The sequence below is a fragment of the Fringilla coelebs genome, assembly GCF_963513975.1.
Source record: "Fringilla coelebs genome assembly, chromosome: 5".
Classification (NCBI taxonomy): domain Eukaryota; kingdom Metazoa; phylum Chordata; class Aves; order Passeriformes; family Fringillidae; genus Fringilla; species Fringilla coelebs.
Window position 1 is genome coordinate 58421625 of NC_140033.1, and position 71420 is coordinate 58493044.

The following is a 71420-nucleotide window of genomic DNA, read 5'->3' on the forward strand; positions in this document are numbered from 1 at the left end:
ATTAGGGGCTTTCTATTTAGTTTTTGTATTTTCTGGTTTGTCTTAGTAATTCCTTAGTTCTTCTAGGCATTGGTAAGGATTAGCTTCAGAGCTTTTGTTCTAAGAGAGTCTAATTTTATCACTCCATTCATATTTAGTCTTTTTTTCAGGACTCCAATACCTAGCAGGAGGTTCTGGTTGCTAGACCTTGCTTTTGTCATTGGAGTTTACCGCTGGGTGGATATACATGGGCTCAGTATATTCTTTTCTTTCTTTGCTAATACAAATTGTTCTAATTACCCTCTGATCTAAGACCTATTTCTCAGTTCTTTCTATCTTTGTTGAAATTTTGGCATTATCTTATTTTAGAAGTTGCTCTGGAGTTGAACTCTCGCTTTTCTAAGGCCATTTTTTGGCTAACTTGAGCCCCTCACAAATCGAGCAATTGGATAATCTTAATTCTGTAGTGATTTCTTGCATCAAGTCTATAAATAAGTTCTTGTCTGAAGCAGGCAATCTCTAATCATTAGATTGTTTCTCTAGTTGGTCATATTGTTCACTCAGAGTTTTTAATTCCTCTTGTTTTATCTTCTTCTTCTGCATAGACTCACATCTATTTAGTTCTTGAGCTACTTGCTGCATTTCACTTTCTGGGTCTACTCTTTCTTTCTTTCTTGAAAAGCAGAACATTTTATCAAATTGTGAACAAACTCTGTCATCATGGTCTTCAAGGAGGTCAAGAATAACAGGTTCATTATTGAGGGATAGTCTACTTTTATATTTCAAGATTTTTCCTACCCAGTAGGTCTTTCTGCTCATCACACACATTTCTAACATAGTTTGTTAACTTGAAAATAAGCTACAAATACTGATTCTATTTTTCCTCCTATCTATACTGTACAATTACATTTGTTACAGATAGGAATAGGTATTTGTTCAGCATTCTTCTTATACATTTTATGTATGGGTGTTTCTGACTGCTCGTCCTTAGATGTCACTCTTTGTGAGTAACATATTGTTTTTCTGACTAATTCACATACCTTATACTGAGTGCCATTTAAGGTACAGTACCTGCTTTTCTTACTCTGGCTGCAGTCTCCTGGGGCTGGGTATGCCTTTCTTTGTCTTCTCAGGACAATCTGCAAGCACTGCCTGCACTCATTACTGGGACTCTGCCCCTCAATGCTGGGCAAGTTTTCCAGGTGCAGACTAGTTGTACTGCACACAACTAGACTCAGGCCCATCAGGATTCCTCGTAGGAATATTCCTCGGCCTTTGCTTACTCTTACTGGGCTGCCACCAGTGGTGAGGTTAACTGTCTTCTTGGCAGCAAGAATATTCTTCTGGGGTTCCATTCCCAGACCGAGCCACATATCTCCTTTTAAAAACACATGCCTCAATAGTTTGACTGCATCTGCGCTGCAGGGTACTTTATTCAATCTCCAGCACGCAGCTGTTATGATTGGAGCCTTTGAATTTGATTTTCATTTTTAAACAAGTGATACTACTCTGGGGAGTCTAATTCTGTTACGCTCAAATCAGTAGCGAGCTCTCAGATACGGCTCGTCAGATACTGTTTGTCTTCTGGACACCTTTTACACAAGGCTTTAGGTCTATATCCCCTCTTACCATGTGTGACTAAAACCTCTCATAAGAATCAGTTTTACATCTTACAACTTAAAACGTGGGCTCTTTGTGCACATAGATTTTTACGAGTGAAAAAGCTGCACTGTGGCTTTGGAGATCCATTCCCTGGATCTGTCCGAATCACCCGAGTGCTCTGGGCCCATTTTGATCCCCTCTTTGAATGTGGCTCTGGCTTTTGGTTAGAGATCTGACTGGTTCTATGAGGTTCCCAATCCAGTCAGGCTGTAGAAATCAGCAGTATGCCTCCTGGCCGGTGACGAGGTCCCTGGACCCCTTAATCAGATCACATCGGGGTCACCAAGATTGTTATGGGTAAAAATCTATAAAACCAATATAATAATTAAAAAAAAATGGATTTTATATTGAGACTGATACAGTCTTGAGAGGAACAATCAGAGGGACAGCATCAAGCCCAGGATTGGCCCTGGGTGAACTTCAGTCTGACCTCTGTCACATCGAATCCCTCTGTTCACAAACGCCCTCTCTGTCGGGGCTGCTTTTATACAGTTTTTTCTGTCCGAGGCAGAGGTTCCTCTATTCCTTTCGTAACTGTGCATATGCATGAAGTCTCCTTTCTCTGTGCAGGGCTGGGCAATGCTGTTTCTGGGGAGTGATGAATGTTGATGTCAAGTTACGGGAACCCGGAATTCAGATGTATGTTCCTGACAACTCTGGCTATTTTGATTGAAGACACTTATCAAGTGTTCATTGCTCTTGGGTGTTCCCTGGATACTCCTGGGAAAGGGCCATCTCCACACCAGTCATATCCTTTTGCTTACTAATTAGGCTTCCTTTCCTTGCTGCATCTGGAATTTTGAAATTTCTGTGTAGCAGTCTGTCCCCTGACTGCCCGTGGTCTTATACTTTTTGGATTTTTGTTATATACGCAATTTTATCTACAACTTTAATTCAGGTATATCTCATATAGGCATGAATTATCTCAAACCACATATGAAAATAATAAAAGAATAATGAAAATGAAATACAGAGATACACTGTATGAAGTCTCTTAATTTACAGTACGTACCTTAATGCAGATATTGCAAAACCAGTGCAAACTTATGTGCAACAATTTAAAACTCATTAAAGAAAGATAAATCCTCGAATTTTGCAAAGTCATTGATCCTAAATCAGACTAAACCTGTCCATGAAACATTTCCCACTGGTGCATTCAACAAGCAGTTGGCACAGCCAGAGCAGGAGGAGAAGCCCCCAGGCAGTGCCTGCTGTGCTCAGGGAGCAGGAACAGCTGTGCAGGAGACTGCTGTGAGCTCCAGCAACAGCAGCCACTCCATCCTGAGCACTTTGCTGCAGGAATCTCAGTCTGCTGGGGGACAATAGGCCAGGGCCAGCAGCAATGGATCTTCAGCTCTGGAATGCTCTCCAGAATGGATAAAAAAGACTTTTAATCTCACCCAAGAGACACTGCCTCACACTTGCACCTCAGCAAGACAAAAGTAGATCTCCAACAACTTGTCTGTGTAAAAACCAACAACCCTCTCTGGACACTCCCCCTGCAGTTTTCCAGCCCTGGCCCTCATCTTTCCCTTGTGCTCTTTGGCACTTTGTTGCTCCAAGGAACTCTCTCAACAGATGTGGGAGAGACACTGGAGAATGCACAGAAAGCTCAGTGCTCAGCACTGGACCTACCTTGGCCATCAGGGATGGTGTGTAGCCTGGCTCTGGTTGGTTCAGGCAAGTTCAGGTCAGAGTTAATGACATTTTCTGCCATTCTTGTTCCACTCTGTTCTCTCCTCCCTCAGCTGTTCTGACAGTGACGCTCTGGGCTGGGCACGACTCAGAGCTCCCTCCCCTCTCAAACCTTCAGGAGGAAGTTCTTGACTCTTCCGGTCACACCACAACTTCTAATGAGAAATCTGTTTCTAATTCATCTTTTGATGGCACAGGGGTTTATGTCAGTAACATGAGGAAATACAAGTTCATTGCCACCATGATATTATCTGAAAAATCCCTTCACCAGGATTTTGTCTCCTGAGAAGCTGAGAAGCCTCAGAAAAAAATGAAAACAAGATATATCTGATAGTCTGGGAATGTAGTCTGGAGATTCTTTACCAACAGGTGCATATTTGACTGGTTCCATGTGAAGTGTTTGTACTTAATGACCAATTACCATCAGCTATGTCAGACTGAGGATTCAGTCACCAGCTTTCATTATCATACTGCTGAAGCCTTCTGAAATATCCCTTCTCTTTCTTTAGTATAGTTTTTGTATATATCATATCATAAAATAATAAATCAGCCTTCTGAGAACATTAAAACAAATTCTCATCTCTCACCTCCAGTATGAGGACCTCACAACACCACAGTTCATGGTTTCCCTGAGGTCACCTGTGTTGGGAACTGGTTTTGGATTGGAAGTGCCTGGCTTTCCCAAAGCTTCACGCACCCACACACAAGCACAGCTTTGTGTTTTGAAAAGAAAAGCTTTATTCCATGGAATGGAAAGGAAAGGAACTCTACAGGGCCCAGCAGTCAGCCCAGGCAGCTGAGTGGAGCTCTCTGGGGGGACCCAGAGCACATCCATAGAGCTGCCCTGTCCTGGGACCAATCTCACAGGAAAAGAGGGCAGAGCACAGGAGTGTTGCCATTCCCTGTGGGTCACTCTCATGCTTCTCACCAGCTCCTTCACAGGTCACTCTGGGTTTCATTGTTCTCTTTTCTGTCCAGCTCAGCTTCTGCTGGGACTCTGTTCTTCAGGCCTTGCTGGTCTCTGCTGGTCTCCATCCTGTGCCCTTCCCCAGCAGATCCGAAATCTGACATTCCTTCCCTGTCCCCTCACAGGACTGGGGCTGATTTAGTGCCCAGAGCTGGGCTGCTGTAGGATCCTTTCCCTTGTGCTGATTCCCATTCCCCTCCCAGGCTCTGGGATCCTGTGTGCTCTTGGAACAGTCTGGGACACAGGAAAGGTTTATCCACAACCCAACCTGACTTTATCCTGTCCATCCTGGCAAGGAGTGGGGTTGGCCTTCCCTACAGGATCCCAGCCAGAAATCTGTGCTGCCCTTCCCTTGTGGCTGCAGGCAAGGCCAGGCTGTGGCCAGGTGGGGAAGGCTCTCCTCGTGCCCAGGCAGTGCTGGGAACACAGGGCTGTGGATGGATGTGACTTGCAGAATCAGGATCTGTGTGGGATCAGCCCTGGGCCCAGGCTGGACTCCTGTCCCCTGGCAGTGCCTGCCTGGAAGTGCCACCTCTGGCATGAGACAGTGCCAGAGTCCTCCTGTGTGCCAGTGCCAGCTCTTCCAGAGGGGATCCATCCAGGCTCAGACAGCATCAGGGAAAGGCTGGGCTGAGCTCAGCCCCGAGGCTGGAGAGAGGCTGCAGGAGAGCCTGGGAGCAGAGAGTGGGCAGCTCAAGAGAAAGGAGACACATCCCATCCATGGTTCCTACAGGAAGCTGGGCACAACATATCAGCCTGCACCTCCTGGTTTTAGCTCTCCTGCTGATGCCTTTTTGTCATTGTTGCAGATTTTTCACACATATTTTGTGTTGTTGAGGATCCACCACAAGGTGCAGTTAATACATTACCATATCCAATGACTGTGCAGTGATAACCACGGTAAGGTCCAGTTATACTGAACCTGGTCAGGAGAAAAAAAATGAAATTTGGTTACATTCTTGATATGCAGTGAAAGGCAGAGTGGCACCTGCTAGGCTGTGTTACTGCCACTGGGATCTGGAACAGCCTTGCTGGAATCTCCCTCCATTGCTCACTGCTGTTCCCCACATCTCCACAAAAGTTTCTGGGCAATGCCTTCCCATGCAGAAACATTCCCCTGCTTTGGTCCCCTCCAGCCAATGGTGCTGACATCCCCCTCTCTCTTGTCCCTGCCTCCTGTCTCCTTTCTTTGCCCAGGGAGCTGCATCCAGCCAGATCCTTCCTTCCCCAGCACAACTCCAGCTGTGTCCTCTGCTGCCATCCTTACAGGACAGCCCTGTGTTCCCTGGCCCTGAGAGGCTCCCTTTCCTTGGCACAGGCATGTGCTGAAGCACCTGCATCTCCAGCAATCAGCTTCCCCCAAAGCACAGTCCCTGCTCTCCCTTGGGCTCTCTGCTCTTTGCTCTGCCTTTGGCATTTTCCCCTCCCCAGACACTGCCTGGCAGGGACTTGCTGGAAGGAGCTCACATGGCTGGGTCATGTTCCACGTTGTTGATCCACTTCCACTTCTGCTCCTCTGGAGAGAATGTGAGACCAAGTAAGTAGAAGTTATATCTTGTTTGTGAGTGCAGGAAACTCTGGAAAGGAAGCCAACAATGGGAACACATGAAAATGACATTTTCTTCAGCAGAGGCACAGAAGGCTCAGTGCTGAAGAGGCAGCACAGAGAGTGCAGTGTGCATCCAGCCACAGCACCTCTGCCCACAGCTCCAGAGTTTGCATTTCTCCATTTCTATTGAAGATCATCTCCCTTTTGGAGATTCCTTCTGAAGATAATAAATGTAATGATACACCTGTGGTGCCATTACAGCTGTTCACTGCAGTCAGACAGGTGTGACTCGATTCCTGGGGACACTTTTCCCTTTGGATGGGGGTGGCAAAGCCTTTCCAGGATTTGTCACAGCCTTGGCTCTCACAAAGAAGTGTCTGTCCAACCTGCATGGCCTGTGTGCTAAATCCCTGGGAAAGCCCAGCCAGCTGGGCAGGGAGTTTGCTCCTGTCCATGGGCTCAGGCCTAGGCACAGAAGCTTCCAGGGACAGGACTCCAAGGCCCAGGAGGCCTCTCCCTGTGCAGGGCTTTGCTCCCACTGCCCAGCCTGGGCTGTGCATGGCTGGCAGCAGGTCCCAGAGCCCAAGCACATGTGACAGGAGCTGGCACAAGTGTCACTGCTCAGCCCTTGGCCAGGCAGCTCCAGCCCCCCGAGCAGCTGCCCCAGGAGTTGGATCTCACCAGCTCTTCCCTGCTGTCAATGACCACCAGCTCTGAGCCCATGGCACTGCATTCTGCACGGGACACAGTCCAGTCCTCTTTTTTCTTTTCTGGAGAAAAGAAGTAGCATTTTCTCCCATGTTTTTTCCATGCCGGGGGGCAGCCTGCAGAAGGGAAGAAGAGGTGTGTAAAATCTGTGTTCACACTGACCAAAGGATGGCACAACAAAAGAGAGGTCACAGAGGCAATTCCAGCCCCAGAAATGCCTGTGTGCTCCTGCTGAGAATTGTCAGCAGAGCACCAGGGATCCCTTCAGCCTCTGGAGCTGATAGCAGCCCAGGATCAGCAGGCAGGAGCCAGACAGGGAGCAGCACAGCAAACACGATCCAGCCTTTCCCATCTTTGCTCAGGGCATACACAGAAGTGCTCAGGGCACAAAAGCAGCTCCCAGATCCCCACAGCCTGGTTTGCCTGATGCAGAATTGGGCAGCAGAGGTGCTACTGACAGCACCAACATTGGTGTGCATTTCCAGGCAGGGCAGCAGGAGGAGCAGGGAGGGGCAGCTGGAAAGGGCATGGCATTCAGGCAGACAGGGCCTGCAGGAGACACTTTGCTTGGGGATGCAGCAGCTCCTGAAGGGCAGCATGGAATTGCACTGAGGTCACAGGCTGGCAGTGGAGGGGCCTTGGGAAAGCAGCACAGGCACATTGTCCATCCTGCTCCCTGCAGGGCTGGGTACCAGAGGGATTCTTCCTCCTGTGCCTTCCCTCCTCACCCTGCTCTGCCCTGGCAGCACAGAGGCATCAGCTCTTCCCTGGGGAACAGGAATGCAGAGCTGAGCCTGCCCTGCTTCCAAAGGAGCTGCAAATGCAAACCCTCCATGGGCTGCAGAGCTCATGCTGGGAGTGTCCCAGGGTGAGGTTTGTGCTCCTGACATGGCAGAGGGCTTGTTCGTTTTCCTTCTGAACAAAGTCCTGATGGAGATCCTGTTCTGTCCCCCTTAACCATCAATCCAACAGACTTCTGGCAACTCCTTTTGGAAAGACAGAGGATTGCCTACCTAATGCCTCCTCAGGGATGTGGGACACTGTTGTTGGGTCCTCTTGAGTGGTGGGGTACGATGTTGTTGAGCCATTTTGGCTGCCTGCAGTTGGACCATCTGGAAATAAGAACACAATTTCAGCTCTCAAAGAGTGACCACTGTGCCATGCACTGTCAGAGCTCTGCTGGACCTCTCTGACCCCCTATTACCCAACACAGAATGCAAACTCTGCCCCTTTGCTCATGGGTCTGCTTTAATGATCATCACATGGTCAGGTCAGGTTCAACTGAGTAAAAGGCAACACTTGAGTTCATTTTCACAAGCTGGATCTTAATTATGATTTAGTTCCTTCAGTTCCATCTAGATGACAAATTTCTTAGTGTATATCTATTACAGGCCAACAGGGCAGTACTGAACCCACAAAGGAACTAGAACTAGAGCCAGCCCTGGATCCAAGTCTGATGACTCTTCTTTCCATGTTAAAGTAAAAGCTGCATTAAATGCTAATTACACTTTGTTGCTTTGTGCTGGTTTGCTTTTTTTTTTTTCCCCCATTCTTGGGTGTTAGACATTTTAGAAATGTCAGGGCACTGTCAGACATCAATCCTGAACTCTTTGCCCTGAAAAAGAAGAATGACTTGCCTCCCCCAGCCCTGTTTTTTAAGTTCCAAGGATCAAAGGCTTTGCCATGGCTTCCCCATGTGCCTCTCTGAGCAGGTGGCAAACTCTGGAACTTGAGAGTGACTGGTTGTGGAAGCTTCTCAAACTTTCTCAGCTACCAAGGTATGGAAAGAAAAAATGGCATCTAAAATTTAAAAATGATTCCTTGAAAACATTCAGAGGAAGTATCAAATGCATCTATTTTTTTTTCTAGTGGTGATAAGAATACTTTTTTCTACCAGTCATTAGTCAGTTTATGTAAATTAAAATGTGTTAGGAACTCAGGGCTCAGTCTGAGCATAAGGTTTTCATTTAAATAAGCTGCAAATAAATTCCTTTAATTTCTAAGTTATATGCTTCTTTGAAATGAGATTTAATTCATAAGTGTTGTAAGATTTTTGTTGTCACGTGCCTATGTCATAAGACATCATCATCAGTTTGAAATATTCTCAAGGATTGCAATCATAAGACCAATAGGCATTATTTGATCTTTACTGGGTTCTTCAAAACATTTTTATCATAAACTCCTCAGTGTTGAACATTGTTGTTTTCCCTTTTATCCCAGCTTTTTTTTTTTTTCTTTTGGAATTGTGAACCTTCAAACCTTTTGGCTTTTTTGCAGAATTCTTCCTACAGCTATGGGTGGCTAAAAACTGCTGTCCTTGGCTTTCACACCAGCCTTCCATTCCTCCTGGCTTTGGATGGCATGGCCTGGACATCAGCCAGTTGCAGACAGACACAAATTAATTGCCAGTGTTACATTTTTGTCAGGACTTACATGGGAGGGTCCAAGACAGGGTTAGGGCCAGTACAATGGGAACCAGGACAACAACCAGGACAGCAACTTGTGTTCTTGAATAATGGCTTTTGCCTACAGAGGGACAGAAACATAAAGGTCAGGGAAACAGCTGGACAAAAGCCCCTTTACCCTACATTCCAAGATGCATTTCAGGCTCCCTCTGGGACTCTGGAGCCTTCCAGATCTGCAGGCTGGAGCCAGGCTCAATGTCCTGGTGCTTCCCCACTGGCTCTGGACACCTGTGCTCAGGGAACTGAACAGATCCCAACCTGCCATGGGTTGAAGAGAAGGGAAAAGCTGGAAAGTCACCATTCAGAAAGGGGAGATTTGTCCAGCCTGTTTCAGGAAGTGCAGAAGAATATGCAAAATTTCTGCTGGAATAGTTCAACCTGAATAAGACAAGCCCCTGTATTCCCAGGTTTGCCATTCCTGCAGGGTGAATGCTTTCCTAGAGCAGGAGGTGGCAGCTGTGTGGCCATGGTGCTGGCAGTAACTGTGGGAGGATACATCCTCTCTTTCAGCAGCAATTCCCGTTGCAGATGCCATCTTGGTTTGGCTTTGGTGCCCAGGGCAGGGGAACGTGCCAGGAGCAGTGCCATGCCCAGCCTGATGTGCTGCTCTGGCCCAGACTCAGGGGGAGCCAGCAGTGCCCTGGCAGCCCAGAGGGCACAGCCTGTCCTGGGGACATCCAACAGAGCCTCAGCAGCCCCTGGCAGAGGGGATCATCCTGCTGTGCTCAGCCTTGGGGGGCATCTCCTGGAGCCCCAGGGGCAGCTCTGGGCCTGTTGCCATTGGACACCAGCTGGCAAAAATCCCCACGGAGCCACCGGCTCCCTGCCCCCTCCATGGCAGAGAGGAGAGGGGAGATGGGCCAGGGAAAAGGGGCAAAACTCCTGGGCTGGGATAAAGGTGGTTCTGTAGAAGACAGAAACCAGGGCTGCAAGCAAAGCAAAGCAGAGCAGGGAATTCATTCCCCACTCTCCGTGGGCAGGCAGGGTTTCAGCCAGGCCCAGGAGAGCAGGCTCCATCCCAAGGAACAGTGCCTTGGGAAGACTGAATTTCCTGGGGTTCTGCCCAGCTGTGTTGGTGAGGGGACTCTGGCAGTCAGAATTTTGTGTGGATGTGAGTGAGAGGCACCATCCATCAGAGCTGTATGGCATTTAAAGAGCACTGCCCTGTCACCTAGAGGGGATCAGGGATCCCTGATGCCAACACTTTGCATTTTCATCCTGTCTGATGAAATTTAATGCCATGAATTAAACTGAGCTTTCCAGCAGTGAAACACTTCAGACTTATAAAAATTAATTCATTAACAAATATGCTTTTCCATGCTCCAAAACTGTCTCCCAGATCCAAGGAACCTGGCTGCTATTCTCTCCCAGTGAAGCTGCACTGGGAACATTTTCTTGGCCTCCCGAGATTCTTTGTGTACTTTGGTCTCAGAAGTGCTTTATGCAGAGGATTTTGTGTGAGGCCCTTGGTGTCACTGAGTTTCTAAACTTAATTTGCATGATTTAGTCAGAATCTGTGATGGATTGTGGAAGTATCTCAAGTTTGCTCAGCTATCAAAGGATGGAAAGTAATGAGAAAAAATACCTGAAATTTAAGAATGATTCATTGAAAACTTTCAAAGGAAGCACCGAGTGGCTTTGATTTATTTTTTCCTGGATTCACATGATGATTTCTTTCTCTAAAATGCAATGTGTTATAAATTGGGTATGCATATAGAGATTGAGCAAAAGGCTTTTATTGAATAGGGTGAAAACAACTGCCTTTAAGATGTAACTTTGAACTTTCCTGTCTTTTTCAAATGAGCTTTTATTCTTAATTCCTTTAAAATTTTTGCTGTCATATCTTGATGTCATAGTAAACGGTCTTCACCTTGAAATATTCTCACATATTGCCATTAAAAGGCCAGTAGGCATTAACTGAGTTTGTTTCTCCAAAACATTTGTATAATAAATTCTTCAGTGTTTGAATATTGTCAGTTTTCAATTGGGTTTTGGTGTGTTATTCCTTTTAGCATTTTAAACTTTCAAACCACTCAATTCCCTTACAGATTTCCTTTCACAGCCATGCTTGGCTAAAAACTGCCGTCCTTTACCTTCAAACCAGACTTCTGTTCCTCCTGGCCTTGGATGTCATGGCCTGGGCATCAGTCAGTGGCAGAGAGACACAAATTAATGGCTGTTATTCCATTTATAGCACTTACATGGGAGCATCTGCCACAGAACAATGAGCAGGAGCAGGATTATCTCAGTGACCAGGACAGCCACTCGTGTTGTGGAACAACAACTTCTTCCTAGAGAGAGACAGAAAAAAGTAAAGATTATGGGAACAGCTGGAAAAACAAATGGCCTCTGCCCTGCATTCCAGGGTGACCTTTTCAGGCTCCCTCTGGGACTCTGGAGCATTCCAGGTGGGCAGGCTGGAGCCAGGCTCCATGTCCTGGTGCTTCCCCACTGGCTCTGGAGCCCTGTGCTCAGGGAACTGAACAGATCCCAACCTGCCATGGCTTTGAAGAAAGGGGAAAAGCAGGAGAGTCCTGCAAGGCCTGGATTGCAGAAGGACACACAGAGGGTGGCTGGGTGGGTGACAGAGGGAGCTGCCTGGAGGAGAGGGGGCTGAGTAAAGAGGAGCTAAAAAGAGCTGCTCAGAGAGAAGGGGATCCAGGCAGGATGGCTGGCTCTGCAGGAAACATTCAGCAGAGAGGGACATGGCAGAGATGAGGAATTAATACCATGTGTCAGGATTGACAGAGTAAGAACTGGGCAGATCTTTCAGTTCAAGGCAGTTCATTGTGAGGAGCCACAAGGACTGTGAAATGTATGGCCTAAATACAACATGGATGTGCTAACACATCCCAAGGGATACCTGCTGGCAGATAATGCTAATGCTGTTTGTTAACCCCACTCTTGGAGCTCTCTCTCCACCTGGGCACTGGGAGGTAACAGGTCTGATGTGAATTCACCATAAGAAAATAAAAAAAGAAAGTTCTAGAGGATCTCTGGAACATCAGCTCTGCTGTCCTGAGCACACACCAGCAGAGAGGTTTAGGATTGAATTCACCTTTTCACATCCCCAAGCCCAGCTCCCCTGCTCAGGTGTTGGACAGAGCAGGATGGCCAGGACCGAGCACAGGCAGGTTTGAATATCTCTGGGATGGTGACCTACAGCTTCTGGCATTAGGGATTCCCTGAGGGAAGGCCCAGGAAGTCCCTGAGGGAAATATGAGAGTTTTCCTTGTGAAACTATGACAGCAAAGAATCTTCAAAGACCTTTCTCTTCTTCCTCATCTCCTCTTGTTCACTTTTCACTGCTGGCCTCTGAGTGTCTCATTCAGTTCACATCCATACACAAATGGGGAGAATGGTTGAAATGTGGAGCCTGAAAACTGCAGGTCATGCTAAATGTGGAGGTGTGACACAGTTATGGGATAAATGCAAACCTGCAGGGAAGGATGCACATGGACAAGTGTATAGTTTGATGATGTGGGCACAAAATAAGACAGAGGATGTTCCCTATTACTGAAACACTCAAAACCATCCTGCTGTCCAGCACTGAGCCCCCTTGGTTCTATCTCCACACAGAAAGATGGTTTTCAATCAGTTTAAGTGCATTCAGCTGGCTTATGCAATTCATGTCAGTACTTTGTTGTACTTTGTTGTTTGTGTTCCTGCTGAACAAAATCCTGACAGAGTTCCTTTGTGTCCCCATTCACCATCAACCCAACAGGCTGCTGGCAACTCCCTATGCAAGGACAGAGGATTGCCTACCTGGTACTTCCTCATGGCTGGGGGGTAATTTTGTTGAGTCCTCTTGGCTGCTGGAGGTCAATGCTGTTGAGTCCTGTTGGCTGCCTGCTGTGGGACCATCCAGAAATGAGAATACAATTGTTACTTGCAAGGAATGACCACTGTGCCAGCCACTGTCAGAGCCCTGCTGGGCCTCTTTGGCTCCCCCATCAGCCAACACAAAATGCCAACTCTGCCTCTTTGCTCATTCATGGCAAATAACCCTCAAAGCTGCAGCACACACCAAGGTGTTCCCTCCCAAAGGGCCAAACTCCAGAACTGCCCCAGAACTGCTCCAGCCCTTCCCAGAGCAGAGGTGGATGTAAGGCACAGCACCCATGGAACCACAGCAATGACAGACAAACAACAGCAAGTCCAGATTTTGTGCTCTGTTAAAGGCAGCTAATTCCGCTCCTTATGCTGTCTTGGTCCATTATTTCTTTTTAATTTGCCCTTGCTCTGGTATTGCACATTTTATACACATCAGAGCACCATCAGACATGTGCCCTGCGCTCTTTGCATTGAAAAACAAAAAGCAATCATCCCACCCAAGCCTATGCTCTGCACCAAACACATTAAAGATTTTGGCATTTTTTCATCATGGGCAGCTCTGAGTATTTGGGAGACTCTGGGACTTGAGTGTGATTGGTTGGGGGAACCTTTCAGATTTATTCAATTCTCAAAATATGGAAAGAGACAATGAGAAATATCTGACAGTTAAAACTCATTCCTTGAAAACTTGCAAAGGAAGTATCAGATGGCTCTCATAATCATTCTTTTTCCATGGAGATGAGAATGTTTTCTTTCTATGGCATTAATGTGTCTATCTGGTAGCTCATAGATTGTTATGAGCTGGTGATATCTATGCAGTCACTGAGCACAAGCTTTTATTTCAGTAAGGTGACAAAAAATTCCTTGAAGGTGTAACTTTGCTGTCTCTCTCAAAGGAGCTTGTATTCCTGATTATTTGAAGAGTTTTGATGTCACACATGGGTGACATGATGCAATATCATCATCTCAAAACATTCTCAAGGATTGCAATCAGATCAAGGACAGGCATTTTCTGATATTGTCTGGTTTCTTCAAAACCTTTTAATCATGAATTCTGCAGTGTTTGAACCTTGTCAGTTCTCAATTGGGTTTTGGCTTTTTATCTCTTGGATTTTAAAACTTTCAAACCACCTGGCATTTCTTTCACAGATTTCCTCTCACAGCCATGGTTGGCAGGAAACTGCTGTCCTTTGCCTTCCCACCAGACTTCCATTCCTCCTGCCTTTGGATGTCATGGCCTGGACATCAGTCAGTGGCAGAGAGACACCACTGACTTGCCAGTGTCCCATTTCCAGCAGGACTTAGCCGTGGTGAGGGTCAGATACAGGGCTATGAGCACCAGGAGGGTGATCACAGCCAGGACAGCAACCAGAGCAGCAGCTCGTGTTCTGGAGCAATGGCTTTGACCTGCAGAGGGGCAGAAACACAAAGGTGTGGGGAGCAGCTGGACAGAGCCCCTTTCCCCTCCATTCCAAGGTGCCTTTGCAGGCTCCCTCTGGGACTCTGGAGCATTCCAGGTGGGCAGGCTGGAGCCAGGCTCCATGTCCTGGTGCTTCCCCACTGGCTCTGGAGCCCTGTGCTCAGGGAACTGAACAGATCCCAACCTGGCAGGGCTTTGAGGAGAGGGGAAAAGCAGGAGAGTCCTGCAAGGCCTGGATTGCAGAAGGACACACAGAGGGTGGGTGGGTGACAGAGGGAGCTCCCTGGAGGAAATGGGGCTCAGTAAAGAGGAGCTAAAAGGAGCTGCTCAGAGAGAATGGGATCCAGGCAGGAAAGCAGCTCCTTTCTGAAAGCTAGAGATCAGTATCTGGGAAGATCTGTGCAAAAAATAAGAAAAGAGTTGGTAGTTGTTCTCCAAAATGGCACAAGAAGGGCAGCATTAAAATGTTATTGAAACTGTACAAAAACTTGAAATTGTAATTAAGTGAACCTTTTAATCAGGTGACATCAATTGTGGTTCCCTGTCAAGTTAGGTGTGAATGCATCTGTTTAAAGGGGTGGTAAAACCCCGTTTCCTGGAGTGCTAGTAACTCTACCCATCTGAAAAGAGATGCGGAGGGTTCACACTTTGGGCAAATGGCAAACATTGGAGGGCAAGAAATAGCTTTTGCCACAGTGACAGCAGGGTTAGAAAAAAGGGGAAGAAAAATGAAAATGAAATACAGAGAAACACTGTATGAAGTCTGTTAATTTTTAGGATGTAATTTTATGGCAGATACTGCAAAACCAGTGCAAACATTTATGCAACAATTTTAAACTCATTAAATAAAAATAAATTATTGGTCAGAATTTTGCAAAGTCATTGATCCTAAATCAGACTAAACCCATCCATGAAAGATTTCCCACTGGTGCATTCAACAAGCAGTTGGCACAGCCAGAGCAGGAGGAGAAGCCCCCAGGCAGTGCCTGCTGTGCTCAGGGAGCAGGAACAGCTGTGCAGGAGACTGCTGTGAGCACCAGCAACAGCAGCCACTCCATCCTGAGCACTTTGCTGCAGGAATCTCAGTCTGCTGGGGGACAACAGGCCAGGGCCAGCAGCAATGGATCTTCAGCTCTGGAATGGTCTCCACAATGGATAAAAAGGACTCTTAATCTCACCCCAGAGACACTGCCTCACACTTGCACCTCAGCAAGAGAAAAGTACATCTCACAACAACTTGTCTTTGTAAATATCAACAACCCTCTCTGGACACTCCCCCTGCAGTTTCCAGCCCTGGCCCTCACGTTTCCCTTGTGCTCTTTGGCACTTTGGAGCTCCAAGGAACTCTCTCAACAGATGTGGGAGAGACACTGGAGAATGCACAGAAAGCTCAGTGCTCAGCACTGGACCTACCTTGGCCATCAGGGATGGTGTGTAGCCTGGCTCTGGTTGGTTCAGGCAAGTTCAGGTCAGAGTTAATGACATTTTCTGCCATTCTTGTTCCACTCTGTTCTCTCCTCCCTCAGCTGTTCTGACAGTGACACTCTGGGCTGGGCACGACTCAGAGCTCCCTCCCCTCTCAAACCTTCAGCAGGAAGTTCTTGACTCTTCCGGTCACACCACAAGTTCTAATGAAAAGATAAGTCTGTTTTTAGTACTTTTTTTTGATTACTCAGGGATTTATGTCAGTAACATGAGGAAATACAAGTTCATGGCCTCCCTGAGGTCACCTGTGTTGGGAAGTGGTTCTGCATTGGAAGGGTCTGGAGTTCCCAAAGCTTCACCCACCCACACACAAGCACAGCTTTGTGTTTTGAAAAGAAAAGCTTTATTCCATGCAATGGAAAGGAAAGGAACTCTACAGGGGCCCAGCAGTCAGCCCAGGCAGCTGAGTGGAGCTCTCTGGGGGGACCCAGAGCACATCCATAGAGCTGCCCTGTCCTGGGACCAATCTCACAGGAAAAGAGGGCAGAGCACAGGAGTGTTGCCATTCCCTGTGGGTCACTCTCGTGCTTCTCACCAGCTCCTTCACAGGTCACTTTGAATTTCTTTGTTTTTTTCTGTCCAGCCCAGCTTCTGTTGGAACTCCGTCCTTCAGGCCTTGCTGCTCTCTGCTGGTCTCCATCCTGTGCCTTTTCCCAGCAGATCAGAAATCTGGCATTCTTTCTGTTATGGGTTATTAATGAGAAAGGTAAACAAATAATAATAACAAAGGATTTTATTTTTGTGATTGAAAATCTGGTCTTTTATAGCCACAGTCAAAGGTACAGCGTCGAGGCAGGATCGGCCCATGGTGAACCTCGGTCCGACCTCTGTCGCATGGAACCTCTCTCTGTTCACAAATCTCCATCAGGGCCGGTTTTATAGAGTTTGTTCTGCCCGAGGCAGAGGTTCCTGTATTCTTTTGTTACTGCACATATGCATGAAGGCTCCTTTCTCTGTGCAGGGCTGGACAATGCTGTTTCTGGGAGGTGGTGGATGCTCATGTCCAGTTAGAGTTATGGGAACCCGGAATTCAGATGTATGTTCCTGAGGACTCTGGCTATCTTGATTGAAGATACTTATCAAGTGTTCATCTCTTGGGTGTTCCCTGGATATTCCCAGGAAAGGCCCATCTCCCCACCAGCCAGATTAATTTGCTTGCTAATTAGGCTTCCTTTCCTTGCTCCATCTGGAGTTTCATAATTCTGATGTGGCAATCTGTCTCCTGAGGGTCGGTGGTTTCAGGCTTTTGGATTTTTGTTACATATGCAATTTTATTTACAACTTTATTTCATATATATTTCATATAAGCATGAATTATCTCACTCCCCTTCTATATAAACACATTAATTCATGCTTCTTTCTACAATTTTTATATTTTCTACTATTCGTAAATTTTTCTAAAACTACTCTTAATTTCTAAAACCTGTCTGTCTGATATTTCTTAGAAGGAGAAAGGGTCCCGCTTAGACCTCTTCTGATTCTTTATTTCTATCTCATTCTTCTTGAGGCACCTCTTGATATATTCTCTAATCAAATCTCTCTTCTTTTATTTGCTTTTCAGGTTTAGCTAAGACTTCTGCTTCTCTACTCTCCTGTTTTCTTTCTCTTAGATTCATTATTTGGGATACTTCATTATTTTTGGAAGCAGGCTCAGGGTCTATAGGCCTGGCTGCTCTCTGCATGCACCACAGAGTGTAGCAGTCAAATGAAACAGGGTATTAAGCAGGGTAGGAACATAGCCTTAGCTACAGAACACACCATAAAGAACACTCTCTTTTTCTACTAGGCTCTTTTGATCCTACCAGGATGCTTGGAGGATGGAATTCCATTTCTGGACGGGAATATGTGCTACTTTCTTAATTTCTGCTGCCAGGCCTCTGACGGTCTCTCTGTAATCAGTTTCTATACAACATTCTGATTCATTGAAGTTCCTACAGACTCTCTTTTCTTCAGCCAACAAATAATCCAGTGCTGTCTGGTTCTGATATACAAAAGCTCTTATTTGAAAATGTTGATTTCAACTTGATAACAATTCGAGGGTGTCTGAGGTGTGGTTCGAGATAATCTCTCCTACTGCTTGGAGTCTTATTAATCTGTTTAATAGATAAATTGGGGTTTTATACCCTCAGTTCTTGTCTTGGGCACATGTTTCAGGGCTATAGCATTCTATTATTCTCTCTCTAGGCTACTTTTCCTCACCCTATGTCTTTCTACTTATAATAGGGAATTTCTTCTTTATTTCTCTTTTTTTTCTATTTAAAGTTTCAAACCGAGGTGCTCCCAATAAGTTACTTTCTGCTCAGGGTAGTGTAAAGAAAACAGGTCTAATTAGTCTTAGAGTACTCGACCCTTTCTATTTTTGGGGGAAGTCACTATATGCCTTTTTCCTGCATTTCTAATACAAACCATTAGGGGCTTTCTATTTAGTTTTTGTATTTTCTGGTTTGTCTTAGTAATTCCTTAGTTCTTCTAGGCATTGGTAAGGATTAGCTTCAGAGCTTTTGTTCTAAGAGAGTCTAATTTTATCACTCCATTCATATTTAGTCTTTTTTTCAGGACTCTAATACCTAGCAGGAGGTTCTGGTTGCTAGACCTTGCTTTTGTCATTGGAGTTTACCGCTGGGTGGATATACATGGGCTCAGTATATTCTTTTCTTTCTTTGCTAATACAAATTGTTCTAATTACCCTCTGATCTAAGACCTATTTCTCAGTTCTTTCTATCTTTGTTGAAATTTTGGCATTATCTTATTTTAGAAGTTGCTCTGGAGTTGAACTCTCGCTTTTCTAAGGCCATTTTTTGGCTAACTTGAGCCCCTCACAAATCGAGCAATTGGATAATCTTAATTCTGTAGTGATTTCTTGCATCAAGTCTATAAATAAGTTCTTGTCTGAAGCAGGCAATCTCTAATCATTAGATTGTTTCTCTAGTTGGTCATATTGTTCACTCAGAGTTTTTAATTCCTCTTGTTTTATCTTCTTCTTCTGCATAGACTCACATCTATTTAGTTCTTGAGCTACTTGCTGCATTTCACTTTCTGGGTCTACTCTTTCTTTCTTTCTTGAAAAGCAGAACATTTTATCAAATTGTGAACAAACTCTGTCATCATGGTCTTCAAGGAGGTCAAGAATAACAGGTTCATTATTGAGGGATAGTCTACTTTTATATTTCAAGATTTTTCCTACCCAGTAGGTCTTTCTGCTCATCACACACATTTCTAACATAGTTTGTTAACTTGAAAATAAGCTACAAATACTGATTCTATTTTTCCTCCTACCTATACTGTACAATTACATTTGTTACAGATAGGAATAGGTATTTGTTCAGCATTCTTCTTATACATTTTATGTATGGGTGTTTCTGACTGCTCGTCCTTAGATGTCACTCTTTGTGAGTAACATATTGTTTTTCTGACTAATTCACGTATCTTATACTGAGTGCCATTTAAGGTACAGTACCTGCTTTTCTTACTCTGGCTGCAGTCTCCTGGGGCTGGGTATGCCTTTCTTTGTCTTCTCAGGACAATCTGCAAGCACTGCCTGCACTCATTACTGGGACTCTGCCCCTCAATGCTGGGCAAGTTTTCCAGGTGCAGACTAGTTGTACTGCACACAACTAGACTCAGGCCCATCAGGATTCCTCGTAGGAATATTCCTCGGCCTTTGCTTACTCTTACTGGGCTGCCACCAGTGGTGAGGTTAATTGTCTTCTTGGCAGCAAGAATATTCTTCTGGGGTTCCATTCCCAGACCGAGCCACATATCTCCTTTTAAAAACACATGCCTCAATAGTTTGACTGCATCTGCGCTGCAGGGTACTTTATTCAATCTCCAGCACGCAGCTGTTATGATTGGAGCCTTTGAATTTGATTTTCATTTTTAAACAAGTGATACTACTCTGGGGAGTCTAATTCTGTTAGGCTCAAATCAGTAGCGAGCTCTCAGATATGGCTCATCAGATACTGTTTGTCTTCTGGACACCTTTTACACAAGGCTTTAGGTCTATATCCCGTCTTACCATGTGTGACTAAAACCTCTCATAAGAATCAGTTTTACATCTTACAACTTAAAACGTGGGCTCTTTGTGCACATAGATTTTTACGAGTGAAAAAGCTGCACTGTGGCTTTGGAGATCCATTCCCTGGATCTGTCCGAATCACCCGAGTGCTCTGGGCCCATTTTGATCCCCTCTTTGAATGTGGCTCTGGCTTTTGGTTAGAGATCTGACTGGTTCTATGAGGTTCCCAATCCAGTCAGGCTGCAGAAATCAGCAGGGCGCCTCCTGGCCGGTGACGAGGTCCCTGGACCCCTTAATCAGATCACATCGGGGTCACCAAGATTGTTATGGGTAAAAATCTATAAAACCAATATAATAATTAAAAAAAATGGATTTTATATTGAGACTGATACAGTCTTGAGAGGAACAATCAGAGGGACAGCATCAAGCCCAGGATTGGCCCTGGGTGAACTTCAGTCCGACCTCTGTCACATCGAATCCCTCTGTTCACAAATGCCGTCTCTGTCGGGGCTGCTTTTATACAGTTTTTTCTGTCCGAGGCAGAGGTTCCTCTATTCCTTTCGTAACTGTGCATATGCATGAAGTCTCCTTTCTCTGTGCAGGGCTGGGCAATGCTGTTTCTGGGGAGTGATGAATGTTGATGTCAAGTTACGGGAACCCGGAATTCAGATGTATGTTCCTGACAACTCTGGCTATTTTGATTGAAGACACTTATCAAGTGTTCATTGCTCTTGGGTGTTCCCTGGATACTCCTGGGAAAGGGCCATCTCCACACCAGTCATATCCTTTTGCTTACTAATTAGGCTTCCTTTCCTTGCTGCATCTGGAATTTTGAAATTTCTGTGTAGCAGTCTGTCCCCTGACTGCCCGTGGTCTTATACTTTTTGGATTTTTGTTATATACGCAATTTTATCTACAACTTTAATTCAGGTATATCTCATATAGGCATGAATTATCTCAAACCACATATGAAAATAATAAAAGAATAATGAAAATGAAATACAGAGATACACTGTATGAAGTCTCTTAATTTACAGTACGTACCTTAATGCAGATATTGCAAAACCAGTGCAAACTTATGTGCAACAATTTAAAACTCATTAAAGAAAGATAAATCCTCGAATTTTGCAAAGTCATTGATCCTAAATCAGACTAAACCTGTCCATGAAACATTTCCCACTGGTGCATTCAACAAGCAGTTGGCACAGCCAGAGCAGGAGGAGAAGCCCCCAGGCAGTGCCTGCTGTGCTCAGGGAGCAGGAACAGCTGTGCAGGAGACTGCTGTGAGCTCCAGCAACAGCAGCCACTCCATCCTGAGCACTTTGCTGCAGGAATCTCAGTCTGCTGGGGGACAATAGGCCAGGGCCAGCAGCAATGGATCTTCAGCTCTGGAATGCTCTCCAGAATGGATAAAAAAGACTTTTAATCTCACCCAAGAGACACTGCCTCACACTTGCACCTCAGCAAGACAAAAGTAGATCTCCAACAACTTGTCTGTGTAAAAACCAACAACCCTCTCTGGACACTCCCCCTGCAGTTTTCCAGCCCTGGCCCTCACGTTTCCCTTGTGCTCTTTGGCACTTTGTTGCTCCAAGGAACTCTCTCAACAGATGTGGGAGAGACACTGGAGAATGCACAGAAAGCTCAGTGCTCAGCACTGGACCTACCTTGGCCATCAGGGATGGTGTGTAGCCTGGCTCTGGTTGGTTCAGGCAAGTTCAGGTCAGAGTTAATGACATTTTCTGCCATTCTTGTTCCACTCTGTTCTCTCCTCCCTCAGCTGTTCTGACAGTGACGCTCTGGGCTGGGCACGACTCAGAGCTCCCTCCCCTCTCAAACCTTCAGGAGGAAGTTCTTGACTCTTCCGGTCACACCACAACTTCTAATGAGAAATCTGTTTCTAATTCATCTTTTGATGGCACAGGGGTTTATGTCAGTAACATGAGGAAATACAAGTTCATTGCCACCATGATATTATCTGAAAAATCCCTTCACCAGGATTTTGTCTCCTGAGAAGCTGAGAAGCCTCAGAAAAAAATGAAAACAAGATATATCTGATAGTCTGGGAATGTAGTCTGGAGATTCTTTACCAACAGGTGCATATTTGACTGGTTCCATGTGAAGTGTTTGTACTTAATGACCAATTACCATCAGCTATGTCAGACTGAGGATTCAGTCACCAGCTTTCATTATCATACTGCTGAAGCCTTCTGAAATATCCCTTCTCTTTCTTTAGTATAGTTTTTGTATATATCATATCATAAAATAATAAATCAGCCTTCTGAGAACATTAAAACAAATTCTCATCTCTCACCTCCAGTATGAGGACCTCACAACACCACAGTTCATGGTTTCCCTGAGGTCACCTGTGTTGGGAACTGGTTTTGGATTGGAAGTGCCTGGCTTTCCCAAAGCTTCACGCACCCACACACAAGCACAGCTTTGTGTTTTGAAAAGAAAAGCTTTATTCCATGGAATGGAAAGGAAAGGAACTCTACAGGGCCCAGCAGTCAGCCCAGGCAGCTGAGTGGAGCTCTCTGGGGGGACCCAGAGCACATCCATAGAGCTGCCCTGTCCTGGGACCAATCTCACAGGAAAAGAGGGCAGAGCACAGGAGTGTTGCCATTCCCTGTGGGTCACTCTCATGCTTCTCACCAGCTCCTTCACAGGTCACTCTGGGTTTCATTGTTCTCTTTTCTGTCCAGCTCAGCTTCTGCTGGGACTCTGTTCTTCAGGCCTTGCTGGTCTCTGCTGGTCTCCATCCTGTGCCCTTCCCCAGCAGATCCGAAATCTGACATTCCTTCCCTGTCCCCTCACAGGACTGGGGCTGATTTAGTGCCCAGAGCTGGGCTGCTGTAGGATCCTTTCCCTTGTGCTGATTCCCATTCCCCTCCCAGGCTCTGGGATCCTGTGTGCTCTTGGAACAGTCTGGGACACAGGAAAGGTTTATCCACAACCCAACCTGACTTTATCCTGTCCATCCTGGCAAGGAGTGGGGTTGGCCTTCCCTACAGGATCCCAGCCAGAAATCTGTGCTGCCCTTCCCTTGTGGCTGCAGGCAAGGCCAGGCTGTGGCCAGGTGGGGAAGGCTCTCCTCGTGCCCAGGCAGGGCTGGGAACACAGGGCTGTGGATGGATGTGACTTGCAGAATCAGGATCTGTGTGGGATCAGCCCTGGGCCCAGGCTGGACTCCTGTCCCCTGGCAGTGCCTGCCTGGAAGTGCCACCTCTGGCATGAGACAGTGCCAGAGTCCTCCTGTGTGCCAGTGCCAGCTCTTCCAGAGGGGATCCATCCAGGCTCAGACAGCATCAGGGAAAGGCTGGGCTGAGCTCAGCCCCGAGGCTGGAGAGAGGCTGCAGGAGAGCCTGGGAGCAGAGAGTGGGCAGCTCAAGAGAAAGGAGACACATCCCATCCATGGTTCCTACAGGAAGCTGGGCACAACATATCAGCCTGCACCTCCTGGTTTTAGCTCTCCTGCTGATGCCTTTTTGTCATTGTTGCAGATTTTTCACACATATTTTGTGTTGTTGAGGATCCACCACAAGGTGCAGTTAATACATTACCATATCCAATGACTGTGCAGTGATAACCACGGTAAGGTCCAGTTATACTGAACCTGGTCAGGAGAAAAAAAATGAAATTTGGTTACATTCTTGATATGCAGTGAAAGGCAGAGTGGCACCTGCTAGGCTGTGTTACTGCCACTGGGATCTGGAACAGCCTTGCTGGAATCTCCCTCCATTGCTCACTGCTGTTCCCCACATCTCCACAAAAGTTTCTGGGCAATGCCTTCCCATGCAGAAACATTCCCCTGCTTTGGTCCCCTCCAGCCAATGGTGCTGACATCCCCCTCTCTCTTGTCCCTGCCTCCTGTCTCCTTTCTTTGCCCAGGGAGCTGCATCCAGCCAGATCCTTCCTTCCCCAGCACAACTCCAGCTGTGTCCTCTGCTGCCATCCTTACAGGACAGCCCTGTGTTCCCTGGCCCTGAGAGGCTCCCTTTCCTTGGCACAGGCATGTGCTGAAGCACCTGCATCTCCAGCAATCAGCTTCCCCCAAAGCACAGTCCCTGCTCTCCCTTGGGCTCTCTGCTCTTTGCTCTGCCCTGGGCATTTTCCCCTCCCCAGACACTGCCTGGCAGGGACTTGCTGGAAGGAGCTCACATGGCTGGGTCATGGTCCATGTTGTTGATCCACTTCCACTTCTGCTCCTCTGGAGAGAATGTGAGACCAAGTAAGTAGAAGTTATATCTTGTTTGTGAGTGCAGGAAACTCTGGAAAGGAAGCCAACAATGGGAACACATGAAAATGACATTTTCTTCAGCAGAGGCACAGAAGGCTCAGTGCTGAAGAGGCAGCACAGAGAGTGCAGTGTGCATCCAGCCACAGCACCTCTGCCCACAGCTCCAGAGTTTGCATTTCTCCATTTCTATTGAAGATCATCTCCCTTTTGGAGATTCCTTCTGAAGATAATAAATGTAATGATACACCTGTGGTGCCATTACAGCTGTTCACTGCAGTCAGACAGGTGTGACTCGATTCCTGGGGACACTTTTCCCTTTGGATGGGGGTGGCAAAGCCTTTCCAGGATTTGTCACAGCCTTGGCTCTCACAAAGAAGTGTCTGTCCAACCTGCATGGCCTGTGTGCTAAATCCCTGGGAAAGCCCAGCCAGCTGGGCAGGGAGTTTGCTCCTGTCCATGGGCTCAGGCCTGGGCACAGAAGCTTCCAGGGACAGGACTCCAAGGCCCAGGAGGCCTCTCCCTGTGCAGGGCTTTGCTCCCACTGCCCGGCCTGGGCTGTGCATGGCTGGCAGCAGGTCCCAGAGCCCAAGCACATGTGACAGGAGCTGGCACAAGTGTCACTGCTCAGCCCTTGGCCAGGCAGCTCCAGCCCCCCGAGCAGCTGCCCCAGGAGTTGGATCTCACCAGCTCTTCCCTGCTGTCAATGACCACCAGCTCTGAGCCCATGGCACTGCATTCTGCACGGGAGGCATTCCAGTCCTCTTTTTTCTTTTCTGGAGAAAAGAAGTAGCATTTTCTCCCATGTTTTTTCCATGCCGGGGGGCAGCCTGCAGAAGGGAAGAAGAGGTGTGTAAAATCTGTGTTCACACTGACCAAAGGATGGCACAACAAAAGAGAGGTCACAGAGGCAATTCCAGCCCCAGAAATGCCTGTGTGCTCCTGCTGAGAATTGTCAGCAGAGCACCAGGGATCCCTTCAGCCTCTGGAGCTGATAGCAGCCCAGGATCAGCAGGCAGGAGCCAGACAGGGAGCAGCACAGCAAACACGATCCAGCCTTTCCCATCTTTGCTCAGGGCATACACAGAAGTGCTCAGGGCACAAAAGCAGCTCCCAGATCCCCACAGCCTGGTTTGCCTGATGCAGAATTGGGCAGCAGAGGTGCTACTGACAGCACCAACATTGGTGTGCATTGCCAGGCAGGGCAGCAGGAGGAGCAGGGAGGGGCAGCTGGAAAGGGCATGGCATTCAGGCAGACAGGGCCTGCAGGAGACACTTTGCTTGGGGATGCAGCAGCTCCTGAAGGGCAGCATGGAATTGCACTGAGGTCACAGGCTGGCAGTGGAGGGGCCTTGGGAAAGCAGCACAGGCACATTGTCCATCCTGCTCCCTGCAGGGCTGGGTACCAGAGGGATTCTTCCTCCTGTGCCTTCCCTCCTCACCCTGCTCTGCCCTGGCAGCACAGAGGCATCAGCTCTTCCCTGGGGAACAGGAATGCAGAGCTGAGCCTGCCCTGCTTCCAAAGGAGCTGCAAATGCAAACCCTCCATGGGCTGCAGAGCTCATGCTGGGAGTGTCCCAGGGTGAGGTTTGTGCTCCTGACATGGCAGAGGGCTTGTTCGTTTTCCTTCTGAACAAAGTCCTGATGGAGATCCTGTTCTGTCCCCCTTAACCATCAATCCAACAGACTTCTGGCAACTCCTTTTGGAAAGACAGAGGATTGCCTACCTAATGCCTCCTCAGGGATGTGGGACACTGGTGTTGGGTCCTCTTGAGTGGTGGGGTACGATGTTGTTGAGCCATTTTGGCTGCCTGCAGTTGGACCATCTGGAAATAAGAACACAATTTCAGCTCTCAAAGAGTGACCACTGTGCCATGCACTGTCAGAGCTCTGCTGGACCTCTCTGACCCCCTATTACCCAACACAGAATGCAAACTCTGCCCCTTTGCTCATGGGTCTGCTTTAATGATCATCACATGGTCAGGTCAGGTTCAACTGAGTAAAAGGCAACACTTGAGTTCATTTTCACAAGCTGGATCTTAATTATGATTTAGTTCCTTCAGTTCCATCTAGATGACAAATTTCTTAGTGTATATCTATTACAGGCCAACAGGGCAGTACTGAACCCACAAAGGAACTAGAACTAGAGCCAGCCCTGGATCCAAGTCTGATGACTCTTCTTTCCATGTTAAAGTAAAAGCTGCATTAAATGCTAATTACACTTTGTTGCTTTGTGCTGGTTTGCTTTTTTTTTTTTCCCCCATTCTTGGGTGTTAGACATTTTAGAAATGTCAGGGCACTGTCAGACATCAATCCTGAACTCTTTGCCCTGAAAAAGAAGAATGACTTGCCTCCCCCAGCCCTGTTTTTTAAGTTCCAAGGATCAAAGGCTTTGCCATGGCTTCCCCATGTGCCTCTCTGAGCAGGTGGCAAACTCTGGAACTTGAGAGTGACTGGTTGTGGAAGCTTCTCAAACTTTCTCAGCTACCAAGGTATGGAAAGAAAAAATGGCATCTAAAATTTAAAAATGATTCCTTGAAAACATTCAGAGGAAGTATCAAATGCATCTATTTTTTTTTCTAGTGGTGATAAGAATACTTTTTTCTACCAGTCATTAGTCAGTTTATGTAAATTAAAATGTGTTAGGAACTCAGGGCTCAGTCTGAGCATAAGGTTTTCATTTAAATAAGCTGCAAATAAATTCCTTTAATTTCTAAGTTATTTGCTTCTTTGAAATGAGATTTAATTCATAAGTGTTGTAAGATTTTTGTTGTCACGTGCCTATGTCATAAGACATCATCATCAGTTTGAAATATTCTCAAGGATTGCAATCATAAGACCAATAGGCATTATTTGATCTTTACTGGGTTCTTCAAAACATTTTTATCATAAACTCCTCAGTGTTGAACATTGTTGTTTTCCCTTTTATCCCAGCTTTTTTTTTTTTTCTTTTGGAATTGTGAACCTTCAAACCTTTTGGCTTTTTTGCAGAATTCTTCCTACAGCTATGGGTGGCTAAAAACTGCTGTCCTTGGCTTTCACACCAGCCTTCCATTCCTCCTGGCTTTGGATGGCATGGCCTGGACATCAGCCAGTTGCAGACAGACACAAATTAATTGCCAGTGTTACATTTTTGTCAGGACTTACATGGGAGGGTCCAAGACAGGGTTAGGGCCAGTACAATGGGAACCAGGACAACAACCAGGACAGCAACTTGTGTTCTTGAATAATGGCCTTTGCCTACAGAGGGACAGAAACATAAAGGTCAGGGAAACAGCTGGACAAAAGCCCCTTTACCCTACATTCCAAGATGCATTTCAGGCTCCCTCTGGGACTCTGGAGCCTTCCAGATCTGCAGGCTGGAGCCAGGCTCAATGTCCTGGTGCTTCCCCACTGGCTCTGGACACCTGTGCTCAGGGAACTGAACAGATCCCAACCTGCCATGGGTTGAAGAGAAGGGAAAAGCTGGAAAGTCACCATTCAGAAAGGGGAGATTTGTCCAGCCTGTTTCAGGAAGTGCAGAAGAATATGCAAAATTTCTGCTGGAATAGTTCAACCTGAATAAGACAAGCCCCTGTATTCCCAGGTTTGCCATTCCTGCAGGGTGAATGCTTTCCTAGAGCAGGAGGTGGCAGCTGTGTGGCCATGGTGCTGGCAGTAACTGTGGGAGGATACATCCTCTCTTTCAGCAGCAATTCCCGTTGCAGATGCCATCTTGGTTTGGCTTTGGTGCCCAGGGCAGGGGAACGTGCCAGGAGCAGTGCCATGCCCAGCCTGATGTCCTGCTCTGGCCCAGACTCAGGGGGAGCCAGCAGTGCCCTGGCAGCCCAGAGGGCACAGCCTGTCCTGGGGACATCCAACAGAGCCTCAGCAGCCCCTGGCAGAGGGGATCATCCTGCTGTGCTCAGCCTTGGGGGGCATCTCCTGGAGCCCCAGGGGCAGCTCTGGGCCTGTTGCCATTGGACACCAGCTGGCAAAAATCCCCACGGAGCCACCGGCTCCCTGCCCCCTCCATGGCAGAGAGGAGAGGGGAGATGGGCCAGGGAAAAGGGGCAAAACTCCTGGGCTGGGATAAAGGTGGTTCTGTAGAAGACAGAAACCAGGGCTGCAAGCAAAGCAAAGCAGAGCAGGGAATTCATTCCCCACTCTCCGTGGGCAGGCAGGGTTTCAGCCAGGCCCAGGAGAGCAGGCTCCATCCCAAGGAACAGTGCCTTGGGAAGACTGAATTTCCTGGGGTTCTGCCCAACTGTGTTGGTGAGGGGACTCTGGCAGTCAGAATTTTGTGTGGATGTGAGTGAGAGGCACCATCCATCAGAGCTGTATGGCATTTAAAGAGCACTGCCCTGTCACCTAGAGGGGATCAGGGATCCCTGATGCCAACACTTTGCATTTTCATCCTGTCTGATGAAATTTAATGCCATGAATTAAACTGAGCTTTCCAGCAGTGAAACACTTCAGACTTATAAAAATTAATTCATTAACAAATATGCTTTTCCATGCTCCAAAACTGTCTCCCAGATCCAAGGAACCTGGCTGCTATTCTCTCCCAGTGAAGCTGCACTGGGAACATTTTCTTGGCCTCCCGAGATTCTTTGTGTACTTTGGTCTCAGAAGTGCTTTATGCAGAGGATTTTGTGTGAGGCCCTTGGTGTCACTGAGTTTCTAAACTTAATTTGCATGATTTAGTCAGAATCTGTGATGGATTGTGGAAGTATCTCAAGTTTGCTCAGCTATCAAAGGATGGAAAGTAATGAGAAAAAATACCTGAAATTTAAGAATGATTCATTGAAAACTTTCAAAGGAAGCACCGAGTGGCTTTGATTTATTTTTTCCTGGATTCACATGATGATTTCTTTCTCTAAAATGCAATGTGTTATAAATTGGGTATGCATATAGAGATTGAGCAAAAGGCTTTTATTGAATAGGGTGAAAACAACTGCCTTTAAGATGTAACTTTGAACTTTCCTGTCTTTTTCAAATGAGCTTTTATTCTTAATTCCTTTAAAATTTTTGCTGTCATATCTTGATGTCATAGTAAACGGTCTTCACCTTGAAATATTCTCACATATTGCCATTAAAAGGCCAGTAGGCATTAACTGAGTTTGTTTCTCCAAAACATTTGTATAATAAATTCTTCAGTGTTTGAATATTGTCAGTTTTCAATTGGGTTTTGGTGTGTTATTCCTTTTAGCATTTTAAACTTTCAAACCACTCAATTCCCTTACAGATTTCCTTTCACAGCCATGCTTGGCTAAAAACTGCAGTCCTTTACCTTCAAACCAGACTTCTGTTCCTCCTGGCCTTGGATGTCATGGCCTGGGCATCAGTCAGTGGCAGAGAGACACAAATTAATGGCTGTTATTCCATTTATAGCACTTACATGGGAGCATCTGCCACAGAACAATGAGCAGGAGCAGGATTATCTCAGTGACCAGGACAGCCACTCGTGTTGTGGAACAACAACTTCTTCCTAGAGAGAGACAGAAAAAAGTAAAGATTATGGGAACAGCTGGAAAAACAAATGGCCTCTGCCCTGCATTCCAGGGTGACCTTTTCAGGCTCCCTCTGGGACTCTGGAGCATTCCAGGTGGGCAGGCTGGAGCCAGGCTCCATGTCCTGGTGCTTCCCCACTGGCTCTGGAGCCCTGTGCTCAGGGAACTGAACAGATCCCAACCTGCCATGGCTTTGAGGAGAGGGGAAAAGCAGGAGAGTCCTGCAAGGCCTGGATTGCAGAAGGACACACAGAGGGTGGCTGGGTGGGTGACAGAGGGAGCTGCCTGGAGGAGAGGGGGCTCAGTAAAGAGGAGCTAAAAAGAGCTGCTCAGAGAGAAGGGGATCCAGGCAGGATGGCTGGCTCTGCAGGAAACATTCAGCAGAGAGGGACATGGCAGAGAGGAGGAATGAATCCCTTGTGTGAGGATTGACAGAGTAAGAACTGGGCAGATCTTTCAGTTCAAGGCAGTTCATTGTGAGGAGCCACAAGGACTGTGAAATGTATGGCCTAAATACAACATGGATGTGCTAACACATCCCAAGGGATACCTGCTGGCAGATAATGCTAATGCTGTTTGTTAACCCCACTCTTGGAGCTCTCTCTCCACCTGGGCACTGGGAGGTAACAGGTCTGATGTGAATTCACCATAAGAAAATAAAAAAAGAAAGTTCTAGAGGATCTCTGGAACATCAGCTCTGCTGTCCTGAGCACACACCAGCAGAGAGGTTTAGGATTGAATTGACCTTTTCACATCCCCGAGCCCAGCTCCCCTGCTCAGGTGTTGGACAGAGCAGGATGGCCAGGACCGAGCACAGGCAGGTTTGAATATCTCTGGGATGGTGACCTACAGCTTCTGGCATTAGGGATTCCCTGAGGGAAGGCCCAGGAAGTCCCTGAGGGAAATATGAGAGTTTTCCTTGTGAAACTATGACAGCAAAGAATCTTCAAAGACCTTTCTCTTCTTCCTCATCTCCTCTTGTTCACTTTTCACTGCTGGCCTCTGAGTGTCTCATTCAGTTCACATCCATACACAAATGGGGAGAATGGTTGAAATGTGGAGCCTGAAAACTGCAGGTCATGCTAAATGTGGAGGTGTGACACAGTTATGGGATAAATGCAAACCTGCAGGGAAGGATGCACATGGACAAGTGTATAGTTTGATGATGTGGGCACAAAATAAGACAGAGGATGTTCCCTATTACTGAAACACTCAAAACCATCCTGCTGTCCAGCACTGAGCCCCCTTGGTTCTATCTCCACACAGAAAGATGGTTTTCAATCAGTTTAAGTGCATTCAGCTGGCTTATGCAATTCATGTCAGTACTTTGTTGTACTTTGTTGTTTGTGTTCCTGCTGAACAAAATCCTGACAGAGTTCCTTTGTGTCCCCATTCACCATCAACCCAACAGGCTGCTGGCAACTCCCTATGCAAGGACAGAGGATTGCCTACCTGGTACTTCCTCATGGCTGGGGGGTAATTTTGTTGAGTCCTCTTGGCTGCTGGAGGTCAATGCTGTTGAGTCCTGTTGGCTGCCTGCTGTGGGACCATCCAGAAATGAGAATACAATTGTTACTTGCAAGGAATGACCACTGTGCCAGCCACTGTCAGAGCCCTGCTGGGCCTCTTTGGCTCCCCCATCAGCCAACACAAAATGCCAACTCTGCCTCTTTGCTCATTCATGGCAAATAACCCTCAAAGCTGCAGCACACACCAAGGTGTTCCCTCCCAAAGGGCCAAACTCCAGAACTGCCCCAGAACTGCTCCAGCCCTTCCCAGAGCAGAGGTGGATGTGAGGCACAGCACCCATGGAACCACAGCAATGACAGACAAACAACAGCAAGTCCAGATTTTGTGCTCTGTTAAAGGCAGCTAATTCCGCTCCTTATGCTGTCTTGGTCCATTATTTCTTTTTAATTTGCCCTTGCTCTGGTATTGCACATTTTATACACATCAGAGCACCATCAGACATGTGCCCTGCGCTCTTTGCATTGAAAAACAAAAGCAATCATCCCACCCAAGCCTATGCTCTGCACCAAACACATTAAAGATTTTGGCATTTTTTCATCATGGGCAGCTCTGAGTATTTGGGAGACTCTGGGACTTGAGTGTGATTGGTTGGGGGAACCTTTCAGATTTATTCAATTCTCAAAATATGGAAAGAGACAATGAGAAATATCTGACAGTTAAAACTCATTCCTTGAAAACTTGCAAAGGAAGTATCAGATGGCTCTCATAATCATTCTTTTTCCATGGAGATGAGAATGTTTTCTTTCTATGGAATTAATGTGTCTTTCTGGTAGCTCAGAGATTGTTATGAGCTGGTGATATCTATGCAGTCACTGAGCACAAGCTTTTATTTCAGTAAGGTGACAAAAAATTCCTTGAAGGTGTAACTTTGCTGTCTCTCTCAAAGGAGCTTGTATTCCTGATTATTTGAAGAGTTTTGATGTCACACATGGGTGACATGATGCAATATCATCATCTCAAAACATTCTCAAGGATTGCAATCAGATCAAGGACAGGCATTTTCTGATATTGTCTGGTTTCTTCAAAACCTTTTAATCATGAATTCTGCAGTGTTTGAACCTTGTCAGTTCTCAATTGGGTTTTGGCTTTTTATCTCTTGGATTTTAAAACTTTCAAACCACCTGGCATTTCTTTCACAGATTTCCTCTCACAGCCATGGTTGGCAGGAAACTGCTGTCCTTTGCCTTCCCACCAGACTTCCATTCCTCCTGCCTTTGGATGTCATGGCCTGGACATCAGTCAGTGGCAGAGAGACACCACTGACTTGCCAGTGTCCCATTTCCAGCAGGACTTACCCGTGGTGAGGGTCAGATACAGGGCTATGAGCACCAGGAGGGTGATCACAGCCAGGACAGCAACCAGAGCAGCAGCTCGTGTTCTGGAGCAATGGCTTTGACCTGCAGAGGGGCAGAAACACAAAGGTGTGGGGAGCAGCTGGACAGAGCCCCTTTCCCCTCCATTCCAAGGTGCCTTTGCAGGCTCCCTCTGGGACTCTGGAGCATTCCAGGTGGGCAGGCTGGAGCCAGGCTCCATGTCCTGGTGCTTCCCCACTGGCTCTGGAGCCCTGTGCTCAGGGAACTGAACAGATCCCAACCTGGCAGGGCTTTGAGGAGAGGGGAAAAGCAGGAGAGTCCTGCAAGGCCTGGATTGCAGAAGGACACACAGAGGGTGGGTGGGTGACAGAGGGAGCTCCCTGGAGGAAATGGGGCTCAGTAAAGAGGAGCTAAAAGGAGCTGCTCAGAGAGAATGGGATCCAGGCAGGAAAGCAGCTCCTTTCTGAAAGCTAGAGATCAGTATCTGGGAAGATCTGTGCAAAAAATAAGAAAAGAGTTGGTAGTTGTTCTCCAAAATGGCACAAGAAGGGCAGCATTAAAATGTTATTGAAACTGTACAAAAACTTGAAATTGTAATTAAGTGAACCTTTTAATCAGGTGACATCAATTGTGGTTCCCTGTCAAGTTAGGTGTGAATGCATCTGTTTAAAGGGGTGGTAAAACCCCGTTTCCTGGAGTGCTAGTAACTCTACCCATCTGAAAAGAGATGCGGAGGGTTCACACTTTGGGCAAATGGCAAACATTGGAGGGCAAGAAATAGCTTTTGCCACAGTGACAGCAGGGTTAGAAAAAAGGGGAAGAAAAATGAAAATGAAATACAGAGAAACACTGTATGAAGTCTGTTAATTTTTAGGATGTAATTTTATGGCAGATACTGCAAAACCAGTGCAAACATTTATGCAACAATTTTAAACTCATTAAATAAAAATAAATTATTGGTCAGAATTTTGCAAAGTCATTGATCCTAAATCAGACTAAACCCATCCATGAAAGATTTCCCACTGGTGCATTCAACAAGCAGTTGGCACAGCCAGAGCAGGAGGAGAAGCCCCCAGGCAGTGCCTGCTGTGCTCAGGGAGCAGGAACAGCTGTGCAGGAGACTGCTGTGAGCACCAGCAACAGCAGCCACTCCATCCTGAGCACTTTGCTGCAGGAATCTCAGTCTGCTGGGGGACAACAGGCCAGGGCCAGCAGCAATGGATCTTCAGCTCTGGAATGGTCTCCACAATGGATAAAAAGGACTCTTAATCTCACCCCAGAGACACTGCCTCACACTTGCACCTCAGCAAGAGAAAAGTACATCTCACAACAACTTGTCTTTGTAAATATCAACAACCCTCTCTGGACACTCCCCTGCAGTTTTCCAGCTCTGGCCCTCACGTTTCCCTTCTGCTCTTTGGCACTTTGGAGCTCCAAGGAACTCTCTCAATGGATGTGGGAGAGACACTGGAGAATGCACAGAAAGCTCAGTGCCCAGCACTGGACCTACCTTGGCCATCAGGGATGGTGTGTAGCCTGGCTCTGGTTGGTTCAGGCAAGTTCAGGTCAGAGTTAATGATATTTTCTGCCATTCTTGTTCCACTCTGTTCTCTCAGCTGTTCTGACAGTGACACTCTGGGCTGGGCACGACTCAGAGCTCCCTCCCCTCTCAAACCTTCAGCAGGAAGTTCTTGACTCTTCCGGTCACACCACAACTTCTAATGAGAAGTCTGTTTTTAGTTCTTTTTTTGATGGCTCAGGATTTTATGTCAGTAACATGAGGAAATACAAGTTCATTGTCACCATGATATTATCTGAAAAATCCATTCACCAGGATTTTGTCTCCTGAGAAGCTGAGAAGCCTCAGAAAAAAATGAAAACAAGATATATCTGATTGTCTGGGAATGTGGTTTGGAAATTCTGTACCAACATCTGCATATTTGACTGGTTCCATGTGAAGTGTTTGTAATTAATGACCAATTACCATCAGCTATGTCAGACTGAGGATTCAGTCACCAGCTTTCATTATCATACTGCTGAAGCCTTCTGAAATATCCCTTCTCTTTCTTTAGTATAGTTTTAGTATATCATATCATATATCATATCATAAAATAATAAATCAGCCTTCTGAGAACATTAAGACAAATTCTCATCTCTCACCTCATCCTGAGGACCTCACAACACCACAGTTCATGGTTTCCCTGAGGTCACCTGTGTTGGGAAGTGGTTCTGCATTGGAAGTGTCTGGAGTTCCCAAAGCTTCACCCACCCACACACAAGCACAGCTTTGTGTTTTGAAAAGAAAAGCTTTATTCCATGCAATGGAAAGGAGAGGAACTCTACAGGGCCCAGCAGTCAGCCCAGGCAGCTGAGTGGAGCTCTCTGGGGGACCCAGAGCACATCCATAGAGCTGCCCTGTCCTGGGACCAATCTCACAGGAAAAGAGGGCAGAGCACAGGAGTGTTGCCATTCCCTGTGGGTCACTCTCATGCTTCTCACCAGCTCCTTCACAGGTCACTCTGGGTTTCATTGTCCTGTTTTCTGTCCAGCCCAGCTTCTGTTGGGACTCTGTTCTTCAGGCCTTGCTGGTCTCTGCTGGTCTCCATCCTGTGCCCTTCCCCAGCAGATCTTAAATCTGACATTCTTTCCCTTCCCCACACAGGACTGGGGCTGATTTTGTGCCCACAGAGCTGTGCTGCTGTAGGATCCTTTCCCTTGAGTTGATTCCCATTCCCCTCCCAGGCTCTGGGATCCTGTGTGCACTTGGAACTGTCTGGGACACAGGAAAGGTTTATCCACAACCCACACCTGACTTTTTCCTGTCCATTCTGACAAGGAGTGGGTTTGCCCTTCCCTACAGGATCCCAGCCAGAAATCTGTGCTGCCCTTCCCTTGTGGCTGCAGGCAAGGCCAGGCTGTGGCCAGGTGGGGAAGGGTCTCCTTGTGCCCAGGCAGGGCTGGGAACACAGGGCTGTGGATGGATGTGACTTGCACAGTCAGGATCTGTTTGGGATCAGCCCTGGGCCCAGGCTGGACTCCTGTCCCCTGGCAGTGCCTGCCTGGAAGTGCCACCTCTGGCATGAGACAGTGCCAGAGTCCTCCTGTGTGCCAGTGCCAGCTCTTCCAGAGGGGATCCATCCAGGCTCAGACAGCATCAGGGAAAGCCTGGGCTGAGCTCAGCCCCGAGGCTGGAGAGAGGCTGCAGGAGAGCCTGGGAGCAGAGAGTGGGCAGCTCAAGAGAAAGGAGACACATCCCATCCATGGTTCCTACAGGAAGCTGGGCACAACATATCAGCCTGCACCTCTTGGTTTTAGCTCTCCTGCTGATGCCTTTTTGTCATTGTTGCATCTTTTTCACACAGATTTTGTGTTGTTTCGGATCCACCACAAGGCGCAGTATCTACTTTATCATATCCAATGACTGTGCAGTGATAGTTACAGCATTCTCCAGTTATACTGAACCTGGTCAGGAGAAAAAAGTGAAATTTGGTTACATTCCTGACATGCAGTGAAAGGCAGAGTGGCACCTGCTAAGCTGTGTTACTGCCACTGGGATCTGGAACAGCCTTGCTGGAATCTCCCTCCATTGCTCACTGCTGTTCCCCACATCTCCACAAAAGTTTCTGGACAATGCTTTCCCATGCAGAAACATTCCCCTGCTGTGGTCCCCTCCAGCCAATGGTGCTGACATCCCCCTCTCTCTTGTCCCTGCCTCCTGTGTCCTTCCTTTCCCCAGGGAGCTGCATCCAGCCAGATCCTTCCTTCCCCAGCACAACTCCAGCTGTGTCCTCTGCTGCCATCCTTACAGGACAGCCCTGTGTTCCCTGGCCCTGAGAGGCTCCCTTTCCTTGGCACAGGCATGTGCTGAAGCACCTGCATCTCCAGCAATCAGCTTCCCCCAAAGCACAGTCCCTGCTCTCCCTTGGGCTCTCTGCTCTTTGCTCTGCCTTTGGCATTTTCCCCTCCCCAGACACTGCCTGGCAGGGACTTGATGGAAGGAGCTCACATGGCTGGGTCATGGTCCACGTTGTTGATCCACTTCCACCTCTGCTCCTCTGGAGAGAATGTGAGACCAAGTAAGTAGTAGTTATATCTTGTTTGTGAGTGCAAGAAACTCTGGAAAGGAAGCCAACAATGGGAACACATGAAAATGACATTTTCTTCATCAGAGGCACAGAAGGCTCAGTGCTGAAGAGGCAGCACAGAGAGTGCAGTGTGCATCCAGCCACAGCACCTCTGCCCACAGCTCCAGAGATTGCATTTCTCCATTTCTATTGAAAATCATCTCCCTTTTGGAGATTCCTTCTGAAGATAATAAATGTAAGAATACACCTGTGGTGCCATTACAGCTGTTCACTGCAGTCAGACAGGTGTGACTCGATTCCTGGGGACACTTTTCCCTTTGGATGGGGGTGGCAAAGCCTTTCCAGGTTTTGTCAGAGCCTTGGCTCTCACAAAGAAGTGTCTGTCCAACCTGCTGGCCTGTGTGCTAAATCCCTGGGAAAGCCCAGCCAGCTGGGCAGGGAGTTTGCTCCTGTCCATGGGATCAGTCCTGGGCACAGAAGCTTCCAGGGACAGGACTCCAAGGCCCAGGAGGCCTCTCCCTGTGCAGGGCTTTGCTCCCACTGCCCGGCCTGGGCTGTGCATGGCTGGCAGCAGGTGCCAGAGCCCAAGCACGTGTGACAGGAGCTGGCACAAGTGTCACTGCTCAGCCCTTGGCCAGGCAGCTCCAGCCCCCTGAGCAGCTGCCCCAGGAGTTGGATCTCACCAGCTCTTCCCTGCTGTCAATGACCACCAGCTCTGAGCCCATGGCACTGCATTCTGCACGGGAGGCATTCCAGTCCGCTTTTTTCATTTCTGGAGAAAAGAAGTAGCATTTTCTCCCATGTTTTTTCCATGCTGGAGGGCAGCCTGCAGAAGGGAAGAAGAGGTGTGTAAAATCCATGTTCGCACTGAGCAAAGGATGGCACAACAAAAGAGAGGTCACAGAGGCAATTCCAGCCCCAGAAATGCCTGTGTGCTCCCGCTGAGAATTGTCAGCAGAGCACCAGGGATCCCCCCAGCCTCTGGAGCTGATAGCAGCCCAGGATCAGCAGGCAGGAGCCAGACAGGGAGCAGCACAGCAAACACGATCCAGCCTTTCCCATCTTTGCTCAGGGCATACACAGAAGTGCTCAGGGCACAAAAGCAGCTCCCAGATCCCCACAGCCTGGTTTGCCTGATGCAGAATTGGGCAGCAGAAGTGCTACTGACAGCACCAACATTGGTGTGCATTGCCAGGCAGGGCAGCAGGAGGAGCAGGGAGGGGCAGCTGGAAAGGGCATGGGATTCAGGGAGACAGGGCCTGCAGGAGACACTTTGCTTGGGGATGCAGCAGCTCCTGAAGGGCAGCATGGAATTGCACTGAGGTCACAGGCTGGCAGTGGAGGGGCCTTGGGAAAGCAGCACAGGCACATTGTCCATCCTGCTCCCTGCAGGGCTGGGTACCAGAGGGATTCTTCCTCCTGTGCCTTCCCTCCTCACCCTGCTCTGCCCTGGCAGCACAGAGGCATCAGCTCTTCCCTGAGGAACAGGAATGCAGAGCTGAGCCTGCCCTGCTTCCAAAGGAGCTGCAAATGCAAACCCTCCATGGGCTGCAGAGCTCATGCTGGGAGTGTCCCAGGGTGAGGTTTGTACTCCTGACATGGCAGAGGGCTTGTTCGTTTTCCTGCTGAACAAAATCCTGATGGAGATCCTGTTCTGTCCCCCTTAACCATCAATCCAACAGACTTCTGGCAACTCCCTTTGGAAAGACAGAGGATTGCCTACCTAATGCCTCCTCAGGGATGTAGGACACTGTTGTTGGATCCTCTTGAGTGGTGGGGGACAATGTTGTTGAGCCATTTTGGCTCCCTGCAGTTGGACCATCTGGAAATAAGAACACAATTTCAGCTCTCAAAGAGTGACCACTGTGCCATGCACAGTCAGAGCTCTGCTGGACCTCTCTGACCCCCCCATCACCCAACACAGAATGCAAACTCTGCCTCTTTGCTCATGGGTCTGCTATAAAGATCATCACATGGTCAGGTCAGGTTCAACTGAGTAAAAGGCAACACTTGAGTTCATTTTCACAAGCTGGATCTTAATAATGATTTAGTTCATTCAGTTCCATCTAGATGACAAATTTCTTAGTGTCTAACTATTACAGGCCAACAGGGCAGTACTGAACCCACAAAGGAACTAGAACTAGAGCCAGCCCTGGATCCAAGTCTGATGACTCTTCTTTCCATGTTAAAGTAAAAGCTGCATTAAATGCTAATTACACTTTGTTGCTTTGTGCTGGTTTGCTTTTTTTTTTTTTTTCCCATTCTTGGGTGTTAGACATTTTATTAATGTCAGGACACTGTCAGACATCAATCCTGAACTCTTTGCCCTGAAAAAGAAGAATGACTTGCCTCCCCCAGCCCTGTTTTTTAAGTTCCAAGGATCAAAGGCTTTGCCATGGCTTCCCCATGTGCCTCTCTGAGCAGGTGGCAAACTCTGGGACTTGAGAGTGACTGGTTGTGGAAGCTTCTCAAACTTTCTCAGCTACCAAGGTATGGAAAGGAAAAATGGCATCTAAAATTTAAAAATGATTCCTTGAAAACATTCAGAGGAAGTATCAAATGCATCTATTTTTTTTTCTAGTGGTGATAAGAATACTTTTTTCTACCAGTCATTAGTCAGTTTATGTAAATTAAAATGTGTTAGGAACTCAGTGCTGAGTCTGAGCACAAGGTTTTCATTGAAATAAGCTGCAAATAAATTCCTTTAATTTCTAAGTTATATGCTTCTTTGAAATGAGATTTAATTCATAGGTATTGTAAAATTTTTGTTGTCACGTGCCTATGTCATAAGACATCATCATCAGTTTGAAATATTCTCTAGGATTGCAATCATAAGACCAATAGGCATTATTTGATCTTTACTGGGTTCTTCAAAACATTTTTATCATAAACTCCTCAGTGTTGAACATTGTTGTTTTCCCTTTTATCCCAGCTTTTTTTTTTTTCTTTTGGAATTGTGAACCTTCAAACCCTTTGCCTTTTTTGCAGAATTCCTCCTACAGCTATGGGTGGCTAAAAACTGCTGTCCTTGGCTTTCACACCAGACTTCCATTCCTCCTGGCTTTGGATGGCATGGCCTGGACATCAGTCAGTGGCAGAGAGACACAAATTAATTGCAAGTGTTACATTTTGAGCAGGACTTACATGGGAGGGTCCAAGACAGGGTTAGGGCCAGTACAATGGGAACCAGGACAACAACCAGGACAGCAACTTGTGTTCTTGAATAATGGCCTTTGCCTACAGAGGGACAGAAACATAAAGGTCAGGGAAACAGCTGGACAAAAACACCTTTCTTCTCAATTCCAAGATGTCTTTTCAGGCCCCCTCTGGAACTCTGGAGCATTCCAGATGTGCAGGCTGGAGCCAGGCTCAATGTCCTGGTGCTTCCCCACTGGCTCTGGACACCTGTGCTCAGGGAACTGAACAGATCCCAACCTGCCATGGGTTGAGGAGAAGGGAAAGGCTGGAGCGTCACCATTCAGGAAGGGGAGATTTGTCCAGCCTGTTTCAGGAAGTGCAGAAGAATATGCAAAATTTCAGCTGGAATAGTTCATCCTGAATAAGACAAGCCCCTGTATTCCCAGGTTTGCCATTCCTGCAGGGTGAATGCTTTCCTAGAGCAGGAGGTGGCAGCTGTGTGGCCATGGTGCTGGCAGTAACTGTGGGAGGATACATCCTCTCTTCCAGCAGCAATTCCCGTTGCAGATGCCAGCTTGGTTTGGCTTTGGTGCCCAGGGCAGGGGAACGTGCCAGGAGCAGTGCCATGCCCAGCCTGATGTGCTGCTCTGGCCCAGACTCAGGGGGAGCCAGCAGTGCCCTGGCAGCCCAGAGGGCACAGCCTGTCCTGGGGACATCCAACAGAGCCTCAGCAGCCCCTGGCAGAGGGGATCATCCTGCTGTGCTCAGCCTTGGGGGGCATCTCCTGGAGCCCCAGGGGCAGCTCTGGGCCTGTTGCCATTGGACACCAGCTGGCAAAAATCCCCACGGAGCCACCGGCTCCCTGCCCCCTCCATGGCAGAGAGGAGAGGGGAGATGGGCCAGGGAAAAGGGGCAAAACTCCTGGGCTGGGATAAAGGTGGTTCTGTAGATGACAGAAACCAGGGCTGCAAGCAAAGCAAAGCAGAGCAGGGAATTCATTCCCCACTCTCCGTGGGCAGGCAGGGTTTCAGCCAGGCCCAGGAGAGCAGGCTCCATCCCAAGGAACAGTGCCTTGGGAAGACTGAATTTCCTGGGGTTCTGCCCAACTGTGTTGGTGAGGGGACTCTGGCAGTCAGAATTTTGTCTGGATGTGAGTGAGAGGCACCATCCATCAGAGCTGGATGGCATTTAAAGAGCACTGCCCTGTCACCTAGAGGGGATCTGGGATCCCTGATGCCAACACTTTGCATTTTCATCATGTCTGATGAAATTTAATGCCATGAATTAAACTGAGCTTTACAGCAGTGAAACATTTCAGACTTAGAAAAATTAATTCATTAACAAATAAGCTTTTCCATGCTCCAAACCTGTCTCCCAGATCCAAGGAACCTGGCTGCTATTCTCTCCCAGTGAAGCTGCACAGGGAACATTTTCTTGGCCTCCCGAGATTCTTTGTGTACTTTGGTATCAGAAGTGCTTTATGCAGAGGATTTTGTGTGAGGCCCTTGGTGTACTTGAGTTTCTAAACTTAATTTCCATGATTTAGTCAGAATCTGTGACGGATTGTGGAAGTGTCTCAAGTTTGCTCAGCTATCAAAGGATGGAAAGTAATGAGCAAAACTGTCTGAAATTTAAAAATGATTCCTCGAAAACATTCAAAGGAAGAACTACATGGCCCTGATTTTTTTTTTCTGGACGGAGATGCTGAAGTTTTCTTTCTGTACAATATAATTTTTTTTTAATAAATTGGGTATACATATAGAGATGGAGCAAAAGGATTTTATTTGAATAGGGTGAAACCAACAACCCTTAAGATTATTATGACTTCAAGACGTCATAATAAACGATCTTCGCCTTGAATGACTCTCACATATCCCAAGTAAAAGGCCAGTAGTTATTATCTGTTTTTTCCTCAAAACATTTTTATAATAAATTCTTCAGAACTTGAACATTGTCAGTTTTTACTTGGGTTTTTTTCTTTTTTTTCTGTTGCAATTTTAAATTTTCAAACCACTCAATTCCCTTACAGATTGCCTCTTACAGCCATGCTTGGCTAAAAACTGCAGTCCTTTACCTTCAAACCAGACTTCTGTTCCTCCTGGCCTTGCATGTCATGGACTGGGTATCATTCAGTGGCAGAGAGACACAAATTAATGGCTGTTATTCCATTTATAGCACTTACATGGGAGCATCTGCCACACAACAATGAGCAGGAGCAGGATTATCTCAGTGACCAGGACAGCCACTCGTGTTGTGGAACAACAACTTCTTCCTAGAGAGAGACAGAAAAAAGTAAAGATTATGGGAACAGCTGGAAAAACAAATGGCCTCTGCCCTGCATTCCAGGGTGACCTTTTCAGGCTCCCTCTGGGACTCTGGAGCATTCCAGGTGGGCAGGCTGGAGCCAGGCTCCATGTCCTGGTGCTTCCCCACTGGCTCTGGAGCCCTGTGCTCAGGGAACTGAACAGATCCCAACCTGCCATGGCTTTGAGGAGAGGGGAAAAGCAGGAGAGTCCTGCAAGGCCTGGATTGCAGAAGGACACACAGAGGGTGGGTGGGTGACAGAGGGAGCTGCCTGGAGGAGAGGGGGCTCAGTAAAGAGGAGCTAAAAAGAGCTGCTCAGAGAGAAGGGGATCCAGGCAGGATGGCTGGCTCTGCAGGAAACATTCAGCAGAGAGGGACATGGCAGAGAGGAGGAATTAATCCCTTGTGTCAGGATTGACAGAGTAAGAACTGGGCAGATCTTTCAGTTCAAGGCAGTTCCTTGTGAGGAGCCACAAGGACTGTGAAATGTATGGCCTAAATACAACATGGATGTGCTAACACATCCCAAGGGATACCTGCTGGCAGATAATGCTAATGCTGTTTGTTAACCCCACTCTTAGAGCTCTCTCTCCACCTGGGCACTGGGAGGTAACAGGTCTGATGTGAATTCACCATAAGAAAATAAAAAGGAAAGTTCTAGAGGATCTCTGGGAACATCAGCTCTGCTGACCTGAGCACACACCAGCAGAGGGGTTTAGGATTGAATTGACCTTTTCACATCCCCAAGCCCAGCTCCCCTGCTCAGGTGTTGGACAGAGCAGGATGGCCAGGACCGAGCACAGGCAGGTTTGAATATCTCTGGGATGGTGACTCTACAGCTTCTGGCATTAGGGATTCCCTGAGGGAAGGCCCAGGAATTCCCTGAGGGAAATGTGAGAGTTTTGCTTGTGAAACTATGACAGCAAAGTATCTTCAATGCCCTTTCTCTTCTTCCTCATCTCCTCTTGTTCACTTTTCACTGCTGGCCTCTGAGTGTCTCATTCCGTTCACATCCATACACAAATGGGGAGAATGGTTGAAATGTGGAAGCCTGAAAACTGCAGGTCATGCTAAATGTGGAGGTGTGACACAGTTGTGGGATAAATGCAAACCTGCAGGGAAGGATGCACATGGACAAGTGTATAGTTTGATGATGTGGGCACAAAATAAGACATAGGACATTCCATATTATACTTTGTTGTACTTTGTTGTTTGTGTTCCTTCTGAACAAAATCCTGACAGAGTTCCTTTGTGTCCCCATTCCCCATCAACCCAACAGGCTTCTGGCAACTCCCTTTGCAAAGACAGAGGATTGCCTACCTGGTGCCTCCTCATGACTGGGGGGTAACTTTGTTGAGTCCTCTTGGCTGCTGGAGGTCAATGCTGTTGAGTCCTGTTGGCTGCCTGCTGTTGGACCATCCAGAAATGAGAATACAATTGTTACTTGCAAGGAATGACCACTGTGCCAGCCACTGTCAGAGCCCTGCTGGGCCTCTTTGGCTCCCCCATCAGCCAACACAAAATGCCAACTCTGCCTCTTTGCTCATTCATGGCAAACAACGCTCAAAGCTGCAGCACACAGCAAGGTGTTCCCTCCCAAAGGGCCAAACTCCAGAACTGCCCCAGAACTGCTCCAGCCCTTCCCAGAGCAGAGGTGGATGTGAGGCACAGCACCCATGGAACCACAGCAATGACAGACAAACAACAGCAAATCCAGATTTTGTGCTCTATTAAATGTGACTAATCTCAACTCCCTATGGTATTTTGGCTTAATATTTCTTCATAGTTTGCCCTTGCTCTGGTATTGCACATTTTATACACATCAGAGCACCATCAGACATGTGCCCTGCACACTTTGCATTGAAAAACAAAAAGCAATCATCCCACGCTAGCCTATGCTTTAGAATGAACACATTAAAGATTTTGGCATTTTTTCATCATGGGCAGCTCTGAGTAGTTGGGAGACTCTGGGACTTGAGTGTTATTGGTTGTGGAAATTACTCAATTCTCAAAATATGGAAAGAGACAATGAGAAATATCTGACAGTTAAAAATACTTCCTTGAAAACTTGAAAATGAAGTACCCTATGGCTCTCATAATTATTCTTTTTTCATTGAGATGAGAATGTTTTCTTTCTATGAATTAATGTGTCTTTCTAGGCAGCTCAGAGATTGTTATGGGCTTGGTGATGTCTATGCAGTCACTGAGGACAAGCTTTTATTTCAGTAAGGTGACAAAAATTCCTTGAAGGTGTAACTTTGCTGTCTCTCTCAAAGGAGTTTGTATTCCTGATTATTTTAAGAGTTTTGGTGTCCCACCTGGTTGCCATGATGCAATATCATCATCTCAAAATATTCTCAAGGATTGCAATCAGATCAAGGACAGGCATTTTCTGATCTTGACTGGTTTCTTTAAAACCTTTCAGTCATGAATTCTGCAGTGTTTGAACCTTGTCAGTTCTCCATTGGGTTTTGGCTTTTTATCTGTTGGATTTTAAAACTTTCAAACCACCTGGCATTTCCTTTACAGATTTCCTCTCACAGCCATGGCTGGCTGGAAACTGCTGTCCTTTGCCTTCCCACCAGACTTCCATTCCTCCTGCCTTTGGATGTCATGGCCTGGACATCAGTCAGTGGCAGAGAGACACCACTGACTTGCCAGTGTCCCATTTCCAGCAGGACTTACCCGTGGTGAGGGTCAGATACAGGGCTATGAGCACCAGGAGGGTGATCACAGCCAGGACAGCAACCAGAGCAGCAGCTCGTGTTCTGGAGCAATGGCTTTGACCTGCAGAGGGGCAGAAACACAAAGGTGTGGGGAGCAGCTGGACAGAGCCCCTCTGCCCTGCATTCCAAGGTGCCTTTGCAGGCTCCCTCTGGGACTCTGGAGCATTCCAGGTGGGCAGGCTGGAGCCAGGCTCCATGTCCTGGTGCTTCCCCACTGGCTCTAGAGCCCTGTGCTCAGGGAACTGAACAGATCCCAACCTGGCAGGGCTTTGAGGACAGGGGAAAAGCAGGAGAGTCCTGCAAGGCCTGGATTGCAGAAGGACACACAGAGGGTGGGTGGGTGACAGAGGGAGCTCCCTGGAGGAAATGGGGCTCAGTAAAGAGGAGCTAAAAAGAGCTGCTCAGAGAGAACGGGATCCAGGCAGGAAAGCAGCTCTTCTCTGAATGCTAGCAATCAGTATCTGGGAAGATCTGTGCAAAAAATAAGAAAAGAGTTGGTAGTTGTTCTCCAAAATGTCACAAGAAGGGCAGCATTAAAATGTTATTGAAACTGTATAAAAACTTGAAATTATAATTGAGTGAACCTTTTTTCAGGTGACATCAATTGTGGTTCCCTGTCAAGTTAGGTGTGAATTCATCTGTTTAAAGGGGTGGTAAAACCCCGTTTCCTGGGGTGCTAGTAACTCTACCCATCTGAAAAGAGATGGGGAGGGTTCACATTTTGGGCATATGGCAAACATTGGAGGGCAAGAAATAGCTTTTGCCACAGTGACAGCAGGGTTAGAAAAAAGGGGAAGAAAAATGAAAATGAAATACAGAGAAACACTGTATGAAGTCTGTTAATTTTTAGGATGTACTTTTATGGCAGATATTGCAAAACCAGTGCAAACATTTCTGCAACAATTTTAAACTCATTAAAGAAAAATAAATTATTGGTGAGAATTTTGCAAAGTCATAGATCCTAAATCAGACTAAACCCATCCATGAAACATTTCCCAGTGGTGCATTCAACAAGCAGTTGGCACAGCCAGAGCAGGAGGAGAAGCCCCCAGGCAGTGTCTGCTGTGCTCAGGGAGCAGGAACAGCTGTGCAGGAGACTGCTGTGAGCACCAGCAACAGCAGCCGCTCCATCCTGAGCACTTTGCTGCAGGAATCTCAGTCTGCTGGGGGACAACAGGCCAGGGCCAGCAGCAATGGATCTTCAGCTCTGGAATGGTCTCTACAATGGATAAAAAGGACTCTTAATCTCACCCCAGAGACACTGCCTCACACTTGCACCTCAGCAAGAGAAAAGTACATCCCACAACAACTTGCCTTTGTAAATATCAACAACCCTCTCTGGACACTCCCCCTGCAGTTTTCCAGCCCTGGCCCTCAAGTTTCCCTTTTGCTCTTTGGCACTTTGGTGCTCCAAGGAACTCTCTCAACAGATGTGGGAGAGAGACTGGAGAATGCACAGAAAGCTCAGTGCCCAGCACTGGACCTACCTTGGCCATCAGGGATGGTGTGTAGCCTGGCTCTGGTTGGTTCAGGCAAGTTCAGGTCAGAGTTAATGACATTTTCTGCCATTCTTGTTCCACTCTGTTCTCTCCTCCCTCGGCTGTTCTGACAGTGGCACTCTGGGCTGGGCACGACTCAGAGCTCCCTCCCCTCTCAAACCTTCAGCAGGAAGTTCTTGACTCTTCCGGTCACACCACAACTTCTAATGAGAAGAGAAGTCTGTTTTTAGTTCTTTTTTTGATGGCTCAGGGATTTATGTCAGTAACATGAGGAAATAAAAGTTCATGGCCTCCCTGAGGTCACCTGTGTTGGAAAGTGGTTCTGCATTGGAAGGGTCTGAGGTTCCCAAAGCTTCACCCACCCACACACAAGCACAGCTTTGTGTTTTGAAAAGAAAAGCTTTATTCCATGCAATGGAAAGGAGAGGAACTCTACAGGGCCCAGCAGTCAGCCCAGGCAGCTGAGTGGAGCTCTCTGGGGGGACCCAGAGCACATCCATAGAGCTGCCCTGTCCTGGGACCAATCTCACAGGAAAAGAGGGCAGAGCACAGGAGTGTTGCCATTCCCTGTGGGTCACTCTCATGCTTCTCACCAGCTCCTTCACAGGTCACTTTGGATTTCTTTGTTTTTTTCTGTCCAGCTCAGCTTCTGTTGGAACTCCGTCCTTCAGGCCTTGCTGCTCTCTGCTGGTCTCCATCCTGTGACTTTTCCCAGCAGATCCAAAATCTGGCATTCTTTCTGTTATGGGTTATTAATGAGAAAGGTAAACAAATAATAATAACAAAGGATTTTATTTTTGTGATTGAAAATCTGGTCTTTTATAGCCACAGTCAAAGGTACAGTGTCGAGGCAGGATCGGCCCATGGTGAACCTCGGTCCGACCTCTGTCGCATGGAACCTCTCTCTGTTCACAAATCTCCATCAGGGCTGGTTTTATAGAGTTTGTTCTGCCCGAGGCAGAGGTTCCTCTCTTCCTTTGTTACTGCACATATGCATGAAGTCTCCTTTCTCTGTGCAGGGCTGGACAATGCTGTTTCTGGGAGGTGGTGGATGCTCATGTCCAGTTAGAGTTATGGGAACCCGGAATTCAGATGTATGTTCCTGAGGACTCTGGCTATCTTGATTGAAGATACGTATCAAGTGTTCATCTCTTGGGTGTTCCCTGGATATTCCCAGGAAAGGCCCATCTCCCCACCAGCCACATCCTTTTGCTTGCTAATTAGGCTTCCTTTCCTTGCTCCATGTGGAGTTTCACAATTCTGATGTGGCAATCTGTCTCCTGAGGGTCGGTGGTTTCAGGCTTTTGGATTTTTGTTACATATGCAATTTTATTTACAACTTTATTTCATATATATTTCATATAAGCATGAATTATCTCACTCCCCTTCTATATAAACACATTAATTCATGCTTCTTTCTACAATTTTTATATTTTCTACTATTCGTAAATTTTTCTAAAACTACTCTTAATTTCTAAAACCTGTCTGTCTGATATTTCTTAGAAGGAGAAAGGGTCCCACTTAGACCTCTTCTGATTCTTTATTTCTATGTCATTCTTCTTGAGGCACCTCTTGATATATTCTCTAATCAAATCTCTCTTCTTTTATTTGCTTTTTAGATTTAGCTAAGACTTCTGCTGCTCTACTCTCCTGTTTTCTTTCTCTTAGATTCATTATTTGGGATACTTCATTATTTTTGGAAGCAGGCTCAGGGTCTATAGGCCTGGCTGCTCTCTGCATGCCCTGCACCACAGAGTGTATCAGTCTAATGAAACATGGTATTAAGCAGGGTAGGAACATAGCCTTAGCTACAGAACACACCATAAAGAACACTCTCTTTTTCTACTAGGCTCTTTTGATCCTACCAGGATGCTTGGAGGATGGAATTCCATTTCTGGACAGGAACATGTGCTACTTTCTTAATTTCTGCTGCCAGGCCTCTGACGGTCTCTCTGTAATCAGTTTCTATACAACATTCTGATTCATTGAAGTTCCTACAGACTCTCTTTTCTTCAGCCAACAAATAATCCAGTGCTGTCTGGTTCTGATATACAAAAGCTCTTATTTGGAAATGTTGATTTCAACTTGATAACAATTCGAGGGTGTCTGAGGTGTGGGTCAAGACAATCTCTCCACCTGCCTGGAGTCTTATTAATCTGTTTAATAGATAAATTGGGGTTTTATACCCTCAGCTCTTGTCTTGGGCACATGTTTCAGGGCTATAGTATTCTATTATTCTCTCTCTAGGCTACTTTTCTTCACCCTATGTCTTTCTACTTATAATAGGGAATTTCTTCTTTATTTCTCTTTTTTTCTATTTAAAGTTTCAAACTGAGGTGCTCCCAATAAGTTACTTTCTGCTCGGGGTAGTGTAAAGAAAACAGGTCTAATTAGTCTTAGAGTACTCGACCCTTTCTATTTTGGGGGGAACTCACTATATGCCTTTTTCCTGCATTTCTAATACAAACCATTAGGGGCTTTCTATTTAGTTTTTGTATTTTCTGGTTCGTCTTAGTAACTCCTTAGTTCTTCTAGGCATTGGTAAGGATTAGCTTCAGAGCTTTTGTTCTAAGAGAGTCTAATTTTATCACTCCATTCAGATTTAGTTTTTTTTCAGGACTCTAATACCTAGCAGGAGGTTCTGGTTGCTAGACCTTGCTTTTGTCATTGGAGTTTACCGCTGGGTGGATATACACGGGCTGTATCTCACTACCTCAGTATATTCTTTTCTTTCTTTGCTAATACAAATTGTTCTAATTACCCTCTGATCTAAGGCCTATTTCTCAGTTCTTTCTATCTTTGTTGAAATTTTGGCATTACCTTATTTTAGAAGTTGCTCTGGAGTTGAACTCTCGCTTTTCTAAGGCCATTTTTTGGCTGACCTGAGCCCCCCAGAAATCGAGCAATTGGATAATCTTAATTCTGTAGTGATTTCTTGCATCAAGTCTATAAATAAGTTCTTGTCTGAAGCAGGCAATCTCCAATCATTAGATTGTTTCTCTAGTTGGTCATATTGTTCACTCAGAGTTTTTATCTCCTCTTGTTTTATCTTCTTTTTCTGCATAGACTCACATCTATTTAGTTCTTGAGCTTCTTGCTTCATTTCACTTTCTGGGTCTACTCTTTCTTTCATTCTTGAAAAGCAGAACGTTTTATCAAATTGTGAACAAACTCTGTCATCATGGTCTACAAGGAGGTCAAGAATAACAGGTTCATTATTGAGGGATAGTCTACTTTTATATTTCAAGATTTTTCCTTCCCAGTAGGTCTTTCTGCTCATCACACACATTTCTAACATAGTTTGTTAACTTGAAAATAAACTACAAATACTGATTCTACTTTTCCTCTGATCTATACCGTACAATTACATTTATTACAGATAGGAATAGGTATTTGTTCAGCATTCTTCTTATACATTTTATGTATGGGTGTTTCTGACTGCTCGTCCTTAGATGTCGCTTTTTGTGAGTAACATATTGTTTTTCTGACTAATTCACATATCTTATACTGAGTGCCATTTAAAGTACAGTACCTGCTTTTCTTACTCTGGCTGCAGTCTCCTGGGGCTGGGTATGCTGCAGTCTCTGCCTCTCTTTGTCTTCTCAGGACAATCTGCAAGCACTGCCTGCACTCATTACTGGGACTCTGCCCCTCAATGCTGGGCGAGTTTTCCAGGTGCAGACTAGTTGTACTGCACACAACTAGACTCAGGCCCATCAGGATTCCTCATAGGTGTATTCCTCTGCCTTTGCTTACTCTTACTGGGCTGCCACCAGTGGTGAGGTTAACTGTCTTCTCAGCAGCAAGAATATTCTTCTGGGGTTCCATTCCCAGACCGAGCCACATATCTCCTTTTAAAAACACCTGCCTCAATAGTTTGACTGCATCTGCGCTGCAGGGTACTTTATTCAATCTCCAGCACTCAACTGTTATGATTGGAGCCTTTGAATTTGATTTTCATTTTTAAACAAGTGATACTACTCTGGGGAGTCTAATTCTGTTATGCTCAAATCAGTAGCGAGCTCTCAGATATGGCTCATCAGATACTGTTTGTCTTCTGGACACCTTTTATACAAGGTTTTAGGTCTATATTCCCTCTTACCATGTGTGACACAAACCTCTCATAAGAATCAGTTTTACATCTTACAACTTACAACGTGGGCTCTTTGTGCACATAGATTTTTATGAGTGAAAAAGCTGCACTGCGGCTTTGGAGATCCATTCCCTGGATCTGTCCGAATCACCCGAGTGCTCTGGGCCTATTTTGATCCCCTCTTTGAATGTGGCTCTTGCTTTTGGTTAGAGATCTGACTGGTTCTATGAGGTTCCCAATCCAGTCAGGCTGCAGAAATCAGCAGGGTGCGTCCTGGCCAGAGACGAGCGAGGTCCCTGGACCCGTTAATCAGATCACATCGGGGTCACCAAGGTTGTTATGGGTAAAAATCTATAAAGCCAATTTAGTAATTAATAAAAAATGGATTTTTTATTGCGACTGATATACAGTCTTGATAGGAACAATCAGAGGGACAGCGTCAAGCCCAGGACTGGCCCTGGGTGAACTTCAGTCCGACCTCTGTCACATCGGATCCCTCTGTTCACAAATGCCGTCTCTGTTGGGGCTGGTTCTATACAGTTTTTTCTGTCCGAGCCAGAGGTTCCTCTATTCCTTTCGTAACTGTGAATATGCATGCACTCTCCTTTCTCTCTGCAGGGCTGGACAATGCTGTTTCTGGGGAGTGATGAATGTTGATGTCAAGTTATGGGAACCCGGAATTCCGATGTATGTTCCTGACAACTCTGGCTATTTTGATTGAAGATACTTATCAAGTATTCATTGCTCTTGGGTGTTCCCTGGATACTCCTGGGAAAAGGCCATCTCCACACCAGTCACATCCTTTTGCTTACTAATTAGGCTTTCTTTCCTTGCTGCCATCTGGAATTTTGAAATTTCTGTGTGGCAGTCTGTCCCCTGACTGCCCGTGGTCTTAGGCTTTTTGGATTTTTGTTATATACGCAATTTTATCTACAACTTTATTTCATGTATATCTCATATAGGCATGAATTATCTCAAACCACATATTAAAATATTAAAAGAAAAATGAAAATGAAATACAGAGAAACACTGTATGAAGTCTGTTAATTTACAGTACGTACCTTAATGCAGGTATTGCAAAACCAGTGCAAACTTATATGCAACAATTTCAAACTCATTAAAGAAAATAAATCCTCAAATTTTGCAAAGTCATTGATCCTAAATCAGACTAAACCTGTCCATGAAACATTTCCCACTGGTGCATTCAACAAGCAGTTGGCACAGCCAGAGCAGGAGGAGAAGCCCCCAGGCAGTGCCTGCTGTGCTCAGGGAGCAGGAACAGCTGTGCAGGAGACTGCTGTGAGCACCAGCAACAGCAGCCACTCCATCCTGAGCACTTTGCTGCAGGAATCTCAGTCTGCTGGGGGACAACAGGCCAGGGCCAGCAGCAATGGATCTTCAGCTCTGGAATGGTCTCCACAATGGATAAATAGGACTTTTAATCTCACCCCAGAGACACTGCCTCACACTTGCACCTTAGCAAGAGAAAAGTAGATCTCACAACAACTTGCCTGTGTAAATATCAACAACCCTCTCTGGACACTCCCCCTGCAGTTTTCCAGCCCTGGCCCTCACGTTTCCCTTTTGCTCTTTGGAACTTTGGTGCTCCAAGAAACTCTCAACAGATGTGGGAGAGACACTGGAGAATGCACAGAAAGCTCAGTGCTCAGCACTGGACCTACCTTGGCCATCAGGGATGGTGTGTAGCCTGGCTCTGGTTGGTTCAGGCAAGTTCAGGTCAGAGTTAATGACAAATTCTGCCATTCTTGTTCCACTCTGTTCTCTCCTCCCTCGGCTGTTCTGACAGTGACACTCTGGGCTGGGCACGACTCAGAGCTCCCTCCCCTCTCAAACCTTCAGGAGGAAGTTCTTGACTCTTCCGGTCACACCACAACTTCTAATGAGAAGTCTGTTTCTAATTCATCTTTTGATGGCCCAGGGGTCTATGTCAGTAACATGAGGAAATACAATTTCATGGCCTCCCTGAGGTCACCTGTGTTGGGAATTGGTTCTGGATTGGAAGTGCCTGGAGCTCCCAAAGCTTCACCCACACACACACAAGCACAGCTTTGTGTTTTGAAAAGAAAAGCTTTATTCCATGCAATGAAAAGGAGAGGAACTCTACAGGGCCCAGCAGTCAGCCCAGGCAGCTGAGTGGAGCTCTCTGGGGGGACCCAGAGCACATCCATAGAGCTGCCCTGTCCTGGGACCAATCTCACAGGAAAAGAGGGCAGAGCACCGTGTTGCCATTCCTGTGGGTCACTCTCGTGCTTCTCACCAGCTCCTTCACAGGTCACTCTGGGTTTCATTGTCCTGTTTTCTGTCCAGCTCAGCTTCTGTTGGGACTCTGTTCTTCAGGCCTTGCTGGTCTCTGCTGGTCTCCATCCTGTGCCCTTCCCCAGCAGATCATAAATTTGACATTCTTTCCCTTCTCCACAGAGGACTGGGGCTGATTTTGTGCCCACAGAGGTGTGCTGCTGTAGGATCCTTTCCCTTGGGCTGATTCCCATTCCCCTCCCAGGCTCTGGGATCCTGTATGCTCTTGGAACAGTCTGGGACACAGGAAAGGTTTATCCACAACCCAACCTGACTTTATCCTGTCCATCCTGGCAAGGAGTGGGGGTGGCCTTCCCTACAGGATCCCAGCCAAAAATCTGTGCTGCCCTTCCCTTGTGGCTGCAGGCAAGGCCAGGCTGTGGCCAGGTGGGGAAGGGTCTCCTTGTGCCCAGGCAGGGCTGGGAACACAGGGCTGTGGATGGATGTGACTTGCAGAGTCAGGATCTGTGTGGGATCAGCCCTGGGCCCAGGCTGGACTCCTGTCCCCTGGAAGTGCCACCTCTGGCATGAGACAGTGCCAGAGTCCTCCTGTGTGCCAGTGCCAGCTCTTCCAGAGGGGATCCATCCAGGCTCAGACAGCATCAGGGAAAGGCTGGGCTGAGCTCAGCCCCGAGGCTGGAGAGAGGCTGCTGGAGAGCCTGGGAGCAGAGAGTGGGCAGCTCAAGAGAAAGGAGACACATCCCATCCATGGTTCCTACAGGAAGCTGGGCACAACATATCAGCCTGCACCTCCTGGTTTTAGCTCTCCTGCTGATGCCTTTTTGTCATTGTTGCAGCTTTTTCACACAGATTTTGTGTTATTTCGGATCCACCACAAGGTGCAGTTGATACATTACCAAATCCAATGACTGTGCAGTGATAATCATGGTAATGTCCAGTTATACTGAACCTGGTCAGGAAAAAATAGTCATTTTTGGTTACATTCCTGACATGCAGTGAAAGGCAGAGTGGCACCTGCTAAGCTGTGTTACTGCCACTGGGATCTGGAACAGCCTTGCTGGAATCTCCCTCCATTGCTCACTGCTGTTCCCCACATCTCCACAAAAGTTTCTGGACAATGCTTTCCCATGCAGAAACATTCCCCTGCTGTGGTCCCCTCCAGCCAATGGTGCTGACATCCCCCTCTCTCTTGTCCCTGCCTCCTGTGTCCTTCCTTTGCCCAGGGAGCTGCATCCAGCCAGATCCTTCCTTCCCCAGCACAACTCCAGCTGTGTCCTCTGCTGCCATCCTTACAGGACAGCCCTGTGTTCCCTGGCCCTGAGAGGCTCCCTTTCCTTGGCACAGGCATGTGCTGAAGCACCTGCATCTCCAGCAATCAGCTTCCCCCAAAGCACAGTCCCTGCTCTCCCTTGGGCTCTCTGCTCTTTGCTCTGCCTTTGGCATTTTCCCCTCCCCAGACACTGCCTGGCAGCGACTTGCTGGAAGGAGCTCACATGGCTGGGTCATGGTCCACGTTGTTGATCCACTTCCACTTCTGTTCCTTTGACGAGCGTGTGAGCCCAAGTAAGTAGTAGTTATGGCTTGATTGTGAGTGCAGGAAACTCTGGAAAGGAAGCCAACAATGGGAACACATGAAAATGACATTTTCTTCATCAGAGGCACAGAAGGCTCAGTGCTCAACAGGCAGCACAGAGAGTGCAGTGTGCATCCAGCCACAGCACCTCTGCCCACAGCCCCAGAGTTTGCATTTCCCCATTTCTATTGAAAATCATCTCCCTTTTGGAGGCCCCTTTAGAAGTTAATAAATATAATAATACACCTGTGGTGCCATTACAGCTGTTCACTGCAGTCAGACAGGTGTGACTCGATTCCTGGGGACACTTTTCCCTTTGGATGGGGGTGGCAAAGCCTTTCCAGGTTTTGTCACAGCCTTGGCTCTCACAAAGAAGTGTCTGTCCAACCTGCATGGCCTGTGTGCTAAATCCCTGGGAAAGCCCAGCCAGCTGGGCAGGGAGTTTGCTCCTGTCCATGGGATCAGGCCTGGGCACAGAAGCTTCCAGGGACAGGACTTCAAGGCCCAGGAGGCCTCTCCCTGTGCAGGGCTTTGCTCCCACTGCCCGGCCTGGGCTGTGCATGGCTGGCAGCAGGTCCCAGAGCCCAAGCACGTGTGACAGGAGCTGGCACAAGTGTCACTGCTCAGCCCTTGGCCAGGCAGCTCCAGCCCCCCGAGCAGCTGCCCCAGGAGTTGGATCTCACCAGCTCTTCCCTGCTGTCAATGACCACCAGCTCTGAGCCCATGGCACTGCATTCTGCACGGGAGGCATTCCAGTCCTCTTTTTTCTTTTCTGGAGAAAAGAAGTAGCATTTTCTCCCATGTTTTTTCCATGTTGGGGGGCAGCCTGCAGAAGGGAAGAAGAGGTGTGTAAAATCCATGTTCACACTGACCAAAGGATGGCACAACAAAAGAGAGGTCACAGAGGCAATTCCAGCCCTAGAAATGCCTGTGTGCTCCTGCTGAGAATTGTCAGCAGAGCACCAGGGATCCCCCCAGCCTCTGGAGCTGATAGCAGCCCAGGATCAGCAGGCAGGAGCCAGACAGGGAGCAGCACAGCAAACATGACCCAGCCTTTCCCATCTTTGCTCAGGGCATACACAGAAGTGCTCAGGGCACTAAAGCAGCTCCCAGATCCCCACAGCCTGGTTTGCCTGATGCAGAATTGGGCAGCAGAGGTGCTACTGACAGCACCAACATTGGTGTGCATTGCCAGGCAGGGCAGCAGGAGGAGCAGGGAGGGGCAGCTGGAAAGGGCATGGCATTCAGGCAGACAGGGCCTGCAGGAGACACTTTGCTTGGGGATGCAGCAGCTCCTGAAGGGCAGCATGGAATTGCACTGAGGTCACAGGCTGGCAGTGGAGGGGCCTTGGGAAAGCAGCACAGGCACATTGTCCATCCTGCTCCCTGCAGGGCTGGCTACCAGAGGGATTGTTCCTCCTGTGCCTTCCCTCCTCACCCTGCACTGCCCTGGCAGCACAGAGGCATCAGCTCTTCCCTGGGGAACAGGAATGCAGAGCTGAGCCTGCCCTGCTTCCAAAGGAGCTGCAAATGCAAACCCTCCATGGGCTGCAGAGCTCATGCTGGGAGTGTCCCAGGGTGAGGTTTGTGCTCCTGACATGGCAGAGGGCTTGTTTGTTTTCCTTCTGAACAAAGTCCTGATGGAGATCCTGTTCTGTCCCCCTTAACCATCAATCCAACAGACTTCTGGCAACGCCCTTTGGAAAGACAGAGGATTGCCTACCTAATGCCTCCTCAGGGATGTGGGACACTGGTGTTGGGTCCTCTTGAGTGGTGGGGGACAATGTTGTTGAGCCATTTTGGCTGCCTGCAGTTGGACCATCTGGAAATAAGAACACAATTTCAGCTCTCAAAGAGTGACCACTGTGCCATGCACTGTCAGAGCTCTCCTGGACCTCTCTGACCCCCCATTACCCAACACAGAATGCAAACTCTGCCTCTTTGCTCATGGGTCTGCTATAAAGATCATCACATGGTCAGGTCAGGTTCAACTGAGTAAAAGGCAACACTTGAGTTCATTTTCACAAGCTGGATCTTAATAATGATTTAGTTCCTTCAGTTCCATCTAGATGACAAATTTCTTAGTGTCTAACTATTACAGGCCAACAGGGCAGTACTGAACCCACAAAGGAACTAGAACTAGAGCCAGCCCTGGATCCAAGTCTGATGACTCTTCTTTCCATGTTAAAGTAAAAGCTGCATTAAATGCTAATTACACTTTGTTGCTTTGTGCTGGTTTGCTTTTTTTTTTTCCCCCCATTCTTGGGTGTTAGACATTAATAAAATGTCAGGGCACTGTCAGACATCAATCCTGAACTCTTTGCCCTGAAAAAGAAGAATGACTTGCCTCCCCCAGCCCTGTTTTTTAAGTTCCAAGGATCAAAGGCTTTGCCATGGCTTCCCCATGTGCATCTCTGAGCAGGTGGCAAACTCTGGGACTTGAGAGTGATTGGTTGTGGAAGCTTCTCAAACTTTCTCAGCTACCAAGGTATGGAAAGAAAAAATGGCATCTAAAATTTAAAAATGATTCCTTGAAAACATTCAGAGGAAGTATCAAATGCATCTATTTTTTTTTTCTAGTGGTGATAAGAATACTTTTTTCTACCAGTCATTAGTCACTTTATGTAAATTAAAATGTGTTAGGAACTCAGGGCTCAGTCTGAGCATAAGGTTTTCATTTAAATAAGCTGCAAATAAATTCCTTTAATTTCTAAGTTATATGCTTCTTTGAAATGAGATTTAATTCATAAGTATTGTAAGATTTTTGTTGTCACGTGCCTATGTCATAAGACATCATCATCAGTTTGAAATATTCTCTAGGATTGCAATCATAAGACCAATAGGCATTATTTGATCTTTACTGGTTTCTTCAAAACATTTTTATCATAAACTCCTCAGTGTTGAACATTGTTGTTTTCCCTTTTATCCCAGCTTTTTTTTTTTTTCTTTTGGAATTGTGAACCTTCAAACCTTTTGGCTTTTTTGCAGAATTCTTCCTACAGCTATGGGTGGCTAAAAACTGCTGTCCTTGGCTTTCACACCAGCCTTCCATTCCTCCTGGCTTTGGATGGCATGGCCTGGACATCAGCCAGTGGCAGAGAGACACAAATTAATTGCCAGTGTTACATTTTTGTCAGGACTTACGTGGGAGGGTCCAAGACAGGGTTAGGGCCAGTGCAATGGGAACCAGGACAACAACCAGGACAGCAACTTGTGTTCTGGAACAATGGCTTTTGCCTACAGAGGGACAGAAACATAAAGATCAGGGAAACAGCTGGACAAAAGCCCCTTTCCCCTGTATTCCAAGATGCCTTTCCAGGCTCCCAGTGAAACTCTGGAGCATTCCAGGTGGGCAGGCTGGAGCCAGGCTCAATGTCCTGGTGCTTCCCCACTGGCTCTGGAGCCCTGTGCTCAGGGAACTGAACAGATCCCAACCTGCCATGGGTTGAGGAGAAGGGAAAAGCTGGAAAGTCACCATTCAGGAAGGGGAGATTTGTCCAGCCTGTTTCAGGAAATGCAGAAGAATATGCAAAATTTCAGCTGGAATAGTTCAGCCTGAATAAGACAAGCCCCTGTATTCCCAGTTTTGCCATTCCTGCAGGGTGAATGCTTTCCTAGAGCAGGAGGTGGCAGCTGTGTGGCCATGGTGCTGGCAATAACTGTGGGAGGATACATCCTCTCTTTCAGCAGCAATTCCCGTTGCAGATGCCAGCTTGGTTTGGCTTTGGTGCCCAGGGCAGGGGAACGTGCCAGGAGCAGTGCCATGCCCAGCCTGATGTGCTGCTCTGGCCCAGACTCAGGGGGAGCCAGCAGTGCCCTGGCAGCCCAGAGGGCACAGCCTGTCCTGGGGACATCCAACAGAGCCTCAGCAGCCCCTGGCAGAGGGGATCATCCTGCTGTGCTCAGCCTTGGGGGGCAGCTCCTGGAGCCCCAGGGGCAGCTCTGGGCCTGTTGCCATTGGACACCAGCTGGCAAAAATCCCCACGGAGCCACCGGCTCCCTGCCCCCTCCATGGCAGAGAGGAGAGGGGAGATGGGCCAGGGAAAAGGGGCAAAACTCCTGGGCTGGGATAAAGGTGGTTCTGTAGAAGACAGAAACCAGGGCTGCAAGCAAAGCAAAGCAGAGCAGGGAATTCATTCCCCACTCTCCGTGGGCAGGCAGGGTTTCAGCCAGGCCCAGGAGAGCAGGCTCCATCCCAAGGAACAGTGCCTTGGGAAGACTGAATTTGCTGGGGTTCTGCCCAACTGTGTTGGTGAGGGGACTCTGGCAGTGAGAATTTTGTCTGGATGTGAGTGAGAGGCACCATCCATCAGAGCTGGATGGCATTTAAAGAGCACTGCCCTGTCACCTAGAGGGGATCTGGGATCCCTGATGCCAACACTTTGCATTTTCATCCTGTCTGATGAAATTTAATGCCATGAATTAAACTGAGCTTTCCAGCTGTGAAACATTTCACACTTATAAAAATTATTTCATTACAAATATTCTTTTTTGTGCTCCAAGCCATTCTCCCAGTTCCAAGGAACCTGGCTGCTATTCTCTCCCAGTGAAGCTGCACTGGGAACATTTTCTTGGCCTCCCGAGATTCTTTGTGTAATTTGGTATCAGAAGTGCTTTATGCAGAGGATTTTGTGTCAATTTTGTTTATGCAGAGGCCCTTGGTGTCAATGAGTTTCTAAATTGAATTTGCATGATTTAGTCAGAATCTGTGACTGATTATGGAAGTATCTCAAGTTTGCTCAGCTATCAAAGGATGGAAAGTAATGAGCAAAACCGTCCGAAATTTAAAAATGATTCCTTGAAAACATTCAAAAAAAGAACTACATGGCCCTGATTTTTTTTCTGGATGGAGATCGAGAAGTTTTCTTTCTGCACAATATAATGGGTTTTTAATAAATTGGGTATACAGATAGAAATGGAGCGAAGGGATTTTATTTGAATAGGGTGAAACCAACAACCTTTGAGATTATTATGACACCAAGATGTCATAACAAACGATCTTTGCCTTGAATGATTTTCACATATCCCAAGTAAAAGGCCAGTAGTTATGATCTGTTTTTTCCTCAAAACATTTTTATAATAAATTCTTCAGAGTTTGAACATTGTCAGTTTTCAATTGGGTTTTTTTTTTTTTTTTTCTCTTGCAATTTTAAATTTTCAAACCATTTAATTCTCTTGCATATTTGCTTTTACAGTCATGCTTGGCTAAAAACTGCAGTCCTTTACCTTCAAACCAGACTTCTGTTACTCCTGGCCTGGATGTCATGGCCTGGGCATCAGTCAGTGGCAGAGACACAAATTAATGGCTGTTATTCCATTTATAGCACTTACATGGGAGCATCTGCCACAGAACAATGAGCAGGAGCAGGATTATCTCAGTGACCAGGACAGCCACTCGTGTTGTGGAACAACAACTTCTTCCTAGAGAGAGACAGAAAAAAGTAAAGATTATGGGAACAGCTGGAAAAACAAATGGCCTCTGCCCTGCATTCCAGGGTGGCCTTTTCAGGCTCCCTCTGGGACTCTGGAGCATTCCAGGTGGGCAGGCTGGAGCCAGGCTCCATGTCCTGGTGCTTCCCCACTGGCTCTGGAGCCCTGTGCTCAGGGAACTGAACAGATCCCAACCTGCCATGGCTTTGAGGAGAGGGGAAAAGCAGGAGAGTCCTGCAAGGCCTGGATTGCAGAAGGACACACAGAGGGTGGGTGGGTGACAGAGGGAGCTGCCTGGAGGAGAGGGGGCTCAGTAAAGAGGAGCTAAAAAGAGCTGCTCAGAGAGAAGGGGATCCAGGCAGGATGGCTGGCTCTGCAGGAAACATTCAGCAGAGAGGGACATGGCAGAGAGGAGGAATTAATCCCTTGTGTGAGGATTGACAGAGTAAGAACTGGGCAGATCTTTCAGTTCAAGGCAGTTCCTTGTGAGGAGCCACAAGGACTGTGAAATGTATGGCCTAAATACAACATGGATGTGCTAACACATCCCAAGGGATACCTGCTGGCAGATAATGCTAATGCTGTTTGTTAACCCAACTCTTAGAGCTCTCTCTCCACCTGGGCACTGGGAGGTAACAGGTCTGATGTGAATTCACCAGAAGAAAATAAAAAAGAAAGTTCTAGAGGATCTCTGGGAACATCAGCTCTGCTGCCCTGAGCACACACCAGCAGAGGGGTTTAGGATTGAATTGACCTTTTCACATCCCCAAGCCCAGCTCCCCTGCTCAGGTGTTGGCCAGAGCAGGATGGCCAGGACCAAGCACAGGCAGGTTTGAATATCTCTGGGATGGTGACCCTACAGCTTCTGGCATTAGGGATTCCCTGAGGGAAGGCCCAGGAAGTCCCTGGGGGAAATGTGAGAGTTTTGCTTGTGAAACTATGACAGCAAAGTATCTTCAATGCCCTTTCTCTTCTTCCTCATCTCCTCTTGTTCACTTTTCACTACTGGCCTCTGAGTGTCTCGTTCCGTTCACATCCATACACAAATGGGGAGAATGGTTGAAATGTGGAAGCCTGAAAACTGCAGGTCATGCTAAATGTGGAGGTGTGACACAGTTGTGGGATAAATGCAAACCTGCAGGGAAGGATGCACATGGACAAGTGTATAATTTGATGATACGGGCATAAAATAAGACAGAGGATGTTCCATATTATACTTTGTTGTAATTTGTTGTTTGTGTTTTTTCTGAACAAAATCCTGACAGAGTTCCTTTGTGTCCCCATTCCCCATCAACCCAACAGGCTTCTGGCAACTCCCTTTGCAAAGACAGAGGATTGCCTACCTGGTGCCTCCTCATGCCTGGGGGGTAACTTTGTTGAGTCCTGTTGGCTGCTGGAGGTCAATGCTGTTGAGTCCTGTTGGCTGCCTGCTGTGGGACCATTCAGAAATGAGAATACAATTGTTACTTGCAAGGAATGACCACTGTGCCAGCCACTGTCAGAGCCCTGCTGGGGCTCTTTGGCTCCCCCATCAGCCAACACAAAATGCCAACTCTGCCTCTTTGCTCATTCATGGCATGTGGGAACTCGGTGCACTTCTCCTGAGGGCCAGAGCTACCGAGAGCACCCTTGGGGAGCTCGGGAGCCTTGGAATGTTGCTAAAAGTACCTGGTGGCTCAACTTTGACCCTGCAAGAGATGTACCACCTATATGTGGGGATATAAGAATCACTGGTGTGTAAAGGATATAGAAATAGAACATTTATAGGTCAAAGTACAGTTTTTAAGATTTTGGTACAGGGGGGTTGGAAAAACAAGATGGAGGGAGTTGGGGCCTGCCACATGGTTCTTCCTCCTTCTTCTTGTCTTCCATTTTCTGTGTGACGTAGGTATTTTTGATAGGTTTATAGTAAAAGTACACTTAGTAATAAAAATGATAAGTATTGGAGACGAAAGATAAATATAGTTTACGTAGACTTTGTTATAAAAAGATGCGACCGCCCTGTGGGCAGTCAGAGTGCCTTTGGCTGCCTTGCTGGTCAGACCCCAGCTGGGCAGAAAGAAAATTTTTGTAGATAAGAAATAATAAACAACCTTGAAGACCGAACCTGAGAGTCTAGCCTTGTCTTTTGGAGCCCGGGAAGCAAGCCCATCTCACCTTTGTCTGGGCAGAGACAAATAACAGCCAGAAGCCTGGACAATGGCAGAGGTGGATGTGAGGCACAGCACCCATGGAACCACAGCAATGACAGACAAAGAACAGCAAGTCCAGATTTTGTGCTTTATTAAAGGCAGCTAATTCCGGTCCTTATGGTGTCTTGGTCCATTATTTCTTCATAATTTGCCCTTGCTCTGGTATTGCACATTTTATACACATCAGAGCACCATCAGATATGTGCCCTGCGCTCTTTGCCTTGAAAAACAAAACGCAATCACCCCACCCAGCCTATGCTCTACACCAAACACATTAAAGATTTTGGCATTTTTTCATCATGGGTAGCTCTGAATATTTGGGAGACTCTGGGACTTGAGTGTGATTGGTTGGGGGAACCTTTCAGACTTATTTAATGCTCAAAATGTGGAAAGAGACCTTGAGAATATCTGACAGTTAAAACTCATTCCTTGAAAACTTGCAAAGGAAGTATCAAATGGCTCTCATAATTATTCTTTTTTCATGGAGATGAGAATGTTTTCTTTCTATGCAATTAATGTGTCTTTCTAGACAGCTCAGAGATTGTTATGGGCTCGGTGATATCTATGCAGTCACTGAGCACAAGCTTTTATTTCAGTAAGGTGACAAAAATTCCTTGAATGTGTAAGTCAAAGGAGCTTTTATTCCTAATTATTTTAAGAACTTTGGTGTCCCACCTGGGTGCCATGATGCAATATCATCATCTCAAAATATTCTCAAGGATTGCAATCAGATCAAGGACAGGCATTTTCAGATCTTGACTTGTTTCTTCAAAACCTTTCAGTCATGAATTCTGCAGTGTTTGAACCTTGCCAGTTCTCCATTGGGTTTTGGCTTTTTATCTGTTGGATTTTAAAACTTTCAAACCACCTGGCATTTCCTATACAGATTTCCTCTCACAGCCATGGTTGGCAGGAAACTGCTGTCCTTTGCCTTCCCACCAGACTTCCATTCCTCCTGCCTTTGGATGTCATGGCCTGGACATCAGTCAGTGGCAGAGAGACACCACTGACTTGCCAGTGTCCCATTTCCAGCAGGACTTACCCGTGGTGAGGGTCAGATACAGGGCTATGAGCACCAGGAGGGTGATCACAGCCAGGACAGCAACCAGAGCAGCAGCTCGTGTTCTGGAGCAATGGCTTTGACCTGCAGAGGGGCAGAAACACAAAGGTGTGGGGAGCAGCTGGACAGAGCCCCTCTGCCCTGCATTCCAAGGTGCCTTTGCAGGCTCCCTCTGGGACTCTGGAGCATTCCAGGTGGGCAGGCTGGAGCCAGGCTCCATGTCCTGGTGCTTCCCCACTGGCTCAGGAAACTGAACAGATCCCAACCTGCCATGGCTTTGAAGAAAGGGGAAAAGCAGGAGAGTCCTGCAAGGCCTGGATTGCAGAAGGACACACAGAGGGTGGGTGGGTGACAGAGGGAGCTGCCTGGAGGAGAGGGGGCTCAGTAAAGAGGAGCTAAAAAGAGCTGTTCAGAGAGAATGGGATCCAGGCAGGAAAGCAGCTCCTTTCTGAAAGCTAGAGATCAGTATCTGGGAAGATCTGTGCAAAAAATAAGAAAAGAGTTGGTAGTTGTTCTCCAAAATGGCACAAGAAGAGCAGCATTAAAATATTATTGAAACTGTATAAAAACTTGAAATTATAATTAAGTGAACCTTTTTATCAGGTGACATCAATTGTGGTTTCCTGTCAAGTTAGGTGTGAATTCATCTGTTTAAAGGGGTGGTAAAACCCCGTTTCCTGGGGTGCTGGTAACTCTACCCATCTGAAAAGAGATGTGGAGGGTTCATACTTTGGGCAAATGGCAAACATTGGATGGCAAGAAATAGCTTTTGCCACAGTGAGAACAGGGTTAGAAAAAAGGGGAAGAAAAATGAAAATGAAATACAGAGAAACACTGTATGAAGTCTGTTAATTTTTAGGATGTAATTTCATGGCAGATACTGCAAAAGCAGTCCAAACATTTATGCAACAATTTAAAACTCTTTAAAGAAAAATAAATCCTTGGTTAGAATTTTGCAAAGTCATAGATCCTAAATCAGACTAAACCTGTCCATGAAACATTTCCCACTGGTGCATTCAACAAGCAGTTGGCACAGCCAGAGCAGGAGGAGAAGCCCCCAGGCAGTGCCTGCTGTGCTCAGGGAGCAGGAACAGCTGTGCAGAAGACTGCTGTGAGCACCAGCAACAGCAGCCACTCCATCCTGAGCACTTTGCTGCAGGAATCTCAGTCTGCTGGGGGACAACAGGCCAGGGCCAGCAGCAATGGATCTTCAGCTCTGGAATGGTCTCCACAATGGATAAAAAGGACTCTTAATCTCACCCCAGAGACACTGCCTCACACTTGCACCTCAGCAAGAGAAAAGTACATCTCACAACGACTTGCCTTTGTAAATATCAACAACCCTCTCTGGACACTCCCCCTACAGTTTTCCAGCCCTGGCCCTCACATTTCCCTTCTGCTCTTTGGCACTTTGGTGCTCCAAGGAACTCTCTCAATGGATGTGGGAGAGAGACTGGAGAATGCACAGAAAGCTCAGTGCTCAGCACTGGACCTACCTTGGCCATCAGGGATGGTGTGTAGCCTGGCTCTGGTTGGTTCAGGCAAGTTCAGGTCAGAGTTAATGACAAATTCTGCCATTCTTGTTCCACTCTGTTCTCTCCTCCCTCGGCTGTTCTGACAGTGACACTCTGGGCTGGGCACGACTCAGAGCTCCCTCCCCTCTCAAACCTTCAGCAGGAAGTTCTTGACTCTTCCGGTCACACCTCAACTTCTAATGAGAAGAGAAGTCTGTTTCTAATTCATCTTTTGATGGCCCAGGGGTTTATGTCAGTAACATGAGGAAATACAAGTTCATTGTCACCATGATATTATCTGAAAAATCCCTTCACCAGGATTTTGTCTCCCTAGAAGCTGAGAAGCCTCAGAAAGAAATGAAAACAAGATATAAAACAAGATTGTCTGGGAATGTGGTCTGGAGATTCTTTACCAACAACTGCATATTTGACTGGTTCCATGTGAAGTGTTTGTAATTAATGACCAATTACCATCAGCTGTGTCAGACTGAGGATTCAGTCACCAGCTTTCATTATCATACTGCTGAAGCCTTCTGAAATATCCCTTCTCTTTCTTTAGTATAGTTTTAGTATATCATATCATATATCATAAAATAATAAATCAGCCTTCTGAGAACATTAAGACAAATTCTCAGCTCTCACCTCATCCTGAGGACCTCACAACACCACAGTTCATGGTTTCCCTGAGGTCACCTGCGTTGGGAACTGGTTTTGGATTGGAACTGTCTGGAGTTCCCAAAGCTTCACCCACCCACACACAAGCACTGCTTTGTGTTTTGAAAAGAAAAGCTTTATTCCTTGCAATGGAAAGGAGAAGAACTCTACAGGGCCCAGCAGTCAGCCCAGGCAGCTGAGTGGAGCTCTCTGGGGGGACCCAGAGCACATCCATAGAGCTGCCCTGTCCTGGGACCAATCTCACAGGAAAAGATGGCAGAGCACCATGTTGCCATTCCCTGTGGGTCACTCTCATGCTTCTCACCAGTCCCTTCACAGGTCACTCTGGGTTTCATTGTTCTCTTTTCTGTCCAGCTCAGCTTCTGTTGGGACTCTGTTCTTCAGGCCTTGCTGCTCTCTGCTGGTCTCCCTCTGGTGGCCTTCCCCAGCAGATCCAAAATCTCGCATTTTTTCTGTTATAGGTAATTAATGAGAAAGGTAAATTATTAATAATAACGAAAGATTTTATATTTTTTATTGAAAATACAGTCCTTGACAGCCACAGTCAAAGGGACAGCGTCACACCCAGATCGGCGCTCGGGGAACCTCGGTCCGACCTCTGTCACATCGGATCCCTCTGTTCACAAACGCCCTCTCTGTCGGGGCTGGTTTTATAGAGTTTGTTCTGCCTGAGGCAGAGGTTCCTGTATTCTTTTGTTACTGCACATATGCATGAAGGCTCCTTTCTCTGTGCAGGGCTGGACAATGCTGTTTCTGGGAGGTGGTGGATGCTCATGTCCAGTTAGAGTTATGGGAACCCGGAATTCAGATGTATGTTCCTGAGGACTCTGGCTATCTTGATTGAAGATACGTATCAAGTGTTCATCTCTTGGGTGTTCCCTGGATATTCCCAGGAAAGGCCCATCTCCCCACCAGCCACATCCTTTTGCTTGCTAATTAGGCTTCCTTTCCTTGCTCCATGTGGAGTTTCACAATTCTGATGTGGCAATCTGTCTCCTGAGGGTCGGTGGTTTCAGGCTTTTGGATTTTTGTTACATATGCAATTTTATTTACAACTTTATTTCATATATATTTCATATAAGCATGAATTATCTCACTCCCCTTCTATATAAACACATTAATTCATGCTTCTTTCTACAATTTTTATATTTTCTACTATTCGTAAATTTTTCTAAAACTACTCTTAATTTCTAAAACCTGTCTGTCTGATATTTCTTAGAAGGAGAAAGGGTCCCACTTAGACCTCTTCTGATTCTTTATTTCTATGTCATTCTTCTTGAGGCACCTCTTGATATATTCTCTAATCAAATCTCTCTTCTTTTATTTGCTTTTTAGATTTAGCTAAGACTTCTGCTGCTCTACTCTCCTGTTTTCTTTCTCTTAGATTCATTATTTGGGATACTTCATTATTTTTGGAAGCAGGCTCAGGGTCTATAGGCCTGGCTGCTCTCTGCATGCCCTGCACCACAGAGTGTATCAGTCTAATGAAACATGGTATTAAGCAGGGTAGGAACATAGCCTTAGCTACAGAACACACCATAAAGAACACTCTCTTTTTCTACTAGGCTCTTTTGATCCTACCAGGATGCTTGGAGGATGGAATTCCATTTCTGGACAGGAACATGTGCTACTTTCTTAATTTCTGCTGCCAGGCCTCTGACGGTCTCTCTGTAATCAGTTTCTATACAACATTCTGATTCATTGAAGTTCCTACAGACTCTCTTTTCTTCAGCCAACAAATAATCCAGTGCTGTCTGGTTCTGATATACAAAAGCTCTTATTTGGAAATGTTGATTTCAACTTGATAACAATTCGAGGGTGTCTGAGGTGTGGGTCAAGACAATCTCTCCACCTGCTTGGAGTCTTATTAATCTGTTTAATAGATAAATTGGGGTTTTATACCCTCAGCTCTTGTCTTGGGCACATGTTTCAGGGCTATAGTATTCTATTATTCTCTCTCTAGGCTACTTTTCTTCACCCTATGTCTTTCTACTTATAATAGGGAATTTCTTCTTTATTTCTCTTTTTTTCTATTTAAAGTTTCAAACTGAGGTGCTCCCAATAAGTTACTTTCTGCTCGGGGTAGTGTAAAGAAAACAGGTCTAATTAGTCTTAGAGTACTCGACCCTTTCTATTTTGGGGGGAACTCACTATATGCCTTTTTCCTGCATTTCTAATACAAACCATTAGGGGCTTTCTATTTAGTTTTTGTATTTTCTGGTTCGTCTTAGTAACTCCTTAGTTCTTCTAGGCATTGGTAAGGATTAGCTTCAGAGCTTTTGTTCTAAGAGAGTCTAATTTTATCACTCCATTCAGATTTAGTTTTTTTTCAGGACTCTAATACCTAGCAGGAGGTTCTGGTTGCTAGACCTTGCTTTTGTCATTGGAGTTTACCGCTGGGTGGATATACACGGGCTGTATCTCACTACCTCAGTATATTCTTTTCTTTCTTTGCTAATACAAATTGTTCTAATTACCCTCTGATCTAAGGCCTATTTCTCAGTTCTTTCTATCTTTGTTGAAATTTTGGCATTACCTTATTTTAGAAGTTGCTCTGGAGTTGAACTCTCGCTTTTCTAAGGCCATTTTTTGGCTGACCTGAGCCCCCCAGAAATCGAGCAATTGGATAATCTTAATTCTGTAGTGATTTCTTGCATCAAGTCTATAAATAAGTTCTTGTCTGAAGCAGGCAATCTCCAATCATTAGATTGTTTCTCTAGTTGGTCATATTGTTCACTCAGAGTTTTTATCTCCTCTTGTTTTATCTTCTTTTTCTGCATAGACTCACATCTATTTAGTTCTTGAGCTACCTGCTTCATTTCACTTTCTGGGTCTACTCTTTCTTTCATTCTTGAAAAGCAGAACGTTTTATCAAATTGTGAACAAACTCTGTCATCATGGTCTACAAGGAGGTCAAGAATAACAGGTTCATTATTGAGGGATAGTCTACTTTTATATTTCAAGATTTTTCCTTCCCAGTAGGTCTTTCTGCTCATCACACACATTTCTAACATAGTTTGTTAACTTGAAAATAAACTACAAATACTGATTCTACTTTTCCTCTGATCTATACCGTACAATTACATTTATTACAGATAGGAATAGGTATTTGTTCAGCATTCTTCTTATACATTTTATGTATGGGTGTTTCTGACTGCTCGTCCTTAGATGTCGCTTTTTGTGAGTAACATATTGTTTTTCTGACTAATTCACATATCTTATACTGAGTGCCATTTAAAGTACAGTACCTGCTTTTCTTACTCTGGCTGCAGTCTCCTGGGGCTGGGTATGCTGCAGTCTCTGCCTCTCGTTGTTATCTCAGGACAATCTGCAAGCACTGCCTGCACTCATTACTGGGACTCTGCCCCTCAATGCTGGGCGAGTTTTCCAGGTGCAGACTAGTTGTACTGCACACAACTAGACTCAGGCCCATCAGGATTCCTCATAGGTGTATTCCTCTGCCTTTGCTTACTCTTACTGGGCTGCCACCAGTGGTGAGGTTAACTGTCTTCTCAGCAGCAAGAATATTCTTCTGGGGTTCCATTCCCAGACCGAGCCACATATCTCCTTTTAAAAACACCTGCCTCAATAGTTTGACTGCATCTGCGCTGCAGGGTACTTTATTCAATCTCCAGCACTCAACTGTTATGATTGGAGCCTTTGAATTTGATTTTCATTTTTAAACAAGTGATACTACTCTGGGGAGTCTAATTCTGTTATGCTCAAATCAGTAGCGAGCTCTCAGATATGGCTCATCAGATACTGTTTGTCTTCTGGACACCTTTTATACAAGGTTTTAGGTCTATATTCCCTCTTACCATGTGTGACACAAACCTCTCATAAGAATCAGTTTTACATCTTACAACTTACAACGTGGGCTCTTTGTGCACATAGATTTTTATGAGTGAAAAAGCTGCACTGCGGCTTTGGAGATCCATTCCCTGGATCTGTCCGAATCACCCGAGTGCTCTGGGCCTATTTTGATCCCCTCTTTGAATGTGGCTCTTGCTTTTGGTTAGAGATCTGACTGGTTCTATGAGGTTCCCAATCCAGTCAGGCTGCAGAAATCAGCAGGGTGCGTCCTGGCCAGAGACGAGGTCCCTGGACCCGTTAATCAGATCACATCGGGGTCACCAAGGTTGTTATGGGTAAAAATCTATAAAGCCAATTTAGTAATTAATAAAAAATGGATTTTTTATTGCGACTGATATACAGTCTTGAGAGGAACAATCAGAGGGACAGCGTCAAGCCCAGGACTGGCCCTGGGTGAACTTCAGTCCGACCTCTGTCACATCGGATCCCTCTGTTCACAAATGCCGTCTCTGTTGGGGCTGGTTCTATACAGTTTTTTCTGTCCGAGCCAGAGGTTCCTCTATTCCTTTCGTAACTGTGAATATGCATGCACTCTCCTTTCTCTCTGCAGGGCTGGACAATGCTGTTTCTGGGGAGTGATGAATGTTGATGTCAAGTTATGGGAACCCGGAATTCCGATGTATGTTCCTGACAACTCTGGCTATTTTGATTGAAGATACTTATCAAGTATTCATTGCTCTTGGGTGTTCCCTGGATACTCCTGGGAAAAGGCCATCTCCACACCAGTCACATCCTTTTGCTTACTAATTAGGCTTTCTTTCCTTGCTGCCATCTGGAATTTTGAAATTTCTGTGTGGCAGTCTGTCCCCTGACTGCCCGTGGTCTTAGGCTTTTTGGATTTTTGTTATATACGCAATTTTATCTACAACTTTATTTCATGTATATCTCATATAGGCATGAATTATCTCAAACCACATATTAAAATATTAAAAGAAAAATGAAAATGAAATACAGAGAAACACTGTATGAAGTCTGTTAATTTACAGTACGTACCTTAATGCAGGTATTGCAAAACCAGTGCAAACTTATATGCAACAATTTCAAACTCATTAAAGAAAATAAATCCTCAAATTTTGCAAAGTCATTGATCCTAAATCAGACTAAACCTGTCCATTAAACATTTCCCACTGGTGCATTCAACAAGCAGTTGGCACAGCCAGAGCAGGAGGAGAAGCCCCCAGGCAGTGCCTGCTGTGCTCAGGGAGCAGGAACAGCTGTGCAGGAGACTGCTGTGAGCACCAGCAACAGCAGCCACTCCATCCTGAGCACTTTGCTGCAGGAATCTCAGTCTGCTGGGGGACAACAGGCCAGGGCCAGCAGCAATGGATCTTCAGCTCTGGAATGGTCTCCACAATGGATAAATAGGACTTTTAATCTCACCCCAGAGACACTGCCTCACACTTGCACCTTAGCAAGAGAAAAGTAGATCTCACAACAACTTGCCTGTGTAAATATCAACAACCCTCTCTGGACACTCCCCCTGCAGTTTTCCAGCCCTGGCCCTCACGTTTCCCTTTTGCTCTTTGGAACTTTGGTGCTCCAAGAAACTCTCAACAGATGTGGGAGAGACACTGGAGAATGCACAGAAAGCTCAGTGCTCAGCACTGGACCTACCTTGGCCATCAGGGATGGTGTGTAGCCTGGCTCTGGTTGGTTCAGGCAAGTTCAGGTCAGAGTTAATGACAAATTCTGCCATTCTTGTTCCACTCTGTTCTCTCCTCCCTCGGCTGTTCTGACAGTGACACTCTGGGCTGGGCACGACTCAGAGCTCCCTCCCCTCTCAAACCTTCAGCAGGAAGTTCTTGACTCTTCCGGTCACACCACAACTTCTAATGAGAAGTCTGTTTCTAATTCATCTTTTGATGGCCCAGGGGTCTATGTCAGTAACATGAGGAAATACAATTTCATGGCCTCCCTGAGGTCACCTGTGTTGGGAATTGGTTCTGGATTGGAAGTGCCTGGAGCTCCCAAAGCTTCACCCACACACACACAAGCACAGCTTTGTGTTTTGAAAAGAAAAGCTTTATTCCATGGAATGGAAAGGAGAGGAACTCTACAGGGCCCAGCAGTCAGCCCAGGCAGCTGAGTGGAGCTCTCTGGGGGGACCCAGAGCACATCCATAGAGCTGCCCTGTCCTGGGACCAATCTCACAGGAAAAGAGGGCAGAGCACCGTGTTGCCATTCCTGTGGGTCACTCTCGTGCTTCTCACCAGCTCCTTCACAGGTCACTCTGGGTTTCATTGTCCTGTTTTCTGTCCAGCTCAGCTTCTGTTGGGACTCTGTTCTTCAGGCCTTGCTGGTCTCTGCTGGTCTCCATCCTGTGCCCTTCCCCAGCAGATCATAAATTTGACATTCTTTCCCTTCTCCACAGAGGACTGGGGCTGATTTTGTGCCCACAGAGGTGTGCTGCTGTAGGATCCTTTCCCTTGGGCTGATTCCCATTCCCCTCCCAGGCTCTGGGATCCTGTATGCTCTTGGAACAGTCTGGGACACAGGAAAGGTTTATCCACAACCCAACCTGACTTTATCCTGTCCATCCTGGCAAGGAGTGGGGTTGGCCTTCCCTACAGGATCCCAGCCAAAAATCTGTGCTGCCCTTCCCTTGTGGCTGCAGGCAAGGCCAGGCTGTG

The 71420-nt window shown here is 46.6% G+C and overlaps 2 protein-coding genes across 2 annotated transcripts; both read right to left on the reverse strand.

Moving 5' to 3' along the window:
- Positions 1-5074: 5074 nt before the first annotated feature.
- LOC311153528 (uncharacterized protein) lies at positions 5075-15774 on the reverse strand (the record flags this gene model as incomplete). Its single annotated transcript, XM_084205459.1, has 9 exons — positions 5075-5225; positions 5771-5880; positions 6534-6676; positions 7574-7672; positions 8994-9086; positions 11227-11316; positions 12791-12874; positions 14138-14266; positions 15693-15774. 9 exons carry the CDS (start codon positions 15772-15774, stop codon positions 5075-5077), a joined length of 981 nt encoding a protein of 326 aa, XP_084061585.1.
- A 7470-nt stretch (positions 15775-23244) lies between these two features.
- LOC311153530 (uncharacterized protein) lies at positions 23245-33943 on the reverse strand (the record flags this gene model as incomplete). Its single annotated transcript, XM_084205461.1, has 9 exons — positions 23245-23395; positions 23941-24050; positions 24704-24846; positions 25744-25842; positions 27164-27256; positions 29397-29486; positions 30961-31047; positions 32334-32435; positions 33862-33943. The coding sequence occupies 9 exons, from the start codon at positions 33941-33943 to the stop codon at positions 23245-23247; spliced, it is 957 nt and encodes a 318-aa protein (XP_084061587.1).
- Between the last annotated feature and the right edge of the window lie 37477 nt (positions 33944-71420).